The sequence below is a fragment of the Rosa rugosa genome, chromosome 6, assembly GCF_958449725.1.
Source record: "Rosa rugosa chromosome 6, drRosRugo1.1, whole genome shotgun sequence".
Taxonomy (NCBI): domain Eukaryota; kingdom Viridiplantae; phylum Streptophyta; class Magnoliopsida; order Rosales; family Rosaceae; genus Rosa; species Rosa rugosa.
This window is the reverse complement of record NC_084825.1, coordinates 27,772,804-27,844,892: the sequence shown is the minus strand read 5'-3', so window position 1 is coordinate 27,844,892 and position 72,089 is coordinate 27,772,804. Positions and strand designations below refer to the sequence as shown.

The 72,089-nt window shown below is 39.3% G+C and overlaps 2 protein-coding genes, 1 long non-coding RNA gene and 1 pseudogene across 3 annotated transcripts in view; 3 read left to right on the top strand and 1 right to left on the bottom strand.

Moving 5' to 3' along the window:
• The first annotated feature begins 20,895 nt into the window (after positions 1-20,895).
• LOC133717410 (metacaspase-1-like) lies at positions 20,896-23,989 on the top strand. Its single transcript, XM_062144119.1, has 5 exons — positions 20,896-21,404; positions 22,753-23,086; positions 23,207-23,321; positions 23,415-23,594; positions 23,819-23,989. The coding sequence occupies exons 1-5, from the start codon at positions 20,987-20,989 to the stop codon at positions 23,876-23,878; spliced, it is 1,107 nt and encodes a 368-aa protein (XP_062000103.1). The 5' UTR covers positions 20,896-20,986; the 3' UTR covers positions 23,879-23,989.
• Positions 23,990-28,348: 4,359 nt separating this feature from the next.
• LOC133716518 (putative ripening-related protein 1) lies at positions 28,349-48,088 on the top strand (annotated as a pseudogene).
• A 9,528-nt stretch (positions 48,089-57,616) lies between these two features.
• Positions 57,617-58,690, bottom strand: LOC133714268 (uncharacterized). The gene is made up of 4 exons (XR_009848529.1): positions 58,616-58,690; positions 58,297-58,519; positions 58,023-58,206; positions 57,617-57,933 (listed from the first exon to the last, which is right to left on the bottom strand). It is a non-coding gene; the product is annotated as an uncharacterized LOC133714268 (long non-coding RNA).
• Positions 58,691-70,957: 12,267 nt separating this feature from the next.
• Positions 70,958-72,089, top strand: part of LOC133718428 (metacaspase-1-like) — a 2,743-nt gene continuing 1,611 nt past the window's right edge. Inside the window, exon 1 of the mRNA XM_062145264.1 lies at positions 70,958-71,441. Coding sequence (XP_062001248.1) covers positions 71,048-71,441 — 394 coding nt within the window. The 5' untranslated portion in view covers positions 70,958-71,047. The remainder of the gene's footprint in view (positions 71,442-72,089) is intronic.

The following is a 72,089-nucleotide window of genomic DNA, read 5'->3' as shown; positions in this document are numbered from 1 at the left end:
TAGAGGCCAATCTTTAGTTGCTGCAAGTGAAATCAAGATTCGAACAGTATTGATCTTTGCTACAGGGGCAAATGTCTCCTCATAATCGATTCCATAGCGCTGAGTGTATCCTTTGGCAACTAGTCTGGCTTTGTACCTGTCAATGCTCCCATCAGCTTTAAGTTTTACTGTGAACACCCACCGACATCCAACAGTCTTCTTTCCAGCAGGCATAGTCACAACATCCCAAGTCAAATTTTTCTGCAAAGCCTCTAGTTCTTCATTCATCGCTTGAGTCCACTTAGGATCCGCCAAAGCATCCTGTACACTACTAGGAATAGATACAGTGGATAATTGATCAACAACAAGTGCATGTGACCCAGACAACCTATGGTTAGACATGTAATTAGCTATAGGATACTTAGCTTTGGTTTTGATATCTGGTTCATATTGTTTCTTAGGAATCCCCTTGGTAACCCTCTGTGATTTCCTAGGCTCAATATTATCTACCCCAGATGATTCATTCGAAATTAAAGGTACCTGAGGAGGAACATTCGCAGCAGATTCTTCAGTTGACGATGTAGAGGGGGGAAAAAACTCTGATAGATGAGGACACATTGAAGTGTCATTGTCACCCTCAAGGCGCGTGGAAATTTTCTGGCGCGTAGTGACTTCACTTTGAGAATCACAGAAAACATGGTGTCGGCTGGCAGCATTTTTTTTGTTCTCGCAGGTGATGGGCCCCGCGGCAGCAGCTTTTTTCATCCCATTAGAGGAGGTCTCCACGGCAGCACCATTCTCTATCCCATTGGGGGACCCCACGGCATCATCACATTGTGTTCTATTTCCAGTTTCTGTTTCGGCATCATCACATGTTCTATTTCCAGTTTCTGTTTCGGCATCATCACATGTTCTATTTCCAGTTTCTGTTTCGGCAGTGGAGGACCCCACGGCAACCTTTTCCATCTCATGGGAGGACCCCACGGCAGCACCATGACGTCGGCTTCCACTTCCATCTTCCTGTCTGTCTTCTTCGCGTCTGTCTTCACAGAAGGAGGACCCCACGGGTCCACCATGATGTCGGCCATTCTCAAGGTTTATTTCGTTTTCACCAATCAGTCCACCGTTCTCTGTTTCGTTTCTTACGACCCCAGCTTCTTTTTCAACTGGTGTTGGAGAAGAACTTCCAACCCCAAACCTTGATTCTAATTCTTCTAACTCTTCAAATGCAAATAAATCTCGAGGATTTCCTTCACAACTTCTCTCCCCCTGAAGGGAAGACTCCGAACCTCTACCTGAATAATAAGGCTCGGATTCACGAAACGCGACATCAAGAGAGACATGTATAGTGCCAGTAAGTGGATCATAACAGCGATAACCCTTTTTGAATTCAGCATAACCAACAAATATACACTTACGGGCACGTGGGTCAAGCTTGCTGCGTTGAGGCTTGGGAATATGAACATAAGCTGTGCATCCAAACACTCGGGGCTCAAAATTTGGCATGGAAGGGATGGTCAGAAGTGTGTGAAGCTTCTGATGAGGATTCTGAAACTCAATCACCCGTGAAGGAGTACGGTTGATAAGATATGCTGCTGATTTCACTGCTTCTCCCCAATATGATCGAGGTACATTCATGCCAAACAAGGAAGCATGAACAACTTCCATTAACTGCCTATTCTTCCGTTCTGCTAAACCATTCTGTTGAGGAGTATAAGAATTGGAGGTTTGATGACGAATTCCATGTGATCGGCAAAACTCAATCATAGGGTCATTCACAAACTCTCCACCATTGTCAGACTGAAACACTCTGATGGATTGTTGATACTGAGTTGCTACTATTTTGTGAAATTCGGTAAACATCCCAAATACATCACTCTTATTCTTCAGTAATGACACCCATGTCATGCGAGTGCAATCATCAATAAATGTTACAAAATACCGAGCTCCAGAAAGAGAAGGAATTTTCGCAGGACCCCAGACATCAGAGTGAATTTTCATAAAAGGAACAGGACTTTTATGAAGACTTGGTGAATATGAAATACGGTGGCTCTTGGCTAGTTCACAGATGTCACAATGGAAATCCGAATCACTGACAACTGAAAACAACTGAGGTTGCAGTTTCTTAAGATAACTAAAAGATAGATGACCTAAACGGCGATGCCATAACCATACAGCTTCCTTTGCATCCTCTACCCCGTTGATCTGATTAGCTAGTCCCAAAAGATGCTTCTGTTTCTCTCCTGTCTCTGTCAGGTCCAGGTAATATAATTTCCCCCTTCTAACACCATAACCAAGAATCCGCCGAGTCAGAATGTCCTGAAACACACAGAAAGACGGATAAAAGGTGACAATACATGCAAGAGCTAAAATAATTTGACCAACAGACAGGAGATTATAAGCTAGTGATGGAACAACTAAGACAGATTCAAGGGTTAAGGTATCAGATAAAGCAATAGAACCTTCTCCGGTGACCGGAGTTGGAGTACCATCAGCAGTGGAGACAATATTTTGAGGGGAATGTCTAAGGTTCTTCACAAGACTAGGGTCATTGGTCATATGGTCAGATGCACCTGTATCAATTATCCATGTACTATTAAAAGTAACATTACTCTTCATATCTGACTGCACTATATTAGTAGAGACATTGTCTAGGTGCACTTCCTCTGCAGTAGCCATGGTAGCTTTTTCAAGGTTCTTTCGCGGTTTCTTGGTGAAATTCCACCAATCAGGGTAGCCAATTATTTCATAACACCGTTGCTTGCTATGACCCAAATATCCACAGAGCGGACACTTTATATTTGCATATGGATTTGTTTTACCCGAAGGACAGCGTGGTGGAGGAGTTGAGAAGCCTGAGGATGGATCCATTGAGAAGAAAGCAAGGGCCTGTACGTGACCAAAAAATTGGTGCAGCAAGACCTTTTTTTTTTTTTTTTTTTTTCGATAAGGTGCAGGAAGAATTCGATGCAGGTCTGTTTCTTTTCCTGCAGGTTGCTTGTGGGTTTGACTAAATCAAAAAAGGTGTGCTAGACTTTTAATTAAAAAACTGCAGGGGTCTTGTCGGCTAGCTTGTAATTAAACAAAAGAGATGTGCAGCAAGGTGGGGTACGGCAGCTTGTAAATAAACAAAAAAGGAGGTGTGCAGCAATTTGATGCGTTGATGCCTTGATGGTGACCTTCAAGACTTCTTTCGATTCGAACTTCAAGGTTTTTGTGTTGCTTTTCGGGTTTTCAGGTTTCGGGTTTCAGAATACAGTGCAAGTTCAAATGGATTGAACTGGCTCTGATACCAAGTAGAAAATAAGAGTTCTATGTATTTGATATGCTTCAATAATATTATTCATCTCCAAAATAGGAGGTATATAAAGAGATACAAGAGTAATCCAAATAGGAAAACATCTCCTACAATTATACAGAAAACATAATCTACATCTACAAGGAAAGTAAATATTTACAGAATATTCTACATTTTGTGTATTATCCAAAAGAATTTGATACTTCATGTTGTAGCTTCTCAAGTAAGCTCAGTAAGAATTTGATACCCTCCACATGCACCCTGCACAGTCCGTTCATAATGCCCCCACAATCCGTCACTCTCGACCTGTTGGTCTGAAAGATCCTTAAATTCAAGAATTTCTCTTCCCATTCAACTCGCCTGCGCTTCTCCTCCAGATTACAAATGAGTAACACCACAGGCGCCCAACAACTAGTAATGGTGTTCGAGTGTTCCTGTTGCCCAACCCGACTAGAGTTTACACCTACTGGCATGTACACGTTCACCTAAACCAAAACAATTGTCTACTGGTTTAGCCCTTCCAAGAATCGTTTTATGGTTCCGTCACTGAAAATGCACCAAAAATGTAGGTAGCTTTCTCACAAAATTCTTCGTTGTTGAATTGATAAAAGTAAAGAACAACAAATTACCATAGTTCAATGAGGATTTAAAAGGCCAAAGAAAAGAAAATTGTGTGTGTGTGTGTGTTGGGGGGGTGGCGGGGGTTGGGGGAGGATGTTTAATATTTTTTTTTTTTTAAAGCCTAAAAAAAACAAGAAAGAAAAAGAAAATGAAATGGGGAATAAGAACCAAGTATATCTTAGAAAGATAGAATGACCAAAAGGCGAATGAAAATAGAAACAGCGAAAATGACATGAAAGAATTAAGAATAAAACAAAAACATTTTCATTCAATCATATTCACAGGTAGGGGTGTGCAAAACACGGGCCAAACCAGTCGAAACCGACCGGTAAATATGGTTTGGTTAAGGTTTTTTAGCGTTAAAATATGAAAGCCGGTTCAATACCGAACCAAACCGTTTATGAATTGGCTTGGTTTGATTTTTCTTTTACTTAAACCGCGAAACCCAAACCGACCGGTATGTATTAAATATAATAAAAAAAATTAAATTTATATACATAATATATATATATATATATATATATATATATATATATATATATATATATATATATATATTTGTGGTTAGTCTTTTATAAGTAAGTTATAAATCTTCAATTATAATTTGATTCTCAAAATGATATACTACCATATTGAATCCTAGACCCAAAAGGCTTAAAACCCAAATAAGTGAATCATTTTGAAACCATTTTGGATTTTGTTCTTTGAATATTAGTTTTAGATTTTGATTATTAAATTTTTATTATTGAGATTGAGTTTTAGTATTTTTACTATGAATTTTTCGTAAACAAAACGTTAATACTATATAGGTTAAAACCACCTTACCAACCGAACCAAACCATCTTTAAATGGATTGGATTGGATCGGATTAAGTTTATTTTCTTTGATGACCGGTTGTCTAAAATGTCTAAACCGCTTAGTTTGGCATAGAGACGGTTTGGAGTCAAACCAATCCAATCCAATCCGCGTGCAACCCTATTCACAGGGGCAAGAAGAAGGTGAATCCTAGGCAGAGTTCTTATTCCCTCTCCAGCGCGGCACCAGTCTTGGTGCTGTTTCTAGGCTTGATTTCTCTCGAAATCCGGAAACTCATTGATGCTCTTTTAGGCTATCATCCATCATCAGGTGAATCTAGGTACCTTCTCTATTGTCCCACTTCACTTCTGCAATCTTGTTATTCCGTTTATGGTTGGACCTCAGCGGAATTTGGAACATTGTTGGCAATTGGTGTTGCGATGCTCGAAGATACACATTGACGTGGTGGCTTATGCAATTAGGCTTGATGTGGTGGCTAGTACTCTTAATTGCGGTGGAAAAGCGGACCATCTACTTGATTGTATTGGCATTGGTCTAGGGAGGCTGATATCTCATTGCTTAGCGGCGACAGTGAGGCTACAGCTGTAGTTGTCTACGATGGAGATGATCCTGGCTAATATGGTGACAGCGGCAGCAATTGGTTTGCTAGTGCATGTGCTAGAGTTTTCAGTGGGCTTGGATTAGATTTGGTGCATTAAATTGAGCTAGGGTTTGAGTCTTCTTGGACCTTAACCTTATCCTAATATTGGCTCTTAGTTACTTTTATTTGCCTAATAAATGGACTTTTGCCATTTGTCTACTTAATTCTAGTTTCTTCAGTTGTACATCAATTGAAGTCTTTAAGCGACTAGTTTTACTGTTATGAGAGTTAGGTTAGTAAAGATTTTAAGCCTTTAATAGGCTCGTTTGTCTTTGGATAAGAGAGCTAAACTTGATTTTTCTATGAAGGCACTTGTCAATTTGTTCGGTAGTTTGTGTCATTTAGCTATTTATGCATGGTCCAAAACAAAGAATTGATGTATGTGCCTGACTATAAATAAGTAGTGAAATTACCTATCTTCTAAAAAAAAAAAATTAAAACAAAACAGAATAGTAGCACCAAAATAAAATAACAAATACAAAACAACTTTACTGAAAAGTGAAAACATGCTAAATCATTTAGGGACAACTAGACATCATATTATTGAGCTTGGTCAGGCAAAACAGATTTAAAGAATTTCACAAGATCCAACGATTTTGGAAGTAAATATATAAATCAAAGATTGAGCTGCTTTATTTTGAATATTCCTTCTCTTTTCTTCTTTTGGTTTTGCTTTTTGTTTTCTGTTTTCGGCTGTTTGTTTCTTTACTTTTGATTTCTCTAGTCTTTGCTTGGTTTGGCAATTGACTGTGAATCATGCCTTGTTCTGTTGTTGTGGCCATGTACCTTCTTAATTGATTCAATCCATCGACCAAAATTATATATTCAAATTGTAACCAACGGTCAACCGGCCGCAATAGATGCGGCCCTGCATCGCAGTTGTTGTCGGTTTCATTATCAATATGAACTAGCAACAGTGCCCGCGCTTTGCTGCAGGATGTGAATTGTTACCATAATTCTTTTCCCTAAACTTAAAAGGAGAGGATATAAATGATAGAACTGTTTTCATTACTGCAGATCATCTAAAACAAAAGATGATATTATCATAGTGGATTGTTCAACAAATAGGCTATCTAAGTTTGAGGTTCACTTTGTTGCAGTTGCTGCTGGAACATTTTCCAAAAAATAGTTGGTCTAGGTGTATATACACAACAGGTGTTGGCCTATGAAAAAATTGGTTGCTCCATTTCTATCTATACAAAAAAGTGGTGCAACAGTTGCAATGATAAGCTGCTACAGTCAGTTTTCTGCTTGTTAGGTTGTGCAGCGTCTGTTGATGACATTGCTGGTTCGGCGCTAGTTTCCCTATCATTGTGAGAAAAGAAAACGTAGTCACTGTTTCACACACTTGAGATGTGAAGAAAATTGAAGCTGAATGAAGATAAATTTTGTAATATGAATCTGAATGAAGAAAAATTTTGTAGAGCACCTGTGAGGTTTTTTGTCTGAGTCAGTGATGAACAACTCTCTTCTGCTTTCTTGGCATCAATTCAGCACAGTAAAGGAATTGTAAACCATAAATAAGATGAAAAAAAGATTTCATGAACAACCTTGAGTCTCAAAAAAGATCAATTCCTGCACAAAAAAGGAGTTATGCTAACTGAATCGTACGGTACTATAAGTGGAAAAATATTGACTAGTTTTCTTATGAAGGTCATGCATCTGTTCATAGATAATAAAGGGCAATGCAATGATATGCAAGGAGGCCAACATATTTGCAAATATATGTGATCAATCAAAATGGAATGAGCATGTTGCTATCAATACAAATACACACATAAGAATGTATACAATAACAGAAAATCAAATCTTCAAAGGCATTAAAAAAATTTCTTTTTTGACTTGGAACGTGTTGGAAATATAAGATAATCAGAGGCATACTCATTTGGGCACATAGTACTCCGATTATCTGCACAAATCTGCCAAAATGACATATCATTGAACCAAGCATCCTACGGATAGCAAAAAGAAGGAAAATTCAAGTATCACATTGCTACACAGATATATAAACCAATGTTTTCAAAGGCGAAAGCGAAGGCGAAGGCGTCTTGCTAGTGCCTCACGAGGCGAGTGCCTAAGGCGCTGAGGCGACCGCCTTTCCCGCAAATATTATTCTAATATATTACATTTATAAATAATATAAAAACACATAAAAATATAATCTAATAAATAAAATATCAAATTATTGAATTATTTGGGCTATTGGGGCTGAATGTAAATGGGCCATTATCTTTTGCATGTTTCCTACTTGACTACCTCCATTGGATTGGCCCAAATTTTTTTTTCTTTCAGAAAGTTACTTATCAAAACGACGTCGTTTTGATCAGAAGAAATAAAAAATAATAAAAAAACCAGTCGACTTCATCTTCTACCTTCCGCCTCCCGCCGCATCAGAGCTCAGTTTCTGCAAAAATGGCCGCCCCATCGCTTTTCGGTATGCTTTTCCAGTAGCACGCCCTAGTTTGGACTAGCGAGGCGATTTCCGGTCGCTTCACACCAAAGCGCGCCCCGTGCGCGCACCGGAATCGCCTTTGAAAACATTATTATAAACCTGTTGCGAGGACAAAAGCTCAAGTAAAAAAACATGAATTCAAGATCCTTACTGTAGATTTTCTTTACACTAAACAGCACATAAATGATGGAAATTGGCTCAATCTGCATCAAACCACAAAACCCAGAAGAAATTTAAAAAAGAAAAAAACAATTAAAAACTAAAAACAGCCAGGTGCTTCAAATGAATACTCAATTACCCATATTTCTCTTCTTCTTCTTCTTTTTCTTCCCAGGTACTAATTCTGCTTTCAACAGAAAAGGACATGGAGCGCAGAAAAGGAAAAATTCATCCTCTATGCACCATCATGGCTCGTGTTCTTTAGAAACCTAAGACTTGGAAAGTATTCAAAATGAGTTAAATCAAATATTCAAAATGCTCATTCCATTTTTTTAATGCCTTTGAAGATTTGATTTTCTGTTATTGTATACATTCATGTGTGTATATGTACTGATAGAAACATGCTCATTCCATTTTGATTGATCACATATATTTGCAAATATAAATGAGTTACCAAAATGGAGAAGAAAACCAGCGCAGAAAGTTAAATGGTTTTCCATGATAATTAAGCAAAGTTGTATAATACATGCTGCCGCAAATATTTAGATATGAATTAACAATGATTCTTTTGATATTATCTTTATTAGCCTAAAAACAAAAATCGGAGTTTAGATGGGTAATAGCATCTAATATGTTGATGCAAGTATATATAATTTTCAAAGATTGAGGCTTTGGTAGGGCTGGGTTCGGATTGGTCCAGTTCGAAATAGTTGAAAACCGAGTCCGAAACCGACATTATCGGTTCGGTCCGGATCGGTGTATTTGGCATGTCGAAACCGATTACAAACCGACCCGAACACAATCGGTCCGGTCTGTCAGTTTTTCGGGCCAAGAAACATGTTTTTCTAGATTTCAGTTTATACTGGCATACTGCTGTCTAGGTAACCTGCTTCAAATTTTAAGCAATTCCACATGACAATGATGACATGAAGCCTCAGTACATAAATAAAAATGACCAAAATCCTTCCAAACTGAAGCTATCCAAATAACAAAGTACAAACTGCAAACTGAAGCAAAAAGCTAAAAACACATCCTTGCAAAAAGGAAGCTATCCAAAATCCAAATAACAAAGTACAAACTGAAGCAAAGCAGCAACTAGAAAAGTAGCAAGTGAGCAAACTGCCATTTCAAATTCCAAACTATCCAAAGTTCCAAACTGAAGCAAAGCAACAACTAGAAAAGTAGCAAGTGAGCAAACTGCCATTTCAAATTCCAAACTATCCAAACTGAAGCAAAGCAGTAACTAGCAAGTGAGCAAGCTGCCAAAGCCAAAGTGCCAAACTGTGCAAACTATGCAAAATTACAAAGTAAAGCAGTAAAGCCATCCAACTATGCACACTTCAAATCTGCAAACTAAAGCCATAAACAAATAAGTAACTCAAATAACAATATGCATATGACAAAAAGAATAAGCAACAACTGAACAAGTCAACAACATGACAATAAGCAGTTAAGCACTTCCACAGTAGGCAGTTCATTATTTCAATAAAAAAAACATCTATTAAAAAGTTTAAAACAATAAGCACTTCCACAGTAGGTAGTTCTTTATTTGGTGCGCCTCTTTGAACTTCCACCAGCCTGTAGGCCCTTCCCTGGATTTTTTGGTGCTGCTGATGCTCCAGATATCCTCATTGCTGGAACATCTTCTTTTTGTTTTGATGATGGAGCTGCTGCTTTGATTTTTTTCCCTTTGGCAGCTTTGACATGCGCACTATCTGTTGTGTCTTTAAGCGCATAGTCTACGAAAGAACAAATTCACATTAATGACATTATCACGAAAGTGCAAACTGCAAAGTCATTAAACACAAAACTCAAATATTCAAATATTTAAAAAATTGTACCTCTCTCAACTTCTTCATAGAAGTTCATATCCTCAACCGTTGGAACATATTCGATGCTTTGAATGCTTTCTGACCTCAACCAATTTTGGAAGCATATCAATGCTTCAACTGTTTTTGCAGATAGTGAACTCCTGAATGGATCGATTACCCTCCTCCCCGTGCTGAAACAACTTTCACTAGCAACTGTGCTTACTTGAATTGCAAGCACATCTTTGGCAACTAATGCAAGATTGGGGTACTTAGCACCATTAAGCTTCCACCACACAAGAAGCTTCCAATCTTCGTGTTCTGGAGGGTCTTCAATAGGATCCAGCAAGTACCTATCCACCTCGTGTGAAATTACAGTCTGATCTGAGTCTTCCAACTCTTGTTTCCAATCAGCTTGCATGGCAGCCATCTTCTCACTCATTTGGGTTCTTGAACTCCTTGTGCTAGAGCCAGTACCACTTGCTGCAGGTTTCTCGGCCTCATTGCCACTTGGTTTCGACTTTTTGGTGCCCAATGCCGATGAATACAAGTTCGTCAGGTTCACCAACAATTCCTTCAGCTCAGCAGACCTTCCCTTGATTGTTGCAGAATCAAGTTTAAGCCATATTCTACATACCCTCTCAAAATTGCGAAGCTTGTATCGAGGATCTAACACCAAAGCCACCAAAAGCAAGTGATTCATGTCATCGAGGCTTGCAAAATATTTTTTAAACTTGCTCCTCATCTTCACTGCCATATCCAACAAGATCTTTTCTGTATTGCTTCCAATACACATCTCAGGCCGGTCGAAGAGGTCGTCAATCTCAGATTCAATTGCGACGATATCATGGAATGCTTTCTGAGCTGTGGGACTGTTTGTGGCCGATATCCTCATTGTCACATCATAGAATACCTGAAAAATAAATGCAGAAACTGTAAACGGTAATATGCAGAAAAAATAAAAGCAGAAACTGTAAACTGTAATATGAAGAAACTGTAAATGCAAAAACTGTAAAATGCAGAAAGCCAGAAACTGTAAACTGTAATATGCATAAAAAATAAATGCAGAAACTGTAAACTGTAAACTGTAATATGCAGAAACTGTAAATGCAAAAACTGTAAAATGCAGAAACTGTAAACTGTAATATGCAGAAACTATAAATACAGAAACTGTAAAGTGTAAACTGTAAATGAAAAGTGGCCGATTACCTTGAGGAAATTCACAAAAACAGTAGCTCTTTCCCAATCAGTTCCGACGGGTGGCCCTACCCTTTTTATGTTCTTTTTTGGCCTTGTTGCAGCTTCTGTTTCTGCTACTTCTAACCAGTCATCATCCTCAACTTCATCCTCATCAAAATAACTTCGGTATGAGTATTTCAAGTCTTCGTCTTCCGCCATGCGATCAAACGCTTTTCGAAGCTCAAGGGCTACATCCAACATTAAGAAGGTGGAATTCCACCGAGTTGGCACATCCAATATGCAGACCTTCTTGCAATCCAATTGTTCTATGGCAACACATTGCTTAAAAACATCAAGCCTTGAAGATGAACTCCTAACATAACGAACTGCGTTTCTAATCGCAGCCACAGACTTATCCATCATTCTTAACCCTGATTTCACAATCAAGTTCAGAATGTGAGCTAAACACCTTACATGAAGCCATTTGCCTCCTAAAACAGGCGGTTTCTTCCAAGCCAGCATCTTGTTCCTAATGTAATCAACAGCAACTTTGTTTGCGGATGCATTATCCACCGAAACAGTCAATACTCTCTCAACTCCCCATTCAAGTAGGCATGTTTCTAGCAGCCTCCCTATGGTTTTCCCTTGATGATTAGGAATTACACAAAAGTTAAGAATTCTTTTGTGTAAATTCCAGCCACCATCTATGAAATGAGCCGTAACCACCATGTAATTTATGTTTTGCACCGATGTCCACGTATCGGTGGTTAAATTAACACAGTGACTAGCTAGCTCCTGCCTAAGTTTCTTCTTCTCAGCATCATACAATTTCCAAAATGTGCTGACAACCAATCTCCTAGAAGGAGTCTTAAACCTAGGACATGCAACTTTACAAAACCTTTGAAACCCTTCCTTCTCCGGGTGACTAAATGGCAGCTCGTCTATTACTATCATCTCAACACAAGCTCTTATGCAAGCATCTTGACTGAATGCCCTCATAGTTAAAGAAGGTTCATTCAAGTTCCCACCAACTACAAACACTTGCTGAAACTCTTCTAGGTCTATCCTACCAGGGTATTTTTTACACACAACCTCTATATGCCTCTTTAAACTGCTAGTACCATTTTCGTATGGATTACAAGCAAGGTCTGTAGAGCAATACCTGCACTTGGCCCGCTTGGTAGTCCCAACCTGGACCTTCTTTCCATCTTTGATCTCATACAATGGCTTGTCAACCTTGTCATAGTGCTCCCATACCATTGAACGCTCCCTTGAACCTGTGGATGTACTTTGCCTCGCTCTCTTTTTCGGTCTTGGTGGTCGGGACGATGTCATCGTAGATGGAGTTCCAGCAGAAGATGGTTGGTCTGTTGTAGCGACGACTGCATTCTCGGCAATTTTGGTGTCGGGATTTGAATCAGAATTTGAATTGGGTTCAGAATGGCTTTGAGATTGGGATTCGGATTGCGTTTGTGTGGTTCCAGTGGAGGAATCCATGGGTGATTCCGTGGATTGGGTTTGATCGAGACACAGAGTGATCAACACAGAGTAAGTCAAGAGTGAAGAAGGGTAGAAGAAAAGAAGAAATCAAGAAATTGGGGTTTTCCCGAACTGAAGAGGACGGCTTGCAAAGTTGCAAGTTGGAATGGGGTTCTCAGGTTTAGGTCGAAGACTAAATGAAGTGGGTGATTGCCTGCAAGTGAGTCTAGGGTATGCTCATTAGGCTTGCCTTAGAACCAATCAAAGTTCGACACGTAGACATGTACACATTCTCGGTCCGGATTGGTTTTAATCGGGTCGGAGAATCTGGAAACCGAGACCGATCCGAATGAGGGGTTAATCGGTCCGGTTTAACCCGAACCGAGAAATTCAACGTTGAAAACTGACCCGAATGGTCGGTTTCGGTCTGGATCGAGTCGGTTTCTCGGACTTTCGGGTGAAAACGCCCACTCCTAGGCTTTGGTATCTCTGTTAGGTTGAAGGAGCCATCTTTAGCATCCTCATCAACCCAAAGACTCTGATACTATGATAAACATACAAAGTCCAAATCCCTGTGAAGAACATATAAGAATTCATATACAAAAGTACAGAACACACAAAGGGATGGGAATTATAGGCAACCAACCTGAGAAAGATGATTGGAATGTCAGCAGCAGCAGCTTCACAATTGACAGCACCTCAAATGCTACCTAATCTGCATACAATAAATCCAATTGATAAAATGAAAACAGAAAGCTAAATGACTAGATATTAATAGTAAAGTTTCTCAAGTTTACCCTCAACTTCATTTCTATATGCTTCTCAAGTTTTCTTGAATACCCAACATGATTATCAGTTCCCTTTCTGTTTCAGATGACCATTCCTAATCCTAATTTGAATTGAAACATCCGAAGGAATTGGACAAACCCAGAAATGAATATAAGAAGAAAGAAAATGGAAAGGAAAGCAAATATAAATTGAAAAACAAAAAGGAAATGAGAAATGGACTCACGGAAAAGAATGGTAAGCGAATGAGCATGGTTGCCATATTTGTATCCAAGTCTCAAGGTGAGAAGAAGAAGAAGAAGAGGGAGTTTCAGTTATACCAGAATAACGAATCCCCGATCATCAAACAAAACCCAAAACCCAATTTCACCAAAAAACAAAACAATGGAAAACCCAGAAATCCGAAACCCCCAATTTCCATCTAAAGACCACAACGTAGTTGGATTTGTTAACTCATTCCAAGAGAAACTGAATGTCTTTTCCTAGAATATCAATTCTTGATCAAAATTCATAACCCAGTACTGGAAACTAAGCAATTAGCACCATTTTGATACATAACCAATAAGCATAAGGATATAAAAACATGAACCTTGATTCCGTGAAGAGGAGCAGAAGGCCAGATGAATTCTAAACAAAACTCAATTTAAAAAACCCCTCACCTGGTTGATCTAGCACGATTATCTTCAAAACCCAAGCACGATAGATCCAGTTGCAGCAGATCACCTACCCAAACACAATTATCCTGAAACCAAAGATAAACCAAACTGTTAAAAACTCATTTTCAATCATAGCAATAGATTAAAAGAAAAATATAGACGATTATCTCAATCATAGCACAAAACCCCTGACCTGGTTGATCTAGCACGATTATCTTCAAAACCGAAGCACACCGAAAGTAAAAGATCGAAACCCATATCAATCCAACCCCAACCGCAACAAAAACCCCAATCAAAAAGGGAAGAAAAAAAAAAGGAATCTGGGAAACAATACCTTCGATAGCCAAGCTTTCAAGATTGATCCAAACGAAACGCAGACTGACTTCTTCTCCCGCTCTCTCGATTCCAACAGTATCACCTTCCACTGCTCCAGTCTAAAACGATCGCATAAGAAGGGAGTAGAAGAATGGCAGAAAATCCATTAACCTAATACAGATGGATTACTTACCACCTTGTTTTGGTTCCTTGGCACCCTATTTACATCAAACCTTTTCTTGCTTGGAGAAACATCATTCAGCTGCTCCTTATTTAAGGGGACTGGAAAATGAGTTTCCCCATTGCTGACAATATTAATGCTTGAATCCTCTTCATTGACATCAATTCCATAAGTATCTAAACCAAGCTGATCTCCCAACTTATTTAGTTGGACCTGTTGAAGACAACATCATTAGAATATTAGGAAACACTATTTTGTTCCCCGGACTCTAATCAAACAGAATTGCTATAAATAGTTCCTAACAAACAGAAACAATTATCATCACAGATTCCCTGGATTCTAATCAAACAAAATTGAAGACAACATCATTAGCACATAGTAGAAAACTAATCAGTATCCAACAAAGGTCTACATAGTGAAAACATTTATGAAAAGCATATACAAAATTAACGAAAAATTTTAAATCCTTAAAAACAAAAGCTATCCCTTCAAGCCACTCCAATGAACCATACACACATCAAACTATACGGCAAACAAAATTTGCAGGACATAACAAATCACATCATTTGAAAACTACCAACAGCAGATAATTACGTAAAACTGCACCACATAAAAATTCAGAAAACAATAATAGCAAAAGAGTTTCATTCGAAATCAAACCTGTTCTAGCTTTTCAGAGGGTCTAAGCTTAAACTCTCACGTCCCTTAGGTTACCTGAAAAAAAGATCAACTTCTTATACAATAAGTTCAAGTAGTATAATCATATGAAATCACGGAAGACATAAAATTCATCAAATCAAACAAGCCACCATCTAATGTCTAAGAAATTCAGGAAAAAAAAATAACCCAATAAAAATCAGAATCTAACATAACTTAAGAACATCCAAAACAAAACTAACACATTTTTAATCCAACCAAAAACAACAGGATCAGAAATTTTGGTACCGATAACAGATAACAGAGATTTCAACACATTTGACCAACACATATATTGATATATGTAATCACATATTTCCACCAAAACCCAAACAGGAAGTATAGAAAACATTGAAACCTACCAATTAGAAATTTCCACAGTGTGCTCAAAACCCAGATCCCTCTCTCACTTCTTTCAGCCTCTACCCTTGCTTAATATCACCTCTCTCTATCTTCTATCTCTACCTCTCACAAAATTCGATAGCACAGAACAGCACTCTAGTCAAAACCCAGATCCCTCTCTCACCTGTTTCAGCCTCTATCCTCCTTGAATATCACCTCTATCTGTATCTCTGTTCTTGACTATATGCAACTTTTCAGTCTGAACTACATAAAAACAACAAATTAGATTTTTAATGCCTAAAAACAAATAAAGGAAGAAGAAACAGTAAAAACAGACTTGTGATAAACATTATTGAATTGATAAAATCTGATAACGGAATTTAAATTTTGTGTCAATTGATTAATCCAAATGTTTTAAAGACGAAACTTAATGTATAATTTTAATTAAAAAAAAACAGACTTGTGATACAATACTACACCTTTAGACAACAATGTGGTGTAGAATTTTAGCCTGTGTCGAATAAATTGATCAAAATCAAAGGATAGCCAAACATTTAAAACCACACAACTAATTTTTAGGAAAACAGTTTACAGTCTCAGGTTTAGAGATTAGAAGTTTTACTAAAGGTTTACTGAGCACCTAGTTGCCCAGATATATAAACTATGATACAACGCCATCAATTCTTCAATTGATTAACCAACCAAATAATCTATCCATTACCACTGTCATCCATCAAAACTATAAAAACAAACAAAAAGGCAACTTACATACTACACCATTACACAAATTAAAGATATGTTGCAGAAGAAATCTATCGGAATTGAAAGTTAATGGAACAAACACACATCAATTCAACATTGAATTTCACAAAACCATCAAATTTTTATAGGCCAATTGGCAAATGAAAGAGCCGATTTTGAAGAACCCAACAATCAATTAGAAACGGGTTTTGATTGGAATAGCAAAAGAAAAGATGGGCACACACCGAGTGCTGGGATGATGTGATATCATAAATCGACGCTGGTAGGAACGTAAAATCCTTACTTATTTCTCTGATTGGAATTGATATTAATCACAAATTCATACGCAGAAATGAAATGAACTAACAGCCCAGAAATTAAAACCCAAATCGGCTAATAAAGAAAGATAGCTAACCTCTCTATCTATCTCTCTCTCTGGATTAATTGCTCCCTGAAAGGGCAACCAGCAATTGAAGAAACAAACACTGAAATGGCAAAAACGTCATTTGGCCGTGAACAGTGATAAACAGTCGAAAATAGTGAACCGCGCGCTTTAGGGGGTGTATTGTATATGGAATTAGTGAAACATTTAAAGAGATGAATGAGCAACTCTGCTTACCATATTCAGGAGAGGAGATTAAACTTGCCTTGTTTCAAATGTATCCTACCAAATCACCCGGGCCGGATGGTATGCCTCCCTTATTTTTCCAACACTATTGGGAGACTATCGGTGAGGAGGTTGTTGAGGCAGTGCAATGCTTTCTTCACACTGGTCATTTTCTAAAGCAGATTAACTTTACTCATATATGTCTTATCCCTAAGGTGTCTAACCCAGAGCAAATGTCCGACCTCAGGCCTATTGCTCTATGCAATGTCATCTACAAGTTATGCTCGAAAGCAATTGCCAATAGACTGAAAATGATTTTACCTATGGTCATCTCACCTTTTCAGAGTGCCTTTGTTCCAGGGAGGTTGATTACTGATAACATCTTGGTTGCCAATGAGATGGCTCATTTTGTGCATAATAAGAGGGAGGGTTCGGAGGGCTTTATGGCGCTGAAGTTAGACCTTAGCAAGGCTTATGATCGTATGGAGTGGATCTTTCTTCGAAAGGTTATGGAACGGTTTGGTTTTGCTCAGAAGTGGATTGATATGGTGATGCTTTGTGTTACTACGGTTAGATATTCTTTTCTGGTTCGAGGTAAGCCTAGAGGTTATGTGATCCCATCACGGGGTTTGCGACAGGGAGACCCTCTATCTCCATATTTGTTTCTTATTGGAGCCGAAGGTTTCTCTGCCCTTCTACAACGGAAACAAAGTTTGGGTTTGCTACCTGGTGTTGAGCTTTGCTGTGATGCTCCATCAGTCAATCATCTTCTGTTCGCAGATGACAGTATGTTGTATGCTCATGCCAGTTTGGAGGACTGTTATCAGATTCAGGATGTTATTGAAACATATGGGAGAGCTTCGGGGCAGCTGGTGAATTTTAATAAAAGTTCTGTTGTTTTTAGTAAGAATGTCTCTGAGTTTATGCAGCAGGAGGTTTCTAGTCTCTTAGGTGTGGAGATAGTGGAGTCACACGAGAAATATTTAGGGTTGCCAACCTATGTAGGCCGGAAGAAATCTGCAACTTTTCAGTACATTAAGGATAACCTTGCTAAAAAGCTTAAGAGTTGGCAAGGTAAATTGTTGAGTGGTGCAGGGAAGGATATCTTGATCAGGGTGGTTGCTCAAGCCTTACCGACTTATGCTATGAGTGTATTCCAACTCACGAAGGTTTTTGTGAAGATATGGAACAAATGTGCGCTAGGTTTTGGTGAAGAAGCACATTAGATAAAAGGAAAATACATTGGAAGTCCTGGGATGCTCTTTGTAATCCGAAAGAGGAGGGTGGCTTGGGGTTTCGTAGCCTTTCAGAGTTTAATTCTGCAATGCTAGCCAAGCAGGCTTGGCGTATTATCTCTAATCCCACTTCATTGATTGCTAAAATATACCAGGCCAAATATTACCCTTCAGGGTCTTTCTGGATAGCAGAGTCACATGCTTCTCCATCGTATTCCTGGAGGAGTATTTTGGCTACAAGAGAGTTAATTTTACAAGGCTCTATTTGGCAGATAGGGGATGGGGAGCAGGTTCGGGTGTGGCAGGATCCTTGGGTTCCAAGACTCCCTCATTTTACACATGTCGCTCTTGCTCCTGTTGTCAACACATCTCTTAAGGTCAGTGCTTTAATTCTTGATAATTCTTCGTGGAATGAAGGGTTGGTTAGGGAGTTATTCTCTGTTGAAGAGGCTGAGGCGATTTTATGTATTCCCTTAAGCTCTAGGGTGGTTGAAGATAGATGTGTGTGGAGAATGGAGAGTAATGGGGGTTTCTCTGTTAAGACTGCATACAGACACTCTTTTGTGCATTCCCCATCTAGGATACCTAGTACTCTAAGTGTCACTAATGATTTCTGGAAAAAGATCTGGAAGGGGGTCATACCTACTTCGGCTAAGCTACATACTTGGAGGGTGTGTAATGCTGTTTTACCTTCTTTGGAGCGTCTTGCATCTAAGCAGGTGGTTCTTGAGTCCCAGGTTTGTATCTTATGTGGGATTGAGCCGGAAACTACACTTCACTTGTGTCGAAACTGCTCATTTACAAGACAGGTGCTACAAACTAATAGAAGGGTGAGTAGTTGCTTGGATATCCAAACTGATGGGATGGATGTTATTGAGTGGTTCAACTTCTGTGCTAGTCATCTTTCCAAACAGGTTTTTGAGGGTTTTATGTATTTGATGTGGTGTGTTTGGAAGGAGCGCAATAAGCGCGTGTGGGAACAGAAATCTTCTCAGGCTTCTGATGTAGCGTTAGGTGCTAGCACAAGGTTAGCCGAATTTCGTGTTCACAATGGCAAGGCGGGGAACATAAGTCGGAGTGCCAGCGTGATCCGGTGGCAACGCCCCTCTGATGGGATACTCAAGGTTAATATTGATGGTGCCTTCCTCTCTACTACAAGGCAGGGATGCTTAGGCTTTGTTATCCGAGATTCTAATGGTTCCATGTTGGTGGGGGGAGCTATGCCTCTTCGAAATCTTATGTCTGCTGAGCATGCAGAGGTATTAGCATGCCAAGCAGCTGTGAGGTTTGTTCTGGACCATAACATGCTGCCGGCTGTGATTGAGACTGATTCGTTGTTAGTGAAACAACAAGCTGCTATACATTCTAGTTCGAATACTTCACTACTGGGCAGGCTATACGATGATATTGGTGAGGTTTTGAGGTCGGTTCCAAATGTGAAACTCATTCATACAAGGAGGGAGGCAAACCAGGTGGCTCATCTTCTTGCAGATCATGCCAAATCTCTCTACCGGGAGGCGTTTTATAATTCAGCACCTAGCTTTTTAGCAGCTGCTCTTGCAGCTGATGCTATTACTATGTAATCTTTCACCATTTCAATAAAGGGATGACTCTTTTACTCAAAAAAAAAAAAAAAAAAAAAATCTATGGAATTTAAAAGTCTGGGTGTATTCAATATAGACTTTTAACAGTCCATGAAAGTCTTGAGGTATTCAATTAGGATTTTTAAAGACTTCATGAATTCCACCAAAATCTAGGGGTATTCAATTAGGACTTTTAAAAATGAATAAAAGTACAGAGGTATTCAAAATATCATTCATACTTACGAAATTAGAAAATCATGGATAAATTTTAGTGTTAACTATACATACCAAACTTCAATAATTTTCCAGCCTCCAGACCAAAGATTTGAAAAAGTCTATCAAAGTTTCCTCTTAAAAAAAAAAAAAGGTCTATCAAAGTTCTTCTCTCTATGCATGAAGAAGTTGGTCCTTCATCATCTCTCTTTCTTAATTTTTTATTTTTTCTCTAATCTTTTATGATATCAACGTTTTTTTATACCCAACATGTTCATTGTAGTTCTTGAATGTGATTTTTTTTTTTTTTCAATTGTGATACTTCGAACCCTAATAGCAATAAAAATGATTTATGAAACCCTAAAACCCAAATATTGTGGTCTACCCCTAAGACCTTGAATAGTGTCGCTATGACATACTAAATTTTATCTTATTAATTAATTATTCTCATTAATTTGAATTTATATTATGGTTCAAAGAAAGGTTGAACAATTGAATTTCAATTGATTGATTTTAGATCAAGACATTGACCAATATTTGCTACAATACATGTTAATCGGCGAAAACAAAATTGATGAGAATAATTAACCATAAACATCAAGTGATCTATATTGCATATTTATGTTGTTGGGAGATTAGGAATGAGAACAAACTCGCTAGATAGACTAACGATCATTCATTTGAGTCCATTTCTATTAGAAGATACTTGAGCATTGAAGAGACAACGAGTTATTATCTTGTTTTGTGTTTGGGCTGCATTTGTTTTGTTTTTTTGTTTTTTGTTTTTATCTTTTATACATGCTAGGAAATCTGTAGAAGTCATTCATAATAAAGTATATAGATTTTCATGAATCAATAAAAGTCTGTTGCTAAAATCAATGGTTTTAAGAAATCTATAACAGTCTATCAACTTTTTAAAGAGTCTGTGGACTTTTCAAAAAGTCTGTCATTTAAAAAAAGTCTGCACAAATCCAAATACAATACACCCCCTTAGTATATTTAGAATAAATAATAATATTCAGTATAAAAACGATGAAGTCAACAGTTTACTATAAAAATTGCCTTTCATCTGTTTTTGCTTTTTATTTAATTTGATTCCAGTAATTATCTCTGTCTGTTCGTCTCAAAAATCCTTAAAAGATTCAAACATTCACTCCCCTTTCAACTCGTACATGCACTACTCCTCCTCCAGATTCCATTATGATGAGCAATAATGGAGGCCAACGACAACAAGTGGTCAACTGTTGCAATTGCCAGACCCAGATCCCGCTGCCTTCTGTGGTCAACTCTCCGGGCTCCCCCCGTAGTGCTGTAGCCTACAATGTCTTTTTAGGTTGCATTTGCACTATTGTTTCTGATAATCAAGTTATTGGAAACGCTGGGGACCATAATGGAAGTTTTTCTGTTGGCAACAGTACTCTCCTTCCCTCGCCCTACAACCACGCGCCGCTGGAACGTCAGCCGAAAGTGCACAGGCCGAAGAAGGCGGTGATCTGCGGGATATCTTATAAAAAGTCGCCGCATGAGCTCAAGGGTTGCATCAATGATGCCAAATGCATGCGGGATCTCCTCATCAACAAGTTCAAGTTTCCAGAAGATTCCATTCTCATGCTCACTGGTATGGATCGATCATGTTCATGAACATTGCTTGTTATATTTAAGTGTTATATTGGACGACTCTGTAGACCATATAAAGCAGGCTGAGACTTGAGCAATGGATCTGTTCGAAGTTTTAGGGTAGGGTAGTTTTATGAGGAGACAGTTAATTTAGATGGGAAATGCAGTTGTTGGATATCTTGTTAAGTAAATGTTGTATATAGGAAAGCTAGTGGTTTAGTTATCGGAGAAGATAAGAGTACAAGTATGATGAATTTTTGGGTGATTTTCATCATATTTGGTAAGCTAATTAAAAGTGCCTAAATGTAGCTGACTGCTACTGATCATTATTTTTATGTCATCTTTGAAGAAAATTAAAATACATCAGTTGATGGAAGTTCAACAGTTCCATCTTCTAGCTAGCTCGCTATATGAACAAGTCTTTTACCAATAGTTAGCCTGACATACGGTGTGGCATATGAAAATTTTGTTGGTGATGATATATTTTGCATGACTTGATGATTAGATCACGAATGGGGGTTTTCGATCTTTAGGCTATTGGGACTCTTATGAATTTCATATGCTGAGCTTTACACTAAATAGGAACCTTACAGTCAAGGGTGGTCGGGTGGATCTATAAAACTTTATTGGCGAGCAATATGTAGATTCCATTGAAACTGCAGGGCCGCAGTGGTCCGTAATCTTTTTTTTTATATCTGGGCTGGGGGCTGCCTGACTTCTTAATTCCATTTTTGTTCTGTTATCCTATGTTGAACTTCTACTCCCTTGTGAGGGCAATAGTTATTTTACGAACAAGACAAGGGAATGGTTAAGTGTTGCCTACTATTTCAACAAAGTATATTTGGCTTAATGCTCTCCTGCAAGGTAGCTAATAGAAAAACTAGAGCTGGCCTAGTTTAAGTCAAGACTAGTAGGCACACAGCTTCAGTACTTTCAGGACGATATTGCATCCCTTGGTTATTGTCATTTATAGTACGTTGCAAGTACTTTAATCATTCAAATCAATCTTGTCTTGTTCTTCAGTCTGTTCATGATCAGAAGTTGACAAAAGGGGTTATCTTCTAGTGTGTCATTTCTTTCAAAATATGTCTTCACCTCCAAACAGAGAAGCTTCCTAATAACCTTTCCCCCTCTTGTATGAATCGAAAGTATCCTTTTCTGGTAACCAATGTTACAGAAGAATTATATATCCGGCCATCTCAAAGAAAATGCTTGCAAATTTTTCTTGATGCGAATAATTTGTCAAATACGAAGCAAAGTAAATAGTCGTTGGTAAATTGTATTTATTATTCTTATTTTCTAACGTTTATACTTTATACTGTTAATTCCTTACATATTTTGTACTGCAGAAGAAGAAACTGACCCATGTAAGATTCCCTATAAAAACAACATTGAAAGGGAATTACGTTGGCTTGTACGAGGATGTCAACATGGTGACTCCCTTCTGTTTTACTTCTCTGGTCATGTTTCAAGGCTGAGGAAGCCGTATCCTTGTGATGAAGAAGATAGATATCTTGAAACCCTCTGTCCCCTTGAGTTCGAAACCCAGGGTATGATTGTTGATGATTGGATAAATGCAACAATTGTTAGGCCAATTCCACTTGGGGTCAAGCTTCATGCAATTATAGATTGTTCTCATAGTGGCACCATACTGGATTTGCCATGGCTTTGCAGAATGGACAGGTTAGTGGGTGTAATATGAAGTTATGTATTTCCTGCTTTGCTTTCTATATGTACCTACCTACTTGAATGGTCATTGTCTAAAATAAGATTTTTATATGTGGATATCCCTTGTTGATTTAGGGGTGGAAACTATACATGGGACAAGGCATCATTCGTATGGAAAGGAACAAGTGGTGGAGAAGTTATATGTATCAGTGGCTGTGTTGACCATCAAACCTCTGCGGAAACACAATCAGTAAGTTTGACAAAAAAAAATGTCCCCAGTTCAGTAATGTTTATAGCTTCAATTTCCACAACATCTGATTGATGCTTTTGGGGGTTATCCAAGATCACATCAACAGGTACCATGACTTCCTGCTTCATCCAAGCAATCGAGAGTGGACAGGCAGCCACATATGGGAGCTTACTCGATCTTATGCATAATAACATTCGAAGTAGGGGTGCTGTTACATATCTTGCCGGCATACTTCAAACAGGAGGAAGTGTTGGTGGTGGTAGGCTAAGACAGGTATTGGCTTGCACAGCTTGCACAACATTCTTGTATTGGTATTGAGGTTTAATGATAGTCGTCGTTATATATCACTATGGGTTTCTATATAAAAACAAGCTTCATCTGTAAATGAGTTTATTAGTTTATAAGCATCCGGTTAAATTTAATTCGGATATATTTATTTTTCCTTAACAACTGCAATTTCTTGTCATTGATGCGCCATTTTGCTTTGCTTGTTTCAGGATCCTCGATTAAGTGCATGCAAGCAGTTCCATGTGTACCAGAAACCTTTTGCCCTGTAATCTTTTACCTTTCTACACAGATCGATCAACACTTCATTATATCTCTAAATGTATTTTAGGCTTTAGATAATTTTGAAGCAAATTGATGAGTAACAAATTTATTTTGCCATCGATAGGATTACTGTTGTTTGTACTGCTCCCTACCTTTGGTATAACTGTCCTCTGTTCCTAAGATGTTTTTATTGAAACAGGATATGCATCTGAAATCCCCAGTATATGAAATTGTGAAGTACCGCTTGTTTACTTGTTACTTTTCTGGTCTTAACAAAATGATAGAGTAGCTGACAGGGAACATACAAAGAAGAGCTTGAATGCCTGAAAATCCATGAAAACGGAAATTACAGTGTGTTTACTTATAAATGAATGATTCTTTGAACTCATTTCGCACTTTTATTCTCGAGTTGGGCCAACCCCAATGATCAAGTTTTACCGAAACTTGCTCATGTACGTTTCATGTCTCTCTATTGAGTCTTTTCAGTTCAATGCCTCAATAGACCAATAGTCTAGATTATCGATGTGGTTTCATAGGCTTTGGGAACTTTAGATTATATTGAAGTTTTGAATGTGTCTGCAAATCTTGCCTAGCCAAGTTTTACAAATGATATTGAAAATTGAATATCATGAAAAGTGCATGTGATTTTCTACTTGATACTAATAATATAAACTGCTCATCAATCTTTTCTACTTGAACCCATGGTATTGGTTTGAGTGCGCTCGTCATGTCAACAATTTTGTGAAGAAATTGATGGACTAGATGAGATAGTTGGCAATGATTGATTAAATTAGAGTATACAAGGCCACATATGATGAAATAAAAAATTTGGGGACACAAATGATTTTGTATTTAAAGTTTGATGGACAAAATGAAGCAGAAGATGCTCATTGAGTTGATCCGACCCATCTTCGACGGACAAATACTTTCCATAAAAGAAACGACTCTCTCTCTCTCTCTCTCTCTCTCTCTCTCTCTCTCCCATTTCTTCAAACACCTGGTGTGCAAATCAAAACTGCAATCTTGCTGTTGTTGATATGATTACTAGAGAACTACTCACAAAACGAGTACATGGGCCTTATTCGTTGTCGTCGTCGAGTACATGGGTTTTTTTTTTTTTCAACATAAATGTCCTTATGGAGGATAAGAATGTATTATTATTATTTTTTTTAATCAAAGTCATTTATTTCATTCAACTCAAGCCAGAATGGCACGGATACATATATTCTCTTGCCAACTCTAGGGCAAGTTTAGGACGTGGTATGCTAGCACCACTCATTAGACAACCAGTGCTCAATTATTCCTAGCTAGCCTATAACACTATGAAACATAAACATAGACCCACTACAAATAGAATGATTAGTCGGGCTAATCATCCTAGATCCCAAATACAAAACCCAATAAGACTAGGAGCCATAATTTTGGTCCCCCAATTAGGATTTAATTTGAGCACCCAAAAAAGTTTGGACACCCAAACTGAGTTGGGCCTCCAATCTAATTTGGGCACCCAAAGAAAATAGGGAACTCCATCTTTGGCTACACCACCATGCATGACCGTGTCCTCCATCATCGCCGCCACCCCACGACTAGCGTTATCCACCATTGCCGCTGTAGAAACTTACTCTGCCGCATTGTGCCTCTCCTTTGACCTGCACCTTGCTTCGTGTTCCTCACACAGCAGCCCTATGGCAAGACCCACGCTCAATGCCATAGTTGTTACAGGTCTACGCGCAGTCATCCTACTCTGAACACATGCTGTGCTCGGCTGCCATGAATGATATGCAGCCAAACTCGGCCAGCCCGACTCGACTACTGGCTGCCATTCTAGTCTTTCACGCTGATTACCAAAAGCAGTCAACCAATCTTGATCTATAACCTTACTCTCCGCCGTCGCCAATCTCGCCAAGTATAGGTCAGCCTTAAGTCGACCTCTAGACGGATGAACCTAGAACCACCAATCTCTTGCCTACCGAACCTTGGGTCGCATCAAATCAGCCTGCCAATCCATCTTATTCACAACATCCATTTTACTCCGGTGAGAAGCAAACATGGTGATCCAATGTTTATGGATAGATTTGGTGGTTGCCGCACAAGATCGGCGTTGGAAGGTCAGCAGCACGTGGCTTAGGACATAGGCCATTGCAGGCCGCCATTAATGGAGTGTAGAGCTCCAAAGGCTAGGGTTTGAGGATAAAAATGTATGGTATAACTTAATTGATAATATAAGTTTAATTTAGAAAGACATTTATGAATAATTTGCTAAAAAAAAAAATCAGAGATGTGTTCAGTAGAACTTTATTGATAGTGAATGAGATGTTTCATAGTCCTTTATGGAATAATCCCTTAGAGTTCACTAAACTTTGAACAAATCTACCACTGACAAAATCATCCACCAAAATTTATTTTTTATTAGGGAACAATAACAACTTTTATTAGGAGGTAATAAATTTTTATTAGGGGACAATAACAGCTTTTATTGGGAGGCAATAAAACTTTCAATAAACTAATATTTTGAAAAACTTTTGACATCTTTCAAAAAGCTATCGTTGACGAACAAAAAAGCTACTTAAACATTTAAGGCCAAACCTGACCCGAATAGATATCCATTGTCTGGTTACCTTTCAACAATGGATTGAGTGTCAATGTGTTCCTTTCTCTCACAATGCAATTTTTTTTTTATAACATAAATGGCCTTATGGAGGATAAAAATGTATTTTTTTTTTAATCAAAGTCATTTATTTCATTCACCTAAAGCCAAAATGTTCTTGCAGTGTTGGCTATTTACAATGAGGTAAAAATTGTCACCGAAAATTGTAATTGAATTTCAAATAACTATATTGCAAGAATTTAAATGAAAGCTTTAACTAACAACTAAATTAAATAAAGGAAAGAAAAGTATGAAGTGGAAATTAGGTCACTAGGGTATCTTCCTAGCCAAATTCAATGTACAAATATGTTCCAACAATGGTCATGCAATTCATAATAGTATCAAGAACCGTACCCAAGGCTTTTCAAGACTCATGAGTCATTAGATTCCTTATATGGTACTCTTACTTGGATCAAGGGTCGTAGAAACTCAATTGGGACAATCTAGAGCCTTGTTAGGGCCTCTAGTGCACCAAAAGGCGAAGAGTTCTAAAATCAAGGTTCCCAAGCTAGCCAATATGGCAATCGAAATTGGTATTGTAACTAACCATGTCCTAAACTAGTGTCCTTGCCATAAATTAGAGAAGTGATCACGTCCCTTAACTTGTTCTAGACATGCTCATCTACACTTTGAAGAGTTAATCAAGATTCTAATCATGCATCTAAGCCATATATTATAGAATAGAACATATGCCAAACACAAAATTGAAAACCATTAAATCAAAACATATTTATTACATGAAACCCATGCTAGGGTTCAAACCCTAGTTTTCCAAAGAAACTACTCATTACCCATATATAGATACATCATCAAAAGTATAGAAAAATATGAAAGAGATGATAAGGAAGAGAAGAGAGACTTGACTTGGTCACTCCTAGCTATAGGCTAGTATGAACCAAACAATTTCTTTACTCAACTGCCCAAAATAGAGGTGTGGTACTCTTGATGATGATTTCTTGAAGCTTGAGTGTGTTCTTCTTGTATTTCCAAAAGAAAGATAAAGAAAATAATTAACAATTGATGAGGGGAAGATGGAAAGGGGAGAGGACAGCAGCCCAAAAGCTACCCCAAATGTAAGCCTGGGCTCGGGTCGGGTCGGGCCCAAAATTTGGTGAGACCGAGACCAAGCCCGAAACAATCAGTCCAGGCCGGTTCGGTTCGGGCTTTTTCAAAAATAGAAACCGACCCTAAAAGGGCCGATTCGGTCTTCCAGCTTTTCGAGCCCAGAATCCAGTTTCCCAGCTTTATGCAAAATACACACAAAATTGGGTGAGAGGCGAGGTTTGAACCCCTGACCTCTTACACGAAAGCCTTGCTCCCAACTACTGAAGCACCAGACGCTCTCAGTATAAGTTGTGTAAAGTTTATATTTATTTCATCCTGGGCAGGAGAAATGAGAGAAATGAAACAAAACAGAACCAAGAAGTCCAGAACCCTCTTTCACTTTCTAGTTTCTACTTTCTCTTTCTTTTCTAGTTGTCTTCTTCTTCATTTTCTTTCTTTTTTCTTCCTCCCCAATCCCCATTATGACAGACATATTATGACAGAATCAATTAGTCATATTATGACAGACATCTCCATTTGATATCTGAATCAGCCATGGCCCTAGAAGTCAAGAAAACATCTTCCCTCTTCAGTGAACCCTTAAACACAAACCCACCACTCTGCCATGTCCCAAGTCCAATAGCTGGAATTTTATCTCCTGTGTTCAACATAAAGTAATTTTATCTCATACATTTCAATTTCATTCACAGATCAAGAGGATCGAAAAAGTCAAATTGAAAAAGCTTAAATCTAGATTACTCACCGAACTTAGTTGCGAGGAGCCGCGATGGCAATGGGAGAATCGAAACAGCAGAGGCGAACTTCTAGAGCTTCTCATCCAATCCAGGACTCACTGGCGGAGGAGGATTTCGGAGACGGAGAGTGGTGTAGGAGCTGGTAATGGAGAGAGAGAGACCGTGAGGGAGGGACTGAGGGAGATTTCAGCTAGTAATCTGGGTTTTCAGAATTTGGTAATTTGGGGCTGAGATGATATTGAGAGAGAGGGAGGTGTGGCAACTAATACAAGATTCCGGTATGTTCGGGCTTTCAGTCCCTCAAAATTTGAAGCCCGAGACCGAACCGATTATATGCATTCAGGTCGGGCTTTAGACCGAACTGAAAATTCCTATATTAAAACCGAACCGAATCGGACTTTTTTTCTCAGTTCAGGTCAAGTTCTCGGTTTTTCTAGTTTGGACGCTTGACCCTACCCAAATGTGTTGTGCGCGGCGCTGTAGAGTTCTCACCCGAGAGGGGAGAATGATGATGATATATATATATATGTGTGTGTGTGTGTGTGTGCACGCGCGCGTGTTTGTGTTTGGCTCGCGTAGGAACAATTAAGAGTGGGTGAGTGGCTCCTTATCGTTGAGTGAGAAACGGGATTAGACTGCCACGTGGCATCTTGTGAGTGGACAAGGATAGAAGAAAGAAAAAGAAAACTAATAGAAGAACACGTGCAGCTGGTGGACGATTTAATTAAGCAAAAGTTGATTTCAAAGTTCAAACCCTTTGGCACACGTGGAGCACCATAACACTATGTTTGTTAATTAAACATTTAATTAGGCCTCATCAAAAAGCCCGCGGATCAAGTGGGCCGATGGAGGCCCGCCGGCCCTGAGGGCTAAAAGCCCGGCCCGGCCCGTTAAAAAGCCCGCCTCGGGTGGGTAGTGGGCCGGCCCGCAAAAAGCCCGCAAAAGCCCGGCCCGGCCCGCCAAAGGCCCGCTAGGCCCGGCCCGTAAAAGCCCGTAAAATATTTTATATATATATATATGTGTGTGTGTGTGTGTGTGTGTTATATATAGATATATCTATATATGTGTGTGTGTTTATATATATATATATATATATATATATATCTGTGTGTGTGTGTATATCTATATAAATATAAACACACACACACATACATGATATATTGATATATATATATATATATATATATATATATATATATATATATATATATATATATATATATATATATATATATCTGTGTGTGTGTGTGTGTGTGTGTGTGGAAGTTCTTATACTTCTATATAAAATATGTGCATATATATATATCGGTTGACCAATTCGATCGGATTCGAAAATATGGTGAAATTGGCTAAATTTTTTACCACACTCATAATTTATTGTAATAAACTCATCCAACGGTCGGTTTTTCCATTTTCTTTGAATTGATAGGGGTTGCTCTTAGGAGTGTATGATATATAAATATAGGTTTATAAGAGTAACTACGTTTGACCTAGTTGATCGAATTCGAAACGATAACCAAATTTGCTAGATTTTTTACAACCACCATAAATAATTACAATCTCTCAATCGAGCGGTTGGTTTCTCCAAATTCATCTTCCACTTCATGGTTGTTTTAGAATGGACCTCAACAATTTAAATGCAATGTATAAGTCATACAACTTTAGGAGACAAATTAGTATAGGCCAACGTATTTGTAATTAAAAATTGAAATTTTTATCTTATGTCCGCACACATCCATCGATGAATTATTTACAAGCATGATGTAAAAAAATAAACAAGTTTTGCATTCATCACGCCATCGGTCAACCAAGAAAACATGCAAGTGACTACAGTTGACCAATCCGATCGAATTCGAAAATATGGTGAAATTGGCTAAATTTTTTTATCACACTCATAATTTATTGTAATAAACTCATCCAACGGTCGGTTTTTTCATTTTCTTTGAATTGCTAGGGGTTGCTCTTTGGAGTGTATGATATATAAATATAGATTTATAAGAGTAACTACGTTTGACCTAGTTGATCGAATTCGAAACGATAACCAAATTGGCTAGATTTTTTACAACCACCATAAAATATTACAATCTCTCAATCGAGCGGTTGATTTCTCCAAATTCATCTTCCACTTCACGGTTGTTTTAGAATGGACCTCAACAATTTAAATGCAATGTATAAGTCATACAACTTTAGGAGACAAATTAGTATAGGCCAACGTATTTGTAATTAAAATTTGAAATTTTTATCTTATGTCCACACACATCCATCGATGAAATATTTACAAACGTGATGTAAAAAAATAAGCAAGTTTTGCGTTCATCACGCCATCGGTCAACCAAGAAAACATGCAAGTGACTACAGTCGACCAATCCGATCGGGTTTGAAACTATGGTGAAATTGACTAAATTTGTAACCACACTCTTATTTTATTGTAATAATCACATCAAACGGTCAGTTTTCTCATTTTCTTTGAATTGCTATATGTTGCTCTTTGGAGTGTATGATGTATAAATATAGATTTATAAAAAATTAGTGCCTTTAAAAATTTATTTATCAATAAATTAGTATCTATATATAAATAACGATTTTTTTTTTTTACAATATAGAATTATAGATATGTTATCTTTGATTGTATTTGATCATTATCCAATGAATTTCCAAAGCTTGATTAAAAAAAAAAAAATTTGTGTCTTTAAATATTTATTTATACATAAAGCCCGCAAGGCCCGGCCCAAAAAAGCCCGCAAAGCCCACTTTATATGGACGGGCTTGGATCCGTCTATTTTTAATAAAGCCCGGCCCGGCCCGGCCCGCTATTATTTAAAAATATAGCAAGGCCCGGCCCAAGCCCGCTATGAATGGGCCCGGCCCGTTGACGACCCCTACATTTAATTTAATTAACAAATCTCCACCCCATATATTTTTTTTGTTTTGTTTTCTTCTTCTTCTCCGGTCTCAAGGTACAACCGATAGCATCATCTTGGAATAATTGAATTCGGCTTCCTTGATCATGTTGACTATGGTTGACCAGCTTCGTCAATTTTGTCATCTTATCAAAAATTCCAAATTACTCCGATTTTGCTTCATTTTTCCTCATTTCTGCAACTCCACTTATTTACTACAAAATAAATAAAAATATATTACAAATCAATTGACTTGAAGATTAGTTTAATTCTAGTATTTAAGTGCAATTACACGCATAGAAATGCATGTAATCAATTAATGTTCAACAAGGTTCACTCAATAATACACAAACGTTTGGTAGACTTCCATCAAATAGTGTCATAACATTCGGTAAATTACTATAAAAAAAAAAAAAACTACAACCTAAAATATGTTAGAATTAAGGAACCATAAATAATGAAATTTGATCAGGGCTACTAAAAAAGAAGGTGTTACAGTTTGATGGTGAATGATGAGATTGAAAATGAAGGCTTGGTATATGTGCTCCTCGTTTTGTAGGATGTAATAAGTAAAGTGAAATGTAATTTTTCATAAATTATCGTCCCTAATGAAAATTTTTTGATTTTGTTCTAGTGGCCTAAGTATGCTCTTTATAAGTAGGAGGACGTGAGTTCGACTCAATAGACTAGTTATTATATATAAGTTGTTTATTTGATAAAAAAAATTGTATTAGCTTTTAATAAAGCATTTTTAATAAATCAAACACATGTAAGAAGAACAAAGAATTTAATAGGGTGGTAATAGATTTAATAGAGTAGTAATAGCCGCACCCAAAATATAATCTTAAAAGAACCAATAATCAACAACAAGTATTTACAGGGATCAATCACATTTGCCTGAACCATCATGTGTACAGGGGTTTGAGAGCATATAATAATTTTTAACCTGAACATAAATAAGTTGACAATTAAAAGCTTCGAGAAAAGTGACCCCATTATCATATAATTTCCTTCATATATGACCAACTGTTAACAAATGCAAGAATACGTACCCTTCATCAGCAAATCCACAAGGTATTAATTATAGAGATCTTTTCATGCTCCCGTCAAATCATGTCATAGCAGTGACACAGTGTGACTTCTGAATACCATACTGAGACATGTCCAATCCAATAAAACTAAAATTAAACTCTGCGACGTAACGCTGTTAAATTGCTTGAAGTAAATTGAATATTATCTTCATGTCTAGCTAGCCTCTTCTTCATGGCTTTATAGTTCTTTTCCCTATAAATTCATGAACCGGAGCAAACCTCGATTCAACCTGCCACCATCTTTTTCTCTTTTCATCTCTTAATTATTGAGATGACAAAAATCCCTTGAATCTTGGATTCTCTTCAGGTGTTCTTTATTTTCTGGGAAAACCACATCATTGTGGGAGGCAAATTTGCCAAAAATCATCACTTGCCTCATCAATTTGCCAAACCCTGTTAACCCCTTTTTTAATAGGGATAATGACCACTTACCCCAGAAAATACCAAATACCACCCCATACACTTCACCAACTTATTTTCAACCCCATTTACACAAAAGTTTTCTCTTTTTCTCTCAACTATTCATTTCACTTAATATTTATACCATTAGTACCCCTTTCTCTCTCCAATTCCATTATTATGTTTCCTATCTTTTTCCTTTTGATGAAACGTGGTGGGCCCATCTTGAATTTATTTCTCTAGATTATAATTGCAGCTAAAATTCATCCTCTACATTCGACGGTAAACAGTATTTCACTATTCATAATTTCGATTATTATTGACAGACTTGAATTAGTTGCTATCTGTAACAATACTAGTAAAGAATTGAAGAAAGAAAGAGAAAAGCTGAGAAAATTGAAACATCTTAGAGAAAATCTTAAAAGATAAACTCCAGGCTATTTGAATATTATTTTTAGAATTCAAGAAAGAATCTATAAAATTGAACAAGAGATTGAAAGTCTCTTATATATGCTTAAAGATGAACAAAAACCTCTTGATTATTTGAGATTTTGAGCATTGGTTAGATCCGCAAATCACTGGTATCAAAGCTTGTAAAATAGCTCAGCATGGGAATCCCCATTGGGGACAATATCTGATTTAATAATAGAGAGACTGAATTCTCTATTAAAATCTTCTGATGAAAAAATATCAGATCCTGCAGAAAGAAATATCTAGATGTCAAGATCATCTAGAAAAAAATTCCTGTTATAATCCACTAATTAAAAAAATTGGAAAACAAACTGGATTATATCAAAGAACTTCCAAAAACGGAAGAAGAAAAGCTAACAAGTGTTATCAGAAAAATCAATGAACAGCAAAAAACGCTGGATTCTATGAAAAATATGCTGAAGGACAAGAAAGTGCCTACAATAAAAACAAAGAAAACTAATGGATTCAAACCATTAGAAAGACCAGAAAAGAATCATGTTCCAAACATGATTTTTCTGGATCCCTCAACTAGTTCTACTACTAGTATTCGGTATGAAAATCCGAAAGAAACTCGAGAGGTCAAGATGATGAGCATCTTCGGGAAAAAGAAAGGATGATGAGCATCTTCGGGAAAAAGAAAGGAGTACAATTCCTAAATGCTGAAGAATTCGAATACAACGAAATCGAGCATGAGGTAAAAAACGCCTCAATTCCAAAGCTAGATTTCAAACAAATCTACAAAAGGGGAACATTTGACCTGATGGATAGCCATCACTTCAAATTATTGGAATTCACAACTCCTTCCACAATAGGAGAAACAGATCACTTAATGATCACTCCTGCTGAAGTTGCCCGAGCAAGAGCAAAAAATTATCAATTTATGCACATTGGAGCAGTCCAAGTCGGCATAAAACTTCTTGCCCGAGAAGGCATAAACTGTTCAGTTCTATGTGTCTTACAAGACAATAGACTAACAGATTTTCAAGCTAGTCTGTTGGGAACACTCGAAGCCTCTTTGTGCAATCCAGTGGCGTATTTCAACTGCTTCCCAAATTTCTCGACCAGCTTGAAAGATGCAGCTCACTGTCTCCGACTGAGAGTCAAGACAGATGGCATATTTATGAAAAATGATATGCAAGAATTGGCAATAATATACAGGATATACTATAAACTGATGAGTACCACAGTAGAGCCAAAGACACGGATATCAAACATCCCTGGTCTTACTACTGGATTCCTCACCAGTCAGAAGAACCATTCACAACAAATTCATAAGGTTACTTGGAAGGAAGTAACTTTTCCTATTGAATGGAAATTATCTGGTCCGAAGCTGCCAGCAGAAAGTGCAAAAGCTAAAATTTATGAAAGTAGAAAGACTGGAGAAATCAATCTAAATTTTGAGAATCACAGGAAAAGTGATGTCTGTCCTGAGAACATCAGGATAAACAAAAATCTTCTTAGAAGAAGCTACAGCACTAGAGAAGCTAGTGTTAGTGGTACAAAAAACTTTGAAGAACCATCAGAGTCCATCACTGAAGAAGAAATAGAAGCTGATCTAAATAGACCAGTAAATATGCTTAGAGCACAAAAGCTTTATGACCTCTATAAAGAAGCAGATTCCTGCGAAAATCCTGAACGATTAGAAAAACTAATCGAAGAAATGAAAAACTTCAATCCAGGAAAGGAAAGAAAACTCCTTCCCTACCAGGATATTGAAATGGAAGAAGGAGAAAGCTCCAAAACTTTCATCATTAGAGAAAAGGGAAAGCTCAAACTCCCTATACAGAAGGCCCCTACAGGCAGAAATGGAGAAAGAAATTCTCAAAGATTTGTCCCAAAGGACAAAATACCCAGAGTACCAATTTCCAATTACGGTATCTGGCTAGATCTAGACAAAGCTCTAGACAAGAGAAAAACTCTTGACCAATGGGTAGACAGCCTGATGATGGCCTCTGCTCTTACCCTTGGAAAATTTGAAGCTCCTGATCTTCAGATGTACTTTGAAACTACTCTTACCGGAGTAGCAAAAAAGTATTACTTCTATTTCAAAGAAACAGCCAGAGGAAAAGAGTGGCTGGAAGAGATTAAAACTTCGAAATCTCCGTATGATTTTGCAGCACGTCTGTACGATCAGTTCTGTGGAGATCTTTCAAATCTGAGTGAAAAGGCTAAAGAAATGGCCAAATCAAATATCTATGCTCTCAAAATCTGTGACATGAGATATTTTGAAGAATACTTGAATGAATTTCAAGAATACTACTGTACGATTAGTGAACTAGAGAATACTGATCTAGTCAACCTGTTGCATAGGAAACTCCCTGAACCATGGAGAACAGCTGTGAGAGAAAGCATAGCTGAAAAACCAATTGAAAGATTTTCAGTTGGAGGAATTGCCGACAGAATTAGGCAACTACTGAAAGAGCAGTGCAAAGCCAATCTTAGAGCAAAGATGGCTAAGAAACAACTCAAAGGAGTTGAAAATTTCTGTTATGGAATACTGGATATGCCAACCAATTGGGGATGTCATGAATCCAAGTTTCACAGAAAAAGAAAAGAAAAATATTACCCCAAAAAATTCAGAAAGGGTAATCAGAAGAAAGATTGGAAATTCAAGAAGAGTTCCAATTACAAGAAACAACAGGATGAAGATCCTAAAATGAAATTCTTCAAGAAAAAGAAGAATACTCATCAGCCTAAACAACCAAGCAAGAAAGCTTGCAGATGTTGGTTATGTAAAGCTGAAGGGCACTATGCCAATGAATGCCCGGAAAAGGGTAAACGATCTACTAAAGCTCTCTTTGAAGAATATGAGCATATAGTAGACACTGCAAACATAAAAGGCTACGAAATAGCTTATTCTGATGATGATGAAGACGACAGGTCAGTTTACTCTGCCTGGTCTGAAGAAGAAGAAGATTAATCTGAATCTGAATCAGATTCTGAAGTAGAGTACTTCGAATCAAGACAAATGAACGTTCTGAGAATCAAAAACTGGGAAGAAAGTAAGACAGAATCATTAATGTCTTCTTATCAGGTGAACCCTGGTACATTCGTTTGTGACTACTGCCTATGTCACGAAAAGGATGGTCTCCCTATGTTTTGTGAGGAGTCAAAAAAGACTTATCACAAAGAATGCTTCATAGCTGAAGCAAGAAGAAAAACCAAGAATGGTCTTGTCAGCCAATTGGTTAAACAAGAATATGAAGAATATTTCTCTGAACAAAAAGAGAAAAAGGTAGAAGCCTTGTTCCAAGAAATCATGGAACCATCTTCCTCAAAAATAAAGGAAGAAATCATCGATGAAGAGAAAATCGAAGAAAACATTGAACTGGTTGAACCACCAGAAATTATTCCAGAAGAATGTAAACCATTCATTCCAAAGGAACAAGCTCAAGAAAATGAGCTTCAACAATCGAAGGTCGTCTCTACTAGTAGATACAGCAACTGCATAGAGATTTGACTAAAATTCCCTGATCATAAAAAATATCATCTACATGCCTTTGTAGATAATGGATCAGGATTTACTGTTGCAAAGAGATTTGCAATTCCAGAAGAACTCTGGAAAGAAGATAAGAAAAGAACAGCTACTGGTGTCACATTTGACGGAAGTCATCTCACCATGAATAAAGTAGCAAAAAATGTTCATATCACTATTGGTGGAGGAACATTTATCATCCACAATGTCTGGCAATCTGAAGGCCAAGGCTCAGATTTATTGTTGGGAAATGATTTCATTCTCCAACAAAGATTTATCCACGATGAAGAAGCAATAGGCTTCAGGAAAGGAAAACGGGTGTTCTGGGTAGATAGGCTTACTCAAGCCAAAAGTGTAGTAGGTCCTCACTTTACTACTCAATATCAGAGATCGCAACCGAATAGTGGTGATCTTACCCCCTACAAACCCAAATTTGAACCCATACTCCAAATCGAACAACAAGAAGAATTACTTGTTGAAGACTCTTCTGAAGAAGAAGAAGAAGAAACTAGTGAAGAAGAAGAAGCTAGTTTCATCCATGAGCATAACCTCAAGCATTTTCAGAATAAGCTCGAGTCTCAGAAAATTCCCACTCTTGAAAAAATCCAGAAACTACTAGAACAGAATATCGATGTAGATCCTCAGAAGTTTTGGAAAAAAGACCCAGTGGTCTGTGAATTGAGATTACATGACATGAATGCTATCTGTCATGTCAAAACTATTCCTCAATACAAAGAGGAAGATCAAAAAGAATTCAGAAAAGATATTGAAGATCTCCTGAACAAGAGATTAATTCAACCTTCCACTAGCCCTCATCATGCTCCAGCATTCTACGTGAGAAATCATGCAGAAACTCTAAGAGGAAAAGCTAGAATGGTGATTGACTACAGAGATGTCAATAAAAAGACTGTCAAAGACGGATATCAAATTGCTCAAGTACGAGTACTGATCAACCAGCTCAGAGGAGCCAAAGTCTTTTCAAAATTTGATGCAAAGTCGGGTTTTTGGCAAGTCAAGATGCATCCCGAGAGTATCCCTCTCACTGCATTTGGAACACCACAAGGACATTACGAATGGCTGGTAATGCCTTTTGGTTTAAAGCAAGCTCCCTCAATTTTCCAAAGAAAGATGGACAACATCTTCAAACATGTTGCGGAGTTCTGCGTCGTCTATATTGATGACATCCTTGTCTTCTCCAAAAACAGAGAAGAACACATGAAACACCTCCACGAGGTTGTAAAGCTGATAGTTCAGCATGGAATTATCCTAGGAGAAAAGAAAATCTTCTTTATCCTCGATGAAGTTGATTTCCTAGGAATAAACATCAAAAATGGAGTAATAAAACTCCAACCGCATATCCTTGAGAAGATCCGGAAATTCCCAGATAGAATTCCTGATGTTAAGACTCTAGAGAGATTCCTTGGTGTCATAAATTATGGGAGAGATTTCATTCCCAAAATCTCAGGGTTAACAGCAATGTTATCTCCTAAGACAAGTTCCAAAAGAAAATGGAACTTCACAGAAGATGATGAAAAAACGGTGAAGCAGATAAAAAATCTCTGCAAAAACCTCCCTCCTCTACAGCAACCAGAGGAAAATGATGAGATTATCTTCCAAACAGATGCGAGTGATAATTATTGGTTCGGTGTTGTTCTGGCAAAAATGCCTGGAACTAACATTGAAAAGATCTGTAAATTTTGTAGTGGCAAGTTCAGCCCTGCAGAACTGAATTATCCCACAGGGGAAAAGAAATTTTAGCTGTTAAGAAAACAATTTTAAATTCTCCAGCTTTTCTTGGAAAACCCTTTACTGTCCGCACCGATTGTGCTAGAGTAAAGAATTTCAAAAATTTTAAACTTGATAAAGCTGCTGATAGAGGAAGATTAGCAAACTGGCAATTATTTCTTAACCAATATGATTATGTTGTTGAATTAATTGTAGGTAACAAGAATTATCTTCCAGATGCCTTAACCAGAGAACTAGTAATGTTCAACCGAAGAGATGACGACGAAGGTCGCAATCCAAGAAGCAGAAGAACTGGGAAAGAACATGAAATTTCTAAGGATCCTAAAGAAAAAATCCTCAAAAGATTCTTGCTAGGTCCAAAAGGACCAGCCACAACTGATCAATCCCAGGGTAAAGGATTGGCTAGCCCGTCTCAAACGGCAGACGGTAAAGGCTCATCAAGACCGTTGACAGCTGTTGCTTTGCCAAAAAGCAAACCTACTCCAACTGGAGTAATAAATGTGTTTAATTATGAACTTCGAACGTTTGATACTCCTGTGTTCAGAACTGGCAGGAGACTAGCTTACCACCAGAAGGCAATTCTGGATAATCTCTTATTTGCCTTTCAGGAAAGAAGCAATGGTCTGATGTTTCCAGCTCTCTTTGCATTAGCTGAAGAACTCTATGAAAATGCAAGACCACAGTTTGAAGAACTACAGCAGAGTGCTGTCAAGAAAGAAAAAATTCACTTCCTAGAAGATCCAGAAAGTGCTAAGGTCCCTATCATAGCACTCAAAGAATCAGGCTGACATGAATTCCATTGCCTGATAGGAAGTCATAATTCTGAAGATCGTATTCCTCCAACCCTCTTCATTATTGCAGGACCCTATGTTGGAAGATACCTGGTAAATGTTCAGAGTGAACATCCTCAAGAACACAAGCTCTAGCTTGTTGAAAATGGTTTTGTCCATAATCTGTGGACTAAAACAAATGATGATCTCAAAGGCTTGCCTCCTATCATTGTTAACACAGTCAAAAACATAAGGAAAAATGACTGTACACTTCATCTGAAGTTCAGATCCACTCCTCCAGAATGGATCCAAAAGGCAAATGGTGAGGTTGAATATATTTCTCCGTATCATTATGTGAGAATTATTCAAAGACAATATCTTCAGCCTGCCTGTGTTGGGTACAATGGCCAACCAAACTCAAGCATCCCATGGATGAAAGCCATGGCTCTAGAATATATCAAGAAGATCATCTCTGAAGACATCAGCAATACCTTCCTGGCAGCAGGAGAAAAAACCATTATCACTGCTTACGATCATCCTGACGTAGTCAGCAGTGACCTGTTCCTATCTCTCACCAGAAAAGAGATAGACTCGACAATGGCATGCATGCAATGGGTGGAAAAGGTTGAAAATGACAACCACTACAAGATGTATGTTGATACAGATGTCGAAGACAATGCTACAACAGTAAGAATGGCCCAGGCAGACAACAACTCCTTTGTCTTTGGCCACAATTCAAAAACTGACGACAACATGTAGCAGCTGGTGAAGAAAAAACCACCAAAACAAAGAAGCAACTGTTACCTTTTTCAAAAGATACTTTTGCTTTTCAGAAAAGAAGAAGGTGGAAAACATTTCACCAAATGCTTTTGCTTTTCCCTGACCGACCTCCATTATCAGGAGCACTCAGAAAAACAGAAGATCACGGAGTTGTTCTGTACATTTCTATATTTTGAATTCTGATTTGAGTTCCGCTCCCTATATAAGGAGCTTTAGGTTCAGTTGTAAGGCATTCGAAAATTGAGAAAGAATCAGATTCTCTCAAACTAGAAAGCCATAGTAGCAGTGTGCTCTTCCTTCCTGTCTAGTGTGAAGTAGTGTGCTTTCATTACAAGTAAGTACTGTAAATCATTCTCATGGATAGCTAAACAGCTTTTTGCTGTTTACCTGAGAATAAGGCTCTGAATTCTTAGCTTGTAATTATGTTTATATGAATAATTTCAGTGTGTTCACCCACTTCATCAAGTCTTTTAAATTCGCAAGTTATCAGTTGTTGTTACTAATCATGTTAATTATGTTCTGCCAGTATCATATACTCTCTTTAAATTCAGATTTCCTTTAGCTTAGGAAACTTTGCCTCAGCTTAGGATAGAAACAAGCAGCAGTGATTCCGCCTGTTAAAGTAACCGTTAGGCAGGGAGCCGTTAGGTGAAAAACTTGGGCATGTTGAAGGCTAGTTTTGTTTTTTTTTTTTTTTCAGAAGTTGGAACAGGGTTTTCTAAGAAAAAGTGAATTTTGAACCCAAAAGTCAGCATAGGATACACTAGGCACTACTTTAGAAGAGACTACCCTTATGAGTCTTTTCCCCTAAAAGTTGGATAAATGGGCAAAATACAAGGATACTGGACTGATTGGGCAAAATACCATGAAATTTTGGGCAAACGGGCACAACCCCTTTTTAATAATAACCCCTTTAAAGTACAAGAGAATTCCAACCCCAAATATTTGATCAGGAAAAAGATACAGATATGTGACATATTATTCTCATACTGGAACTGAATCCTAACAAGCATGCACAATTTTTTTATTTTTTTATTTTTTATCGAAAGAGGTCAATCCATTCATTACGTTCAGCAAGTAATACAAAAATGAAACACTCTTATGGGGTCGATAGAAAGAATTGTTTATGAGAGCATCATAATATTCTATCATAGATAAGAATAAGAACCCAGCATACCCAGTATACTCACATTTTAAAAAGTCCACGCAACATTATTCTAATAAAAACCTAGAAGCCTCAAAGCGGACATAAAATAGTTTCAACTAAGGCTCTGGTTTTGCAAGCTCAACAAAATTTAAAAAGTACTATGGGCCATAAAGACCCATTCCATCCTACCCCACAACAAAGTGGTCGGTATTCCAACTCCCTAGTTCAATGAGCCCAAGAAAAAAGCCCACAAAACAGTTCAAGGCACAAGTGGCCCAGAGCATCAAGACTTGGGGTGGAGGAGAGGAAGAAACAGCGCTGCTGCCTCACCAACCACCACCTCCACGTCCATCTCCGCCGCCAATGTTGCCATTTCCATCTTTATCTACTACAGCCACACCACTGCCGTCATCACTACCAGACACCGCACCAAAACCAAGGCTACTTGCCTGCAATCTTGACCCAAAGGAATTAAATCCATGCTTAATGCCACCATCATCGGTGGGAAGAAGACCTACCCTAAGATCCTCAGATCGCTGACGCGCACTACCCATAGCGACGTCGACAATACGAGCCGCACCACCAGTCCTTCCACAAACCATCGCCGATTTTGCATCCATGCTCCTCATCGTTGTCACGAGGCCACCACTTCGATTTGGAAGCTTGAACACCATAACCACCATTGCAACCAACTAACTCGCTATCACCCAACACAGTTACAAGAAGGGGACTCCAGTGCTGCCTGCAAACCATCGCTCGAGGAATCTGATTCGGTAAAATTCCAAAACGGATCCAAAAGCCTCTCCAAATCAATTGACTTGTATGGAAACCCAAAACCACTTCCCTCACCCATAGCCACCAAATCGGTCGTGCTCCTTTTTGAAACCGAATAGACCACACCGGCTCCAACACTAATAGCTCTACACACACAGAGGATAAACAAGCCTAAGCCTACCACGGACACCATTGATAAATCAAATCAACGGAGAAGGTTCAAGAGAAAGCAACACCTAAAAAAGAGACTCTCTCAAAACCCTAGCAGAGCACTAGGTCAGGCATGCACGAATTTGAATCTTCTCATGAATCTCATCTTTTATTTTATTATTTATAGGGAAATTGGTCGAAACGGTACCTGAACTATTACTCCTAATAAATTTTGGTATCTCACGTTTTAAAAATATCATAACGGTACCTGAGGTTCTGACCCTGATCCAACACTGGTACCTGGAGCCGTTAACTTCATAACGACGACCAACAGTTGGCATATATTGAAGGATATTTTCATCATTTCATGTCTTAATTCATTTTTTTTTATTCTAAGCATTTTTTTTCTTTCTTCATGCTATTCTTCTCTTCCTTTGCTGCATTGGAGCAGAATACATAGTTCAAAGGATTTGAGGTACTTAAATCATGTGGGTATCCAGTGTGGTATGGTTAAAAACTGAGAGAGTCTAAAATTGAATCCGTAATATGCCATGGTCTTCAATGCCAATCAACATGAGCATCCAGGTCCAAATATAAAAGTGACCAGATTTGAAGCTTGAAGATGTTTATCCAACCTGCAAATTCCTTCATGTTGATTTCTTTCATGAAGTAAACATCTTTAATCCAACATGTCCAAACCAACTTATAAACCCTTTTGTTCAAACAATGATGACAGTACCAAACAACAAATCTTCACATCCAAATCATACCCATTAGTAATCATGCACTTCATTATCACAAATGGCATACCCAACCCTTCCAGATTATAAAGCATATACACATTAAGCGGTAAACCCGAGTTCTTGGGAGTTGGAATTTCTTTTGGATGAACCTGAAGGCACAAATGAACATGTACACACTAAACTACATTAAAACGCTGGAAGAAAATTGCCATCAAAACAAACATGCAATGCAAATAATGAGCAATACCTAATGTTCGGTCGAATCAATGCGTTACCCGAATTTGAAAGTTCATCAAGAACTCTAGAAACTCCAAATTTTGGGAATTCTCAAAAGATTAGACCATAATATTCAAACATACCTCAATGGATTCGTGATGCAAAGAGTATAAAAGACCTAGAAGGATTTGCATCAATTTGGTTTCTAATTCCATGAATAGAAACTTGAAAATTACAAAAATGGAGAAAAAAGAACCTCCAGTTGCTTCTCTGCGCATGGAAGAGAGATAAAAAATCGTAAAAAGAAAAAGAAAACAAGACAATTGCCATCAAAACAAACATGCAATGAGGGAGGCTGCATATTAATTAATGTAATTTCAAACGCAAGCTTCAAATTGCTGTCCAGAAATGAAGAACACAGATGCAAGGGGACGAAGAACACAGATGTAATGGAGGGACATGAAGGATGAAAATACCCTTCACTATATGCCATTTTAGACGTCGTTACGGAGTTAACGACTCCAGATACTAATGTTTGATCGGGGTCAGAACCTCAAATATCGTTATGATATTTTTAAAAGAGTTTTTGTCCATTTACCCTATTTTTAGAGATTGTTTTTCCCACTTGCCCCATTAAGTTTTTTTAATTCTCTCTAACCCAAAACACTCTAAGGAGGTCTTCCCTAATACCCCATTAAGATTTTTTTTTTTTTTTTTAAATTTTTTAATACTATTTTACCCTCACCCTTTATTACTTAGAGAAAGAGAGAAAGAGAGAGAGAATGGAAGAGAGAGAAACCATAGAAGACTTCTCTGGAGCCCCGTCACCGGCCAACTTTCGCTGGAATATATCTGGCCAACTTTCGCCCGAATCCGGCCAACTTTCGCGTCGGAATCCGGTCACAGGCCTCCGCCCACCGGAATTTGCTTAAAATCTCACCAGAAAGGTTTTTTTTGCCCCCAATAGACAACTATTGCCTCCTAATAGAGGTCTATTGCCCCCAATAGACTTCTATTGCTCCCTAATAGACGTCTATTGTCCCCCAATAGACGACTATCAGCCATGTATTGCCCCCAATAGACGTCTCTATTTCCCCCTAATAGACGTCTGGTGCCCCCCAATAGACGTCTAGTGCCCCCCAATAGACGTCTATTGCTCCCCAATAGAACTTTTGGTCACCGGAATGAGAACTAATCTTCTTGAAATTAGACAAATAAAACTTTGATTAAATAAAAAAAAACAATGATATTACATTAATTCAAAACGTCTATTGCCCCTCAATAAACCATTTAATAAACCTATATTGCCCCCCCCCCCCCCCCCAATAGACCCTCAATAAAAGCCGGTAAAAGTTTACACTATCTTCATTAGTAAATTGGTTTCCAACTTGCTGTGTAATTTTATAAAACTAATTAAACTTTTTCTGTTTTGGCACCTATAGCATCCATTTGAACTTAGAGCAACATATCAAAAAAAAAAAAAAAAAATCAAATACATGTACTGTACCTTTCCTGAAACACACAAAAATTGTCTCAAAACCAAACATAACAAAGATGAGCTAATTTTCCGTCTCCAATTCCCAGACCCCATCATCCCATGAAAAACCCATCAATGATTTCTTGCAAATTCGCAATCATCTTCAGCATCCAGACAAACAAATTCAAAAATAAAACAAAACAGAAATGAAGAATGAAATATGTAAGAGGCCGAAATTTTCATTGACCCAAAGCAAAGGTCGCCCGAGACGGAGTTCGTACTGCTATAGCTACTGACTCGGTTGGCGCCGAGTGAGTCGTCGTGTCTGAGTAACCTCAAAGAGCGAGTATGGTGGATCTGAGCTTGGTGGAGAGCGAACGCAAACGGAGCTCCGACGTTTAGGGACGGATCTTCGAGGCCGTAAAACCAATTTCCAAACGGATCAGGTTGGAGATAAGCGACGGAGACGATGACGGAGGCAAACTGGCCAGTGACGTCGTCTGTCCTATTCCAACGAGGAGGGAGCGAGAGAGAGAGACTGGATCTGAGGGAGGAGAGACGAGAGAGTGGCATCATGTAGTTTTTTAATTAGGTGAAGGGCAAAGTTTTCATTTCTCTTTAAATTGGGTTAGTGGAAATCAAAATATGTTGTTGATGTAAGTATGATAATTTTGGCTCATTTTGGGGCTTTTGGTCAAAGACCCTTTTTAAGGTACCAAAATTTATAAGGAACAATAATTAAGATTGGTTTCCTAGATGGAGGCATAATGATAATCGCCTGACTACTTGAGAATTAAGATAATAATTTGTATCTAAAAAAATTAAGGGCTGGTCTCTAGGTTCTCTCTCCAGAGGAACAGCCGATTAAGGATTTTCTGTTCCGTCTGGTGGCGCATCACCACTATGTCATCGTCGGAAGGGCCTTCTTTGCCTCAGCATTGATCTTCCATCCCTTCCGGGTTTAGGAGGTGAGCGATTGGGGAGAATAAGCTCCTCAACACCTTGGTACGATAGCTGGATCGCTTCCAATCTGGAGTGTCTCAGGCCTGTTGGTTGTGGTTCGTGAGATGGTGGAGCAGGAGCGGCTAGGCACTCTAGGAGTTGCGCAGTGGAGGTGGGAATTGGTCGGGATCAGGGGCGGATGTAGGTAGTGGCTTGGGCTGGTTGGAGCCCGTCCGAGATTTTTAGGCTTAAAAAAAAATTAGATGTATACTTTAATTGATGTTTAATCGATGTGGGTTTAAATGTTTAATTGATGTGGTTAAGTGGGTTTAATTGATATAAGTTCTTATCAAGGTCGACCAGTGGGTCTTCTTTCTGCTATGCAATTGTTGTGGGTTTAATTGATTTTAATACTTATCATTTTATCAATTGTTGTGCTATCTCAGCATCTCGGCCAGGAGCTTGGCCTCATTCGAATGTCGAGTAATCAGTTCAAGTTTATAGAGTCAACTTTTCAGATTGGGCTTGAGTTTATTAATTTGCTAGCTATTTCGTCCTATCCATGGCTTTATATTCAGAACTAACTTTTGGGTTGGAAAAAAAACCTATATATATAATGTATATTTTTTGTTTATTTAATGAAGCCCGCCCGAACTCTCAAATAATCAAAGTCAAACTCCTCTCTGGCTCTTCCATTCTCTCTGTCCATCATAAATTCTCATTCTTCTTGTTCTTCTTCTTCACAAAAAGACCTAAATTACTGACTAAATTCAATTTTGAACACTTGAACTTTGAGGTTCTCATCTCTCCACTCTTGCATTAGCACACCTGTGCATAATTGTACTAAAAAAAAATTTTGGGCGAAGGGACACATAAATATGTAGCCCTCCCTATTTTCGAATTCTAGATCCGCCACTGGCCGGGATTGCTTTGGTCTTTCACGGTCGTATGGTCGCGGTCTAGATTCAGTTGTATCTTCGCGGATTGCCTTCGTGTGGGGGTTGTGCGGCATGCATTTTTGGTTAGAATTTGTTTATCTGGTCCTCTAGTTCATATTTCAATTTGTTTCTCTTTCAAATTTAGCTCAAATGGTAATTTGGCATTTCTGAACCCAGAAACATAAGGGAAAATGCTCCAAGAAATATGCCCATTCAGAATCTGAATGCTGGTGAGTTTTGATTCCTTTTACCTTGTTTTCAATCTTGGTTCCTATATTTTTAATCAATTTGAAGAAAACCAAAATGGTCATGGTGTAAATTCTTTTGCTTGTTGTACCTTCAGGAAACAGAGTGACGGCTCAAAGAGCAAGAGAAACAGAGTGAGGGCTTGAGTAAGAGACAACACAAGGTTTGATAGAAATATTTTGTTTTTCCTCTTTGCTCTTGATTTTCACAAATAGAATCTACATCTTCACAAAACAAAGAACATAAATGTATATAAAATTCTTAGGTTTACATAGATATAGCATACTGATACTGGTACACAAAATACACATTGAACCACTACAAGTACAGTCACTAAGAATTTTTGGATTTGAATGTTTGACTTTGTTTCACAAAACTGTAGCCGGTATGCCACATTTTCAATACATAACGGAACTTCTATGAATGTCAATATTTTAGTATGCATATATCAATAACATTTCGTATGAATACTTTTTTTTTTCCATAAACCAATATTCATACACCCATAAAGCAAAATAAATAAAATTTTCAAGCAAAAAATAAAAATTATGAATCAAATCATCTTTGATATAGCCAATCAATTAACCTGCAAACTGTGATGAAAAAGAAGAAAATTAATCTTCAAAGATTAGGTAATTATTATCTATGGAGCAAGAAATATTCTATTTCTTTGTTTCTATGGAGCAAGAAATATTCTATTTCTTTGTTTAATATATATGAGCCATAAAGCATATCTTTTAATTGAGCCTACAGGCTTTTGTATACAGAGGTCTTCACTATTGCTGTAGAGTGGAGGCAATGATCGATATGACTGGAACTCTAAATCAGTATCGAAATGCAAAGGCTGTGAAGCTTATATAACATAAATAAAAGATCCACTGGGTGCAGTTGCCCTCATTGGGCCTTACCTACGTCCGTCAGTGTTCATGTGGTCTCACCATATATAGCTAACTTAGGATTCAACTTCTTCAAACCAACACAAATGAAGCCAGAGCATTAATTAAAGAGGAAGATGAAGATCCAGATTTGTTCTTCTGGCATGGGACCTTTCTCTTAATCTTTATCGTTCTTGTTACGAACTGGCTGAGCATTCAAGCTCAAACATGCAAGCCTAGCGGAACAATAAGGGGAAGAAAGCCACCTCTAAAGAAATGAAACAAAGAAGAATATGTCCGAATGCTGCAAAAAAGGCAAGCTTTACCCCACTTACAAGTGCTCACCACATGTGTCTAAGTTTACAACCTTGACACTCAACAGCTTTCAGAAAGGTGGTGTTGGTGGCGGACCATCTGAATGTGATGGTAGATACCATTCGGATAGCACCCCTGTGGTGGCATTGTCAACAGGGTGATTCAACAACAGCAAGAGGTGTTTGCACTACATTACCATCCATGCTAATGGGAGGATTGTGAAGGCAAAGGTGGTTGACGAGTGTGACTTCAAAATGGGGTGTGATGATGAACATGATTACCAGCCTTCATGTCCTAATAATATTGGTCACTACTAAAAAAAGTACCCATCACACACGGATTCTCGTGAAATTATAATATTTTACATGAAAATCCGTGTGAAGACGTCAATACACACGGTACAACTACAGATTAAAAATCTGTACGTATTACTGGCGTTGCTAATGCTACTTGCATACAGAATTAGCTATCTGTGTGAATGCATTTGATGGGTCCCACTAGCAGTTGAGCTACTGTTCTCCTATCCCATCCACTAATTATTTTTAGGGATAATAACCATTTACATAATTTTGGCCTAAAAATTGCTCACATACTCCACTAAGAGTTTTTTACTCCCATTTACCCAATCTAACATTTATTGACAGAATTGTCCTCATTTTAATTAATAAATTACACTCATATCTCTCTCTCCCCCCTCCCCTCTTCTATTCTCTCTCTTCTCCCCCCTCACCGATTTCTCTCTCTCTCTTTCTCTCAACTCGTCTCAGACTCTCTCTCTCTCTCTCACCATGTCTACGGATCTGGACTTATGGATCGGATGCACACCTCCAGTCAAGATGCACACCTCTCTCGCTCTCTCTCTCCCCCTACCCCCGAGACGGATTTCGAACTCAACGTCTCCGACCCCAGCCCACTCCACAACAGAGGCTTCGGTGAGCTCGCGACGGCGCTGCAGGTCATCATTCGTCTGGGCTGAGCTGGGCGAAGCTCCGTAGCACCGGCAACCTGATCTAGGAAGACGAACCAACGTTAGAACCCGACGTCTCCGACCCCGGCTCACTCCACGACGGAAGCTCCGGTGAGCTCGCGAAGGCACTGCAGGTCGTCGTTCGTCTGGGCTGAGCGAGGCGAAGCTTCGAAGCACCAGCGATCTGATCTCGGAAGACGAACCAACGTTCGAACCCGACGTCTCCGACCCCCGATCACTCCACGACAGAGGCTCCGGTGAGCTCGCGACGACGCTGCAGGTCCTCGTGTTGTCGCACCAAGTTCCGGATCTGCAACTGGAAAGAAGAGAGAAGACGACCGGAAAGAAGAGAGTAGGGTGCCCAAATCAATTTTTTTTTCATTGTTTGTTTTGATGAACTTTTTAATGTGTTGACATCGGATCGACTAATATATTGTTGTATATGTGTTGGCATCTGACTACAATTCAGCTCTAACATTTTACTTCTTTTGTGGTGGTATCCAAAAGTATGTGAAAATATGTAAAAATGATGTATAGTGTTGTATATGTGTTGACAATTATACGATTACTGGGGGGCAATAATACGATTATTCGGGCAATAATCGTATTATTGGGGGGCATTAACACGATTATTGGGGGGCAATAATACGATTATTGGGGGGCAATAATACGATTATTGGGGGTCAATAATATGATTACTAGGGGCAATAATATGATTACTGGGTATTATTATAGGCAATAGAGGTGGCAAACGGGCCGGCCCGGCCCGACCCGACCCATTTTAAGCGGGCCTAGTCGTGCTTCGTGCCGTGTTTGGGCCGGCTCATTTATTATCGTGCCGGGCTCGTGCCGACTCATTTACTTAAATATTAAGCCCGGTCTGGCTCATGGCCCGAGCCAATATCGTACAGGGCCGTGCTCGTGTCAGGTCAATAAACGGGCCGTGCTCGTGCTTACCCACTATAAAACATGATTTAAAAATTTTAATTTGAATAAATAAAATTTAATTTAATTTAACTATTTAGAAAATTAAAATAAATTAAGTTCTACAATATTTTTCTTAATCTTAGCTTTTTTAAGATTAGTTTTCTAATATCTTTTATATTCCACTACAAGAAAGAAAGAAAGAAAAAAAAAACTCAAAATATATTGCTTGTAGTATATTATTGTGAGATTAATCTTTATTAATATAATGAAGATTTAGTATCATATTATTCTTTACTTCATTCTATAGTTGTATTATTATGAGATTAGAAAAAATACTTTATGTCAAAATAAGGATATAATGTTTTATTTCACTATTTTGACAATATAAAGAAATAGCATTGGTAGAATTGTCATGAGATTTTAAATAAATAGGTCTAATATTCAAATCTCATCATTGTGGTTTTTAAATAGTTTTAAAAACAAAATGAAATTTTGTGTTTGTAACGGGCTGGCCCACAATATGTTGTGCTCGGGCCGTGCCGGGCCCATTACGAGCTCGGGCCGGGCCAATGGGCCAATATTCCTAGGCCCAACCCGGCCCGTTATTCTAACGTGCTCGGGTCGTGCCGGGCCACTAACGGGCTTGGGCCGTGCCGGGCCTCTTTTAAGCGTGTCGGGCCCGTGCCGTGCTCGTGCTTAGCGGCCCGTTTGCCACCTCTAATAGGCAATAAAATCAGACGCCGGAATCCGGTGACTGGTTGCTGGATTCCGGTGACCGATTGCAGGATTTCGGTCACCGGTTACAGGATTCTGGTCACCGGAGTCTAAGGCCGGCCACCCATCACTGGAGTCCGGCGAGGTTTTCGATGACTTTTCTCTCTAAGTGACAAAGAAGATGAGGGCAAAATTGTCTTAAAAATAAATAAAAAGTAACAAAAAAAAATACTTAATTGGGTAAGTGGGCAAAATATATATAAAATATTGGACAAAATATATATAAAATATTGTGTAGGTGGGCAATCTCTTACAGTATTTGGGTAAGTGGGGTTAATTAACTCCAAAATTGTGTAAATGGTCATTATTGTTTTAGGGAATCAGAAATTGAGAGAAAATCGCTGTGTATTCTCATTGATAATAGGGGCCTCTTTATATAGAGGATTACAATGCATAGAATCTCAATCATACAAGGAAAGTAATCTTACATTGAATAGGAATGTAGATCCTTCTAATTTAACCCTATTACCACTAGGTCAAGAAACCTAGAGTTTGGGCCAAACACAAATTAGGGTTTACTTGAACACTCCCCCTTGTGTTGCCCAAACGCGGTGCTTCTCTCGTTGCCTCGTTAAAAACCTTGCCGAGTAACAAAAACCCAGTGGGACAAAAATAACCTCGGTCGAAGGGGAAAAAGAGCACAACACACCCTTCACGCTTCGAGACGAACATGTTGACATCTCCCCCTGATGTCTGCGCCTCCCCCTGATGACTATGATCATGGGAGTTCAGATACTTTCCGCAAGCCAATCCTTGCCACATGTTTCTCGAACGTGGATTTGGGCAATGACTTAGTAAACAAGTCTGCCACATTGTCCTCAGATCGAACCTGGTTCACTTTGATCTTGAGGAGCTTCTGTTGTTGTTGATTGTAGAAGAATTTAGGCGATATGTGCTTGGTGTTGTCGCCTTTGATGTAGCCTTGCTTCATTTGTTCAATGCAAGCAGCATTATCCTCATAAATGCTTGTTGGCTCATCTGTGGTAGACTTCAAACCACAATTGCTTCGAACATGCGTAACTATGGATCGAAGCCATATACATTCACGAACTGCTTCGTGAAGAGCAATAATCTCTGCATGATTCGAGGAGGTAGCGACTAAGGTCTGCTTCGTAGACCTCCAAGATATCGCGGTCTTTCCCATGGTGAAAACATAACCAGTTTGGGAGCGACCTTTGTGTGGGTCAGAGAGGTACCCAGCACCAGCAAAACCTTCCAAAACACTTATATCGTTTTGGGATGGGGAGAGGGAACGTGGTCCACCATGTGTGGCGTCCCTTACATTTGATGGGTCCGAATCCATCTTCTCTCTGTAGGGCTAGAACAAGCCCATATCGGTCGTACCACTTAGGTATCGAAAGATATCTTTAACACCAGTCCAATGGTGTCGTGTTGGCGCAGAGCTATATCTAGCTAGCAAGTTCACTGCGAATGAGATATCTGGTCTTGTGCATTGTGCTAAGTACAATAATGCGCCTATTGCACTTAGGTAGGGCACTTCTACCTCTAGCACTTCTTCGTCGTCATCTTTTGGACGAAATGGATCCTTTTTTGGATCAAGACTACGGACGACCATTGGGGTGCTTGAAGGCTTAATCTTGTTAGTGTTGAAGCGCCTAAGCATCTTTTGGGTATAAGCTGATTGATGAATCAGGATACCCTCTCTACGGTGCTCAAGTTCCAAACCGAGGCAAAACCGTGTTTTCCCAAGATCTTTCAAATCAAACTCGGATTTCAAGTGTTCAGCGGTTTCCCTTAACTCTTTAAGGGTGCCAATTATGTTCATGTCATCGACATAAACCGCTACTATTGCAAATCCGGAACTTGTCCTTTTTATGAACACACATGGGCATAGTTCATTGTTGACATATCTCTTCCCAATCAAGTAGTCACTTAGATGGTTATTCCACATCCGTCCGAATTGTTTTAATCCATATAGTGAGCGTTTCAATCTAATCGCAAACGCGCTCCGTGGTTTAGAGCCACTTGATTTGGGTAACTGAATTCCGTCTGGAATTTTCATGTATATTTCCGTATCTAGATCCCCATATAGATACGCTGTAACCACATCCATAAGCTGCATGTTCAGTTTTTCGGAAACTACCAAACTGACAAGGTAGCGGAACGTTATGACGTCCATTATGGGAGAATAGGTCTCCTCGTAGTCGATTCCAGGGCGTTGTGAGAAACCTTGCGCCACAAGGCGAGCTTTGTACCTTACAATCTCATTTTTCTCATTACGCTTTCTAACGAATACCCATTTGTGACCAACTAGCTTGGTGTTGGGTGGTATCGGTACAATATTTCCAAATACCTTTCTTTTCGTTAGAAAATCAAGTTCTGCCTGGATCGCATCTTTCCATTTTGGCCAGTCAGCTCTACGTTGGCATTCATCAACGGAGCGTGGTTCGATGTCATCGGTCTCAATAATCTCACACGCCACTGAATACGCGAATACATCATCAATGATGATGGAGTTTCTTTCCCACGTCCCATGTACACTAGTGTAATTTACAGAGATCTCTACGTTCTCAGGGATAGGTTCTGACATTGAGGCGTCCCCCAATGATGTCTCTTGGACATAACCATAATCCGGAACATTCTCATGGGACGGATTTTGAGTATCGATGATCAAAGGATTTGTTTGTGCCTCATTCGCTCTCTTTCTAGGGCGAGTATCATTCGAACCAATCATTCTACCGCGCTTTCTTGCGGGACCTATGGCCATAGATTCCACATCATTGCCATGCTGGGCAATGGCGCCATCTCCTGGTGTCACAGAAGTGGCGTGATGTCCAGTATTTGGGACATCTATCCTTGCAGGCACGTTTGCAGCAGGTATGTGTGATCTCGTCACTTTGGCAACATCAGAAAATGCATCAGGCAGAGTGTCTGCTACGTTCTGGAGCTCGATTATTCTTCGCACTTCAAGTTCGGACTGTGCGGTACGGGGATCGAGATGAGACATAGTGGGGACAGACCACGACAATTCCTGTCGTTCCTGTTGAACATTTGTGTTCTTATCTCCCCCTAACAATGGGAAGACTGTCTCATCAAAGTGACAATCCGAAAATCTAGCGGTAAAGAGATCGCCTGTCAAGGGTTCAAGGTAGCGGACGATCGTTGGAGATTCATATCCAACATAAATGCCTATTCGTCGTTGTGGACCCATCTTAGTACGATGTGGCGGCGTAATAGGCACATAAATGGCACACCCAAATATGCGCAAGTGCGAGATATCTGGCTCGTACCCAGTCACTAACTGTAACGCAGAGTTAGATTGGGTTGCAGTGGGTCGTAGACGAATTAGCGTCGTTGCATGCAATATTGCATATCCCCAAGCAGAAACAGGGAGATTGGTGCACATCACCAATGTCCGTGCTATCATCTGTAGTCGTTTGATAGCGGCTTCTGCGAGACCATTTTGGGTATGAACATGGGGAACTGGATGCTCTACATCAATCCCCAGTGACATGCAATAGTCATCGAATGTTTTCGATGTAAACTCTCCAGCATTATCAAGTCGAATTGACTTAATAGGATGGTCAGGGTAGTGAGCCCGTAGACGGATAATCTGGGCGAGGAGTTTAGCATAAGCAGCATTTCGAGTGGACAACAGCGCGACATGTGACCAGCGTGTCGACGCATCAACCAATACCATAAAGTATTTAAAAGGTCCGCATGCATGATGGTTGAATTGGTCCACAGATATCCCCTTGGATTCTTTGTAAGAACGGAATGAGTATTTTGGGATCCTTTGCGTAGGACGGTCTCGGTCCTAATTTCCCAAATGAGCAGGCTTTGCAGAAAGAGCGAGGGGCCTTTGAAGCAACCAATGAGGATTTTGGTTGGGCCTGAGCGCCTGTAGCGTTATTAGAAGCAAAATGTGTGACTACATCTCCCATCATGGCGTTGGAGCCGTGGGAATTGCTGTTGATGGCGTCATGGCCATTGGGAGGAACAACTATGGCGTCATGCTCATAGTTGGCACCATTTATGGCGTCATCACATGGGACTTGGGCGGCCCTATGGCGCCCTAAGATGGCTGCAGCGCCAGATGCTGCAATTGTGGCGGTCTTGATGAGTCCCGGAATCAATTTTTGATTCTTGCTTCTTCTCACTCTGAAGAATGGATGTCCGTGTGAAGTCTTTAGTATACGGAGCATCATATCATGACCGGGATGTCCTAGTCGGTCATGCCAAAGCCAATATGTGTCTGAATCCAAGAGATCTTCTCTTATGACATTATTGGATTCAATAGGTCGAATTGTAGTGACATAAAGTCCACTAGATTGACACATAAGCTTCTCTAAGATGCGCTTTCGTCCGCAATCATTAGAGGTAATGCAAAGGAACTCTCTTCCGTTCTCAGTATGCGTTTCCGCATGGAATCTGTTGGCTCTTATATCTTTGAAGCTCAATAAGGTTCGAGTTTCCTTTGGAGCGTAGAGAGCTTCAGTGACTTTAATCAAGGTGCCATTGGGCAAAAGGAATTGGGTCATTCCATGTCCTTGAACTAAACCTGATGGCCCAGCCATCGTAGTCACAGATGAATGTGTAGGCAACATCTCTAAGAATAATTGCCTATGGCGTAGAATGGTGTGTGTAGTCGCACTGTCTGCGAGACATTGTAATTCATCCATTCCTAAAAGAAAAGCTCATAATTAAAAAGGAGTCATAAAGAAAAGTACTCAACTTTTATTAATAAGCCAAATGGATTTACATCATCGTTTCTTTAACCAAATAAAATCTAATCCAATAAACTAGCTAATGCAAAACAATGATAGTCGTCTGACTTCTTTCGGTAATTCCAATGAAAATGTGACCAGGTGAGTAGAGAGATGTCGGTGGAGCAAAGCTCACTTAAGTACCACTGATCTCAAAACCTTCCTGGACATCACACTTACATTGAGTACGCCTACTTTGAAGAAAGACTAATATTATTGGCATCTATTACAAAAATAATATGGCAATTGCCTACATCTCTTGGAAAATAAAAAGACTTAATCAAAATCGCCAGTTTCTGGGTCTTGATCCTTGTAGTCTTCCACCCTTAGATCGAGATCGCCATCTTGATCTTTTTGTTCCATGTAATTTGCCTCCCTTGCTTCACGATACGTCTTGTATGCGTTTGCAACGTTCTGGGATGCAGTACACTTCTTTGCCCAATGTCCACTTGATCCACATCTGAGACAAGCATCATTATGGTCAGGTCCCCTTGATCGAGTAGCTCTGGGAGCGTTTTGAGGATGGTTATTGCCTTTTGTGGCGTTACCACCATAACTGGAGGCTTGGCCTCTCTCCCTCTTCATACGTTTACCTCCACGGTTCCGTGCACGCCTATCTTGGCGGTTTCCTTCCTCTTTTGGGCGAGAATATGGACTAGAACGTCCAAAATTATCCCTATTCTTAGGGTTTCGCTCATTGTGTCCTCCCTTGGAGGCGCGACTATAATTAGACTCCGGAATTGACTTGGTTCCCACGGGTCTAGAGTTATAGTTCTTCACAAGTATGTTGTCGTGCTTTTCAGCTACGTTCATGGCACCAATTAGCTCATGAAATCTTGTGATGCGTCTAGCATTGACATCAATCCGATAGTTTTTGGCTACCATCAATGCAGAGACGGGGAAGGTGGAGAGAGTTTTCTCGATCAACATCGTATCAGTGATTTTCTGTCCACACAATTCCATCAAAGATTTGATACGAAGGGCTTCCGAATTGTAGTCAAGTACAGACTTGAAATCACAGAAGCGGAGGCTAGACCATCTCACTTCTAAGTCTGGAAGCAGGGAATCACGGACGTTGCCAAAACGCTGCTCGAGTTCTACCCATAGCTTTCTTGGGTCTGCCTCATTGGAGTACTCATTTTGGAGCGCGTCATTCATGTGCCTTGTCATGAGAATGATGGCTTTTGCTTCATTAGCCTCTCTCGTAGCTCTATTTGCTTCAAAAGCAGCAGCTTGTTGAGGAGTAAGCACGTCCTGACTTGGCTCTTGGATCGTACAGAAGATCCCATCAGCCTTAAGATGCTGGCGCACATCACGGACCCACTTATGGTATCCTGCGCCTGTTGTCTCTAGTGGAGCGAAGCTCAACTTGTTCAGGTTACTCATCCTAAAAAACAACAAGAAAGTAGGGTTAGTTTCGGAGCGAAGAAGGCTACCACGAAAAGCTATAAAATTTCTGAGCGTAGTCGCTTCCAAGAAAATCCGATTCCAAGAGGGGTTTTGGATTAGATTTAAACAACGATGTATGTGGTTGATCGTTTTCTTCTCAACAAACTCTAAGTTTGGAGGACTCTACAAGCTCCAAGCTTGGAGTGAGCACGAACCCCCACAGTTCGGCTATTGGTCTCCCCTATGAAGAAGAAAGGAGGGTAGAAGAAGGGATGTTGGAAGTCCCCGAGAAAAAGAAGAAGAAATTGAAAAACTTAAAAAAAACGGGAACTTTTAGAAAAGTTTACCTTGGAAAAAAAATGCCGGAAAAGTTGTTGAAGATGGCCAGAAAAAGGTCACCGGAAAAGTGGCTGGAAACTGGTGGCCGGAGCAAGGCAGGTTGGTGTAGGGCAGCTGCAGAGGCTTGCGGGGGCTGCTGCAGGGGCTGTGCGGAGGATGTCGGCAGCTGCTGCTCAGGGGCTCGGCAGATGTCGGCAGGTGTGTGCGGGGCTGTCGGCAGGGGCAGGCACATGTCTCGGCAGGTCTCGGCATGAGGCTTGCAGGGGCTGTTGGCAGGTCTAGGCAGCTTCTCGGCAGGTGTCGCAGATGCTTCGGCAGGTGCTCGGCAGGGGCATGCAGGGCTTTCGGCAGGTCTCGGCAGCTTCTCGGCATGTGTCGCAGATGCTTCGGCAGATCTCGCAGCTACACTGCAGCTGTCGGCAGGGCTCGCAGGGGGCAGGCTCAGGGCAGGCACAGAAGGCAGGGGACGGTCGTTTCACCGGTTCCGGTGGTTTCACCACCAGTTTTGGGCTCCTTGGGATTAGGGCTTCGATATGTGGGGCGGTGGTTGCAGGATTTTGAAGGTTACGAAATTAGGGTATCAGGGTTAGAGTCTCGTGGTGATAACGTGTTTTAGGGAATCAGAAATTGAGAGAAAATCGATGTGTATTCTCATTGATAATAGGGGTCTCTTTATATAGAGGATTACAATGCATAGAATCTCAATCATACAAGGAAAGTAATCTTACATTGAATAGGAATCTAGATCCTTCTAATTTAACCCTATTACCACTAGGTCAAGAAACCTAGAGTTTGGGCCAAACACAAATTAGGGTTTACTTGAACAATTATCCCTTATTTTTATATATATCAAAATAAATGGATTAAGATTATTCAAATTAGATTTTTGTTTTTAAATTTCTCCTTTTAATTTAAATTTTAGTCATAATTGTTCTTCATGTTCTTCACGATGATTCTGCAGATCTTGAAGGAACAATATCTGAGATCCAACTTGATGGCATATGTCAAAATTGAGTCTTTCTTTGCATGATATCATTTCCTACAAGAAAATAACAGCAAGATTAGCAAATCAATATAAGATTAACACAAATCTATGTGTTCAACATCCACAGAGATGCCTTTAATTACCTGCAGATCTAAGATTCATGAAGAACAAGCTGAGGTAAGAAGTTGAATTTAAGAACATCTCCTTCTTGGCAAGATCTGCTTTGAATTGTGGAATCAAAATCATGCTTTGACTGCGACTGGGACCAGAGAAGGAGGGGTTCGCGAATCTGTACAACGGCAATGGTGCTGGAAGTTCCAGACTTTCCTTTATGGTGCAAAGAAATCGATAAATAATGGTTTCAAGAAAAACTCACAAAAAATAAACGAAAGTGGGCAATTGAAAACCATGCCTTACCAGAAGAGGATTTGAGATATTCAACAATTTCAGATATGCTTTTGTCGCCGAGAGGAAATCGGAGGGAGATCTATGAGAAAGAGAAAGATGGAGAGAGAGAATAAAGAGACGAATAAACTCTGGTCCATGCTATAACATCTCATCAATCCTGCAACCGATCATGATTAGCGATCCAGTCGGCCTTCACACACTTAAACAACATAAAATCATCTGAAGCCTTAACCTGATAATTAAAAATATAAAGAGAGAATACCAATATGGTTTAGTCCTCCAATAATCAAGATAAAGTTTCAACACTAATTAAGAATTTATGGTCCACCTTTTATTCTTCAAGCCTGAACTCTAATTTTGAGAAGGAGAGCAATCAAATAGAAGAGAGATCGGTGAGAGAAAGGTTAATGGATGAAAAAAAAAAAAAACTTGAATTAAGATAAAATGGAAATACGGCCGGAGAAAGTTATTGATAAGAAATCCACACGGATGTCCGTGTGGAACTAGAAGTCTGCAAGGAATAGTGTGCCAAAAATAAATACGTTCATAATAATTATGTAATTAATAGGAAAAAAACAACAAGCTTTGTAAAAAACCCCGAGAACACGCCTCACGCGCTGCGAAAAGAGCAGAGAGAGAAAGCGAGTTATCTCTCTCGGCCGAACTCCGCCGGCGCCCCAGCCGCTGCGTTCCGGTCCGGGAGAGGATGTTTAATCTGTCCTTGTAGGGTGGTGCTGTGGTGAAGACCTGGCTCAGCAATGGATGAAAGTGGATGTATCTCAGTCGGGGCGGAGCGATCTAGATCTCTTCTCCTCCGATCGTAGGTGAGGCCGGACATGGTGTAGCGGCGGAGGCTTCGAGTGTCTCGGTCGAGTCTGGGTTCCAGGCGGTGGCTTGATCTTTGATCTCGTTGCAGAGATCTGGGTCTGATTATTCCTGTGACCTGGGTTTTGACGTCGGCCGGGTTTTGGGATGGTCGGCTTTGTATGGTGTGGCGGTGTTGTGGCGTTGGGATGCGCTACGGCGGCGGTCCAGTGCAAGGCGACGAGTCGATGGTGCGTTCTGGAGGCTTGCTTAGTGGACGGCGGAGCTGGTTGGTTGTGGTGTGCGGGGGCTGGGCTGGACCTTTGTGTCTGGGTCATGCCACTGGTTGGGCCGGGCCTTTGTGTCAGGGCCATGCTGCTTGGACTTTTCCTTATTTTTGTTTGTTGTTGTTTTTACTGTTTTTGTTATTTGCAGTGTGTTTTTTACTGTTGTTTGTTGTTTAGTTGGTTTGCGCAGTTTGCGAGCAATAAGTCCCTGCATTTGTCTTGTAGGGCATGTCGGGCCTTTTGCCTGTGGGTGCACTCAAAGTACCTTGTCTGCTCTAGGTAGGCGGCGAGTTCCTTGCTTTGTCAAATGGTCGCTGCCTCCTAGTGGCAGGGTGAGACTTTGTGCCACTGGATGTAGATTCCAGTGGCAACATGATAGGAAAGCTGTGAGAATGGACATTATGCTTTGCTGTATAAGAGTTGCAGATCGAGTTATCTTTCCGTTGTGTCACCGCTGGGAAGCAAATAGAACCGTCTGGAGCGCGTTCTTTGCTAGTTGGTGTGGTTTCGAATACGATTGTTTAGTAGAGTCGTCTCATGATTTCTTTTCAGGATGTACTCTAGGTGCATATTGTAATATGGGGTTTAGGCTCAATGTCCCTCCCCCTGTATTCGACGATTTCATTAATGAAGGCTTGAGGGCAACCGCACCGGCCCTTATTTAAAAAAATAATAATAATAATAATCATGTAATTAATTAATTAATTTATCTATTTTAAAATAGGATTCATACAGATTTCTGTGTGTGAATATTAGAATTATTTTATTATACACGGATGTTCATGTGGAACCAAAAGTCTGCAATGAATAGTGTGCCAGATATAAATATGGTTATTAAATTTGAGTGTAGTTAATTTATTTTCCTCTTAATTTTGAAATAAAATTCACACGGATTTTCATGTATTAACTTTAATTTATATGAAAATTCGTGTGAAATTATGACATATGTATAGTATTCTCTGACGCGGAAATAAATTTTTACACAGAAATCCGTGTGAAATTTTCCGACCCCACTTTTAGAATATATTTCACACGGATGTCTGTGTGAATATGGTTTTCACACAGATATTTGTGTGCATTGCAGTGTTTCTCACACAGATTGTGTGAATCTCATCTGTGTGGATTGGGGGGTTTTCTAGTAGTGATGCCTCTAAAGCTATCTAGAAGGCCTTGGAAGTTAAAAAAAGTGACTGGGGTGAAATGGAAATACACTGATCTAATGCCTAATCTTCTGTAGTACTAAATAAGGTTACTCACTCTAATACTAAATATGAGCAAGTTTTTAGGACTAGCCCAAATGGTGAGAAGAAGGGTAAGAAATTGAGTTGAAAAGAGGCTCAATCAGGGTTTGATAACCTCCAATAACCAAAATAATAAGAGCGGAAAATTTTCAATGTAATTTTTGAACTCATGCCTAATATGAGGCTGTGTCTACTTTAGTTGTATATGTATTTTATGAAATTAATGAAGAAAAAAAATATCTATTTGTGCACCTTTAAACAGGGCCGGTCTTAAGTTTTTTAAGACCCTGGGCGAAAAATAACATAACTATATACAAAATGAAATGAAAAAAAAAGTCTTCAATAATTGAGATCTCTAAAGAGAAGCCAAATATAAGTCCACTAAAATTTGAATGTAAATACTTGCATAGAACAATAAAACGTGGAATCAACTTTGTTCCTTCTTATATTTCCTTTTCTGATCGAGATCGACTTGCAACTCCAACTTCCAATTGCACCTAATATTGAAAAGTGAAAACGAATTAGCAGGTTGTTAGAAATCAATTGAACCCAAAAATCAAGTACCCCAATATCAAAATTGAAAAACACCCAATATTTATTTTGATTTGTATGTCAGCTTACATCGATGGAAAGCTGAAAAATTTGTATGAATACCATAGAAGAACAAAAGCATAGAGAGGAGAAAGAGTGGGTGATGATAAATGATGAGAAGAAATTGAAGGATTGAATAACCAATGAAACCAATTTAAAGAGTATTTGCTTGATTTCAAGGCCTAGGAGAGAGTAAGAGATGCTAGAATAATGAAGTCGTGTGTGCAGTTGGAAGAAGAAGAAGAAAAGACACAGATTGCGTCTAGAAATCTGCAATACTATTTTAATGTTGTTTACTTATCTTTATATATATATATATATATATATATATATATATATATATATATATATATATATATATATATTAAATCTTATTTAAAAAATATGGTGCCTCCTTTTCTGTTGTGCCCTGTGCGGTCGCCAACGCTGCCCAGCAGCAAGGCCGGCTTTGTCTTTAAATTACAACCTCCACAAATAATAAGCATAATTTGAGTCCTTTCTCGTGAAGAGTTAGGGTTAAGTGAAACCAGGGTTTTGAACGGCGAGTACTATCCTATGATTGTTTTGTGCATGTGGTGGTTCGTTTCTCTGCTAGTGTGTTTGTGGTCGACAGGTTTGAGTCTATTGCTTTGGATGGAGGAGGTTGTGGGAGATTTTTCACGACAGCTTGCCATTTATGATGAGGAGGATTTCAAAGTTATTACGATGGATGATCCTGCAGCGCTCATGGCTAAGAGGTTTTAGCTGGTAGGCAAGGTCCTTTCTTATAGGAGTTTGAATAAAGAGTCCTTCAAAAGTATTCTAAAGAAGATATGAAGGACGAAGGAGGATTTCTCCATTCTTGATTGGGAAGACTCGTGTAGATTTGTCTTCTTTTTGAATTCTGATGGTGATCAACAAAGAGTTCAAAATGGAAGCCTCTAGTCGTTTGATAATGCCTTGTTGGCTCTGGTTCCATTAGAAGGCCTCATAAATCCTTGCGAGGTTTCGATGCTGGTGCAAAACTTCTGGATTAGGGCTACATGACTACCTTCTGCATTTCTTACAGAGGAGATAGGTCAGAAGATTGGTAGAAGTATTGGGGAATATGTTTATACTGATCCAAGGAGTTCTGGTGATGGTATAGGGAGCTTTCTTCGAATAAGAGTGGGTTTGAAGACATATGATCCTCTGAGAAAAGGTGTTCGTATGCAACTCGATCCAAGGGATGCTTCTCTGTGTACGGTGAAATTTGAGTATGAGCACCTACCCCACTTTTGTCTCTATTGTGGTGTTTTGGATCATGTTGGGGCAAATTGTGTCACTAGATTGGAAGGGAATATTACGGAAGTGAAATATAGGCATTGGAAGACTCTTTCTAAAGTTGTTTATTCAATCGATGCCCATGGCCAACTGCAAGGTCAAACTTTTGGCCTGAATGTAGGAAAGAACCTGTGGTCATTGAGAGTTCCTAATTATCCAGTATGTGGGGTTATACGAGATAGAGATGATGGAGAACATGTTTCTGCTAGGAGGGAGGAATAACTTTTACTGGGAATTGAACAGACTGGGGAGGCGAAAAGAAGGAAGTTGATTTGGGATGAACATGAATCAGAAGCCCGTGTCGATGTGGTAGGTGAAGTGGTTATGGTTGATGTTCCTCATAATGAAATGACCTTGGAGGCCGGTAATGCTTCTCTAACTAATCTAATCGATGTTCCGGTGGTGGAAGATGTGGTTATTGGAAGGGTGAACCTCTCTTCTCCTTCTATGCATCAGGGCTCTAAGTTGGAGGATAAGGGTAAAAAAAACCTCTACTTCTAAACAGGGAGGGAGGAAGAAACACTACTAGAAATTTTCCCATTCCACACTGATCTGAATCAGTCCCCTTTGTCCCAATACACACTGATAAGAGTGGTTAATCTCATTAGCCACTATGCAGCCACTAATGAGGAATCAGTCCCCTCTATTGCAGGTGCTATTGGGACATTACACATCAATAAATTAACAGTGTCTTACCTTCAACCAATGCCAAAATTGCATCTCAATCAGTGTCCAATTCTCACTATTTGCTGATATCAGTGTGAAATAAATAGATACTAATGTCAGTGAAATCTAATCTTACTGATATCAGTGTGAAACTAATACAAACTGATATCAGTGTGAATCTAGAACCAACAAACTACATTCTTGAATTCCAATACAAACTGATATCAGTGGCCTTGTTGATTTCAACTAGGTACTGATATCAGTACCAAACTTATTATAACGTGAGTGGGTGAAATGGTTCCTAGCATCAATTATACAGCAGAGGATTCACATTTATATACAATAAATGAAAAGGCAAAGAACTGATGAAGTTCTCAAATTTTGATCAATAAACATCTTCAGTAAAGTTTAATATTATATATTAGAGGATTCACAACAGTATTACATCTTAAACAAGAGGCCGATGCTTTGGAGGTTGATCATAAACAGATTAAAATCCCTCCTACTAAACGTAGGAAAGTTAAAGGCTTTGTTTTGTCTCATTTGCTTAGCAAGCGACTGCTCTATCACTCACCCTTGCAAAACTCTAAGAAGGGCACGATGAAAGGAGGATATAGTTCTACTGTGCAGGGAACTGAAGTAGTGGGACCTGAGGGGCGGGCCTACCACAAACAATGATCATTTTAAGTTGGAATGTGTGCAGGCTTGGGAACCCGCCACAATCAATGCCCTGAAGAAGTTACTTAGGGCTCAAGATCCAGACTTAGTCTTTTCTATGGAAACTATAGAGACTGAGAAGAAGAAAGCTATGATGGAGAAGCTATGTGGGTCACTTGGTTATAATTAGTGTAGAGTTATGGATAGAACAAGGAAGCAACGTGGTGGTTTGGCACTTTTATGGAAGAATAATCTTCAAGTCACTGTGTTGGATGCAACATCTGATTTTATTGATGGGAATGTAGTAATTAATGATAAAAGGCTGAGGTTCACAGGTTTTTATGGTAACCTTGTTACTGGTGAGAGGCATCACTCCTGGGAGGTTCTTCATCATCTGTCTCATTTATTACCTAATGAGAATTGGATTATATTTTGTGATTTCAATAAGATTCTTAGGGATGATGAGAAGAGTGAAGGGAGATTACGGCCGGCTTGTCAAATGGAGTGGTTTGGTAGGACAGTGAATGAATGTTTACTTCAAGAAATTAGGTTAATAGGACCTAAATTTACTTGGACTAATGGTACGGTTTCAGAGAGGTTGGATAAGGGTTTTGTTAACCCAAGTGCGGCGGTCTATTTCCCTAATGTACATGTCTTTCATTTGGACATGAGAGCGAGTGACCATCTTTCGCTAATTATTGATGTCCTTGGGGTTGGATTACCTAAGCAGCAGAGAAGCAAAAAAAGGTTTTTATTTGAGAGCTTTTGGGTAAAAGAAGCACAGTGTAAAGACATAATCAAGACTGTGTGGGTTGAAGGAAGTCTGGTGATCTTAGTTCTCGGTTGAGGTGTTGTGCAGACAGGTTACAAGATTGGAATAAGAAGGCAGTGGGTCATGTCCCCAAGAGGATTGTGGAACTGAAAAATTCCTTACAACAATTTCCTCTTGATGTTACAATTGAAGAAGAACGGAGGCAACATGCAACCATAAAAGCTGACTTGGAAAAGTACGTTGAGTATGAGGAGTCACTTTGGAGACAGAGATCATGTATTGACTGGCTGTAGGAAGGTGACAGGAATAAGAAGTTTTTTCATGCATTTGCTAAGGGACGTGGAAAACAAAATAAAGTTGTTGGTGTGTTTGATGAGGCGGGGATTTGGTGTGAAAAGATAGAACACATCCAAGCCGCTTTTGTTTCTTAGTCTTCTAATTTCTATACTTTTGAGGGATGTGATAATGTGGACTTGGTGCTTGAAAAGATTCCTAGGAAGGTCACAGATGCGGTGAATGGTAAACTCTTGCAGAAATATGAAAGATGGGAAATTGAGATGGCCCTGAAGCATATGGGGGCAACGAAGTCGCCAGGTTTGGATGGTATGTCAGCTCTATTTTACAAATATTATTAGTCTGTGGTGGGGGACGAGGTATGTAACTTCTGTCTCGGTGTGTTAAATGAAGGCAAGGAGTTGGGAGACTTTAATCATACATTCATCTCTCTCATTCCCAAAATTTCGAATCCAAAAAATGTTACTGAATTCCCGGCCATCAGTTTATGTTCCATTGAGTATAAGCTTATTTCCAAGGCTTTGGCTAATAGACTCAAAAAGTATCTGCCTAATATCATTGCCTGTACCCAAAGTGCATTTGTGCCAGGAAGAAATATCTAGGATAATGTAATTGCAGCATTTGAGACAGTTCATACTATTCGTACTCAAAAGACGACTACTGATCCAGAGTTGGTTTTGAAGCTTGATATTAGCAAGGCATATGATCGGGTGGAATGGAATTTTTTGGCGGCGGTAATGAGGAAGTTGGGTTTTGTAGATGCGTGGGTGAATCTAATTATGAAGTGTGTGAAGTCTGTATCATTCTTTATTCTCTGGAGTGGACAACCTGTTGGCCTATTTAAGCTTACTAGAGGGGTTCGACAAGGTAACCCTTTATCCCCGTACTTGTTTCTTTTTATCTGTGAAGGGTTATTTGGGTTACTTCACTATGCAGATGAGATGGGTTTGATTGAGGGAGTATGGGTAGCTCCATCTACACCATCGATATCCCACTTATTATTTGCTAATAACAGTTTGCTTTTTGTTAATGCACGATCCGTGATTGCACTTCTCTGAAGCAGTGTCTGTTATTATATGAGTGTGCTGCTGGTTAGAGTATTAATTTTCAGAAATCAACTCTGTCTTTTGGGCCTAATGTTCTTGATCAGATAAAGGTAGAAATTCATAAGATGTTAAGTGTGCCTATAGTGGAGTTTCATGAAAAATACTTGGGTCTCCCCACTACAATTGGTAGAAACAAGAAAGAAGTTTTTAGAAAGATGACTGAAAGATTGGATTTCCATATTCAAGGTTGGCAAGGGAAGTTCCTCTCTAAAGCGGGTAAGCTTGTTTTAATTAAAGCAGTTGCGCAAGTTACCCACTTATTCTATGAGTGTATTCCAATTGCCAATCAGGGTTTGCAAGAAGTTTCAGTCGAAGGTTAGCAAGTTTTGGTTGGGAAAGGAAGGTGGTGCTAGAGGCATTCATTGATATAACTAGGAGAGGTTGTATGGGAAGAAGGAAGAAGGAGGACATGGATTTCGGGATCTGAGAGCGTTTAATCAACGCATGCTTGCGAAGACAGTGTAGAGAATCATTTGGGGTAGAACTTCTTTGGTGAGTGAATTATTGCAAGCTAAGTACTTTCCAAATACTTGTTTCCTTAATTCTACTTTGGGGACTACTCCTTCGGCGATTTGGAGAGGTTTATTATGGGGGAAACAGGTTATTAAAGGTGCCACTTTATGGCTTATTGGCAATGGGCAAAGAGTAAGCATTAAGGGTGATAGGTGGATGCCATGTCCAACAATTTTCAAAGTTCTTTCTCAGTTACATGTTCCTATGGATTGGAAGGTTAATAATTTATTCACAGCTTCAGGTGCTTGGAATGTTCCTTTAGTTTGGTCATTGTTTCTTTCACATGAAGAGGAGATGATCTTGAGTATGCCAATGGGGCTGAGAACTGTTCCGGATAAACTAGTTTGGCATTTTATAAAAAATGGAATCTTTATAGTTAAGACCGGTCATTCGGTAGCTCGTGATTTGCAAGCAAAGAAGCGTCCCTCTATAGCCAGTAGTTGCTCTTATAGGGTTCTGAACTTTGGAGGAAGATGTGGAGTTTGAATGTTCCACAAAAGATCAAGCTTCTGTGTTAAAGGTCTGACCACAACTTTCTCCCATGTGTGCAAAACTTAGTCAAGAGGAAAATTACTTCTAATGCTTCTTGTTGGCTATGTGGTGCTCCTACGAAATTAGTAATCCATGTTTTTTGGGACTGACAAAAAGAAAAAAGTGTTTGGAAGCTTTCTTTCTTGAGTGAAGTATGTAAAACTTGGAAAGAGCCTTCCTTTCTCGATCTTTTCTCTCATGTCAGTAGCATAGCTATTGGAAGTGAACTAGAAACTTTTGGCTTTCTAATTTGGTGGCTATGGAGGAATCATAATTTACATAGGCATGGTGAGAGATTGATGGGTCCAGAAGAGATATTTAAACATGTAGTATGGGATTGGCAGACACAATTTTCTAATTAGGGGGCTGCCAACAGAACGTCTATCCTACCTAAAGCTGCCAGTCAAGAAGTAAGAATCATTTGGCAGCCACCTGCTTTGGACTGCCTAAAGTTGAATTTTGATGGAGCTACAGATTCAAAGAACAGTGTTAGTGGATTGGGAGCTGTTTTTACAGATCATCAAGGCAACTTGAAAGGTGCGTTAACTGTTCCTCAAGTGGGAAACTTGCCTCCAAGGGCAGTGGAACCTTTGGCATTGTTGCACAGTATCAGGTTTGCACTACATGTTGGGTTTGCCAAATTGGAGGTGGAGGGTGATGCCTTAACAGTTTTAAACACTTTGTATGATGATAGTGAAGATCTTAGTTGGGAGGGTCACTTGTTAGATGAAGTTAAACATTTAGTTAAGTCTTTTATAGTTAGTAGCTGGCGATTTGTGAAGCGTGATTGCAACAAGACTGCACATCGCCTAGGGCGGCCTAGCAAAGGAAGCCTTGAAATTAAGCCAACCTTTTCTTTGTTCGGAGTCAAGGCCGAGTTGGCTCCATCATTGTGTCAATATGGACTTTGAGTGTGAAACCTAAGTGGGCATAATTTTCTTCCTGACTTCATTGGGATTGTTGAAACTTTTTGTAACCATTCTCATTGTAATCTTCGTCTATTAATGAAGTTTCTTCTTGATAAAAAAAAAAAAAAAGTTTATCAATTTTATTAGAGATTATTGTTAGATTTACGAGCAATGCTTAATAGACTGCGACAACACTGAAAAACAATAAGTAGAAAATAGAAGAAACACATGAAGAAGAAGAATTAGAATCTAAAGTTGGAAAACAAAGGTTTATTTTATTAAGAGTGAACCTAGACCTAGGGTTCGAGCAGACGGCAGCGTAGCATCCACCATCTCTAGCGTTGGTCTTGGGCCAGGCGCGGTGTTTCTTTTGTCTGGGTTTCTTTCTTAAGCGGTTAGGAGTGTCAGGGACGTAGGCAGAGTGCAGAAGGGCTACGACGTCGGGTTTATGATTTCCGGGTTTGGATATGGCAAACCTTTTCTTGCCGGATTGCGAGCTAAAGTTCGGCGAGTGTAACAAGATCGAGGTTAAGGTGTGGCAAGTAGAGGAAACATCGGTGAAGAGTGAATTGATTCTGCCTCAAATGCGAGCAGACTTCCGGCCGGGTTGGGTCTTCGGCAGTCTCTACTCGGATTGTCTCTACCAGATCTAATGTTATGGTGGACCATTGGCCACCAGAGGGGCGGATGGCAGCAGAAGTAGTCTAGCTAGTGCGGGCTAGGTTATCCTCTTTGCTTTGGATTGGGCCTGAGATTTTAGGCTTGTGTGTAACTTTGGGCTCATGGGCTCCATGCTGTGGGCCAGTGGGGACATGTCTTGCCATCCTCTTTTGTCACTTAGTGATGAAGGTGGACCTACCCTAAGAGGCGGACCTTCTTGGGATTTCAGGTCAATATATGGCCTAGGACCAATCGTTTCGGATCATGACTGCTACGGGATTTGGTAATTATCTGGAATAAGATTGGTTGTCAAGTGGCTTATGGACAAGGAGTTGGTTTCTATTTGTTTGCTAGGAAGTGACGTTTCTGTTGGTACCACAATTGAAGGATTGGCTGATGGGAGGACAGAATATGATTTTTCCCTAGGAGACACGGAGTTTTGTACTATAAGTTCGCTACTATATATATATTGCGAGCTCAAAACAGTCTTGTAAAAAGTTTGCATTTGCTTGATAGAATTTGGGACTTGTCCCGTTTCCTATTCAAGTGCATGATAAACTCTAGCCCATATTTTAGGCTATTGAATCTAGTGAAATCAATATCCTTTAAAAAAAAATGCTAAATAGACCGCATTGAAACTCATAATGGGTTTCATGATCCAATAAGCACATGTGGTGCCCTATTTCAGTAGGAGAAGGCTCTAAATTGTCTTTCACTAGCTAGTATTGTATTTGGTTTCACTAGGAGGTTGCAGATTCATTAGATCAAATTAAAGTGCTCCAATTCGAGCCACATAATTTCATACGACAACAAATCTGAGCATTAGTGACCGAATCATAGTGACCCACTTATACTTGGTCATTAATAGAATAGAATTTTTGGCTAACATTATTCATTGGTCATTAAAATAGTTGGCGCTAGATTTTTTAGAACTCCTGCCTAATTATTATTTCGCAGTGACCAAATGCTTAATTTTAATAGTGACCAGTTTAGGTTTGGCAACCACAAGTTTTAATATAACACTTGCACATAGTGACCAACTAATATATTCTTAGATGTATTTCAAGCGGTGCCTCGTAGTCTCCCTAAGTTATAAGCGCGCTATTCCCAAATTTCACAAAGCGGTCTCTCAAAGATAAATTTTCTGTTCTTCACCCGACTCTGATTCATCTTCTCCTCCACTCCTATTGCGTTCTTCATCTTCCATCTTCTCTTCGGCTCATATCCGCTCCATGCTCAAAGACGAGGTACTCCTCCTCCTTCCTTGGTTTGAATTGTGTGAAATGAGCGCAAGATCCAATGATTTTGAGCGCAAATATATAAATCAAAGATTGAGCCTTAATATATTCATAATGTTTTTTAATTTTGTTTTCGCTGTTTGTTTCTTTACTTTTTTTTTTTTTGATACAATCGTTTCTATACTTTTGATTTCTCTAGCCTTTGCTTGTTTTGGCAATTTGACTCTATTGGGTTGGGTCCCTTGTACTGTTGTTGTGGCCATCTGCCTTCTTAATTGATTCAACCCTTGGACAGAATATATATATATATAATCAAAATGTTATACTTAAAGCTAGTACGGTTCAAGTTAAATAGATTCAGTTCGTCCATTGGTTTAAGCGAGTTAGATATCTTAAAGATCATCAATTTAGCTGAAATTTTGCAGAGATGATCTATACATTAGTACCCAAAAAACTGAACAGTTGAGATGTGGATGTGGATATGAGACCGAAAAGTGACCCTAAACTCTAACCTCGCACTTTAATTTCAGAGCGAGACCTTGTTCTGGATATATATATATATATATATATATATATATATATATATATATATATATATATATATATATATATATACAGGGCCGTTCCAAAGCGGATGTCTGCACTTTATCTGGCCGGACGGAGGCCAGAGGCATCTCAGACAGCTTTTGGGCAGCGATCGAGGTGGGAGGAGATCAAGGTTGCAGGTTTCTGGGCAGCGCTGCAACCACGTCGCCGGTGACTCCACCGACTGCAGACCGGTCCGTCCGGCAAGCCCTGCCGCTCCGCCGCACCCCGAGCCGAGCTGCAGCATCGACGTCTGCACTTTAACGAAAGTGCGGATGTCCTTTTTAGAACGGCTCCATGTGTGTGTCTATATATCTATATATATATATATATATATATATATATATATATATATATATATATATATATAATCAAAATGTGACCAACGGTTAATATTTAAAGGTGCGCAACTATGCCCGCCGCAATAGATACAGCCCCGCATCGCAGTTGTTGTCAATATGAATTTGATAAGAAGAATTTGATTCCCAGCATCTCATGGGCCAGTTCATGTCCCCAGTATCCATCTCTCTCTGTTCGTCTCAAAAATCTTTAAATTCAAACATTCACTCCCTTCAACTTGTGCATGCAGTTCTCCTCCAGATTCCATGATGATGAGCAATTATGGAGGCCGACGACTACTAGTGGTCGACTGTTGCTATTGCCAGACCCAAATCCCGCTACCTTCTGTGAGTCCGATATCCGTCCGCTGCCGCCGCTGCTATGCCAGTACCCGCGTCGCCTCTCCGGGCTTCCCCCGCTCCCCCTATAGTGCTGTACCCTACTATGTCCTTATAAACCCACCACCACACGCCGGCTTCCCCTACAGATCACCAGGACCTCCGCCGAACGTGCACAGGCCGAAGAAGGCCGTGATCTGCGGAATATCGTATAGATACTCGAGCCATGAGCTCAAGGGTGCCACCAATGACGCCATACGCATGAGGCATCTCCTCATCAGCAAATTCAAGTTTCCAGAAGATTCCATTGTCATGCTCACTGGTATGGATTGATCGTGTTCATGAACATTTCTTGTTATATATAATTTTATATTTAAGTGTTATATTGGACTCTTTTGACCATATAAAGGATGAGACTTGAGAAATGGATCTGTTCGAAGCCTTAGGGTAGTTTTTATGAGGAGACAGTTTAGATGAGAAATGCAGTTGGATATCTTGTGAAGTAGATGTTGTATATAAGAAAGCTAATGACATGGTTTAGTTATCGGAGAAGATAAGAGTAGAAGTGTGATTAATTTTTGGGTGATTTTCATCATATTTGGTAAGCTAATTACCAGTGCCTAAATGTAGCTGACTACTGATCTGATGGCTTGATTCAACCATCATTTTTTTTTTTTATGTCATCTTTGAAGAAAATTAAAATACATCAGTTGATGGAAGTTTAACAGTTCCATCTTCCAGCTTGCTATAGATGAACAAATCTTTTACCAATAATTAGCCTGACATACGGTATGGCATATGAAATTTTTGTTGATGATGATATGTTTTGCATGACGTGATGATTTAGATCACGAATGGGCCGGGTTTTTCTTTAGGCTTTTAGGCCCTTGGTTATTGTCATTCATAGTACGTTGCAAGTACTTTAATCACTCGAATCAGTCATGTCTTGTTCTTCAGTCTGCTCATGATC

Coding starts and splice junctions, on each gene's coding strand:
- LOC133717410 (XM_062144119.1), top strand. CDS start 20,987: ATGATGAGCAATAATGGAGGCCAACGACAACAAGTGGTCAACTGTTGC. Junction 23,087..23,206: donor TGGCTTTGCAGAATGGACAG/GTTAGTGGGTGT, acceptor TTGTTGATTTAG/GGGTGGAAACTATACATGGG. Junction 23,595..23,818: donor GTGGTGGTAGGCTAAGACAG/GTATTGGCTTGC, acceptor TGCTTGTTTCAG/GATCCTCGATTAAGTGCATG.